The sequence below is a fragment of the Scleropages formosus genome, chromosome 6 (genome assembly GCF_900964775.1).
Source record: "Scleropages formosus chromosome 6, fSclFor1.1, whole genome shotgun sequence".
Lineage (NCBI taxonomy): Eukaryota > Metazoa > Chordata > Actinopteri > Osteoglossiformes > Osteoglossidae > Scleropages > Scleropages formosus.
Genome location: NC_041811.1, coordinates 7867820 through 7939908, shown reverse-complemented (window position 1 = coordinate 7939908; position 72089 = coordinate 7867820). Strand labels below are relative to the sequence as shown.

The 72089-nt window shown below is 43.0% G+C and overlaps 2 protein-coding genes across 4 annotated transcripts; one reads left to right on the top strand and one right to left on the bottom strand.

Moving 5' to 3' along the window:
• The first annotated feature begins 671 nt into the window (after window positions 1-671).
• LOC108922647 (zinc finger and BTB domain-containing protein 43-like) lies at window positions 672-3456 on the top strand. Its single transcript, XM_018732880.2, has 2 exons — window positions 672-723; window positions 1772-3456. Exon 2 carries the CDS (start codon window positions 1781-1783, stop codon window positions 3023-3025), a length of 1245 nt encoding a protein of 414 aa, XP_018588396.2. The 5' UTR covers window positions 672-723; window positions 1772-1780; the 3' UTR covers window positions 3026-3456.
• A 40093-nt stretch (window positions 3457-43549) lies between these two features.
• LOC108922697 (angiopoietin-related protein 2) lies at window positions 43550-62716 on the bottom strand. Of its 3 annotated transcripts, none has more exons than XM_018732993.2 (6): window positions 62590-62716; window positions 62262-62484; window positions 52730-53647; window positions 47399-47592; window positions 45235-45505; window positions 43550-44408 (listed from the first exon to the last, which is right to left on the bottom strand). In XM_018732993.2, the coding sequence occupies exons 3-6, from the start codon at window positions 53601-53603 to the stop codon at window positions 44209-44211; spliced, it is 1539 nt and encodes a 512-aa protein (XP_018588509.1). In that variant the 5' UTR covers window positions 53604-53647; window positions 62262-62484; window positions 62590-62716; the 3' UTR covers window positions 43550-44208. The 3 variants fall into 3 exon arrangements, with proteins under 3 accessions (XP_018588509.1, XP_018588511.1, XP_018588512.1); XM_018732995.2 differs by having other exon boundaries at window positions 62262-62454; XM_018732996.2 differs by having other exon boundaries at window positions 62262-62433.
• Window positions 62717-72089: the final 9373 nt, after the last annotated feature.

Genomic DNA, 72089 nt, shown 5'->3' with positions numbered 1-72089 from the left:
GAATCATGAGAAACCTAAAACTAGAAGGCCACATCAGCACCTTCCACCTGTGAATCAGGGCTTCTTTTCTCTGATTCCTTGTGGAGTTTCTATACACCACGTTTTTGTTGTATTAGAATCACTCTGACTGATGAGATCTAATTTAATACAAACTGGGGCCAACAATGAATGGTTCTCAAAGTCGAGGTCCCAGCGCAGCGATAAGCTGTGGAGTGGGATAATAAATGCATTCAATGCTACATGATTAAAAACGATTTTTTTTCTGCAGTTCGAGTCGTTTGGTGAGTTAAGATTTATTAACTCTGATACACAGGTATGTTTATTAAAGGTTGTCATGTTCTTTGAGGCAAAACTGGTTATTATTTTCTGGAAAGATCCTCCAGCACCACTTGCTGGTGAATGAAAACTTACACTGCATTTCTACAGGTCGAAATTAATAAAATTTCAGCGAAAATAAATTTGATTTTGCGTGTAACTGACAATATATGACAGTACCGCATTTGCTTATATCAGCCGTACTGTGAAACTTTTCAATTTACTCGCGTTCTTAACACGCCGACTCCCGCAACATCTCCGTTCTACAACGCCGGACATCGACGCACTTTGACGCAGGGCGTCTGACGTAGTGCGTAAATGCGTTCGCTTGCGTCACGACGTCACGTCTGTCGGTCGCCGTGACACCCGGAAGAGGAGCCGCGGTAGCCGGTGCTCCTGGTGAAACAGGTGAGGCAGAATTACCTTGTTATTAAAAAATGGCTTCCCTTGTTTTCCCATCGATAAACAGTTTTACATTCTATGTACAAACTACTGCAGACTATAAAGGTCGGTAGAATTTGTGAGTTGTCCAGGTTTCTGAAGAGAAGGGGAGAGAATTTTCCAGTATAAATTATATTTTTTTTTTTCGCTCCCTCCGGCTATTTTACCTGCGACAAAATACATTTCAGCCTTTATAAATTTATGGCATGATTTTTATTACTGAAATACATAACGGTTTAAAGAGGTGTTATTAACTTAAGTCTTTCATTTGTGCTGAAATATTACTGGAGGAAATGCTTAGTGTAATAATACCCACCACCAGCAAGATGGAATTTTCATATACAGTTTTATTTTTTTTTTAAAAATTAAAAAAAAAAAAAATATAATATATATATATATATATATATATATATATATATAATGTTTGTTTTGGATGCTGCGATAACTGCCTACTGGGAGATCATTTATGTGTGTAGGTTGTGTTTTCTGTGTAATGCAGTCAGCTGTTTATGTGGCAGATGCATCTACATGGAAAACATTTAGAAAAAGATTTAAAAAAAATAAATCTTAATAGTTAAATGGGTAGCACTGTATTGATAGAAATGATTCAATTTTTAATGCTAATTCTGTGCTTGTCTTTATTTGAAATAAACCCAAAGATTCAGATATAGCAAATTCAAACGCATATTAAAGCACGCAGTATTTTAATTCCTTTATGCCAGTTTACCGAATTAGAAAACATTAGAATTATTACTTATTCGTTTATGTTTTCCCTGAAGAAAGGCTTTCAGTGTCAGGTTTGTACACTAAGCTGCTTACACTGGTTTGCTCAGTTATACAGCAGAGTAATTTTTACTGGATTCGATCCATTGTAAGTACTTTTATCAGAGGCACTACAGGAGATCTGGTCATTGAAACCAAGGCTCTTTGATTACAAGGCAGCAGTCAAATCTATCCACTGTGCTGCCTGCTGGCCCAGTTTTTAACTTCGTGTTCTTCCCTTTTTACGGTCTAGATTGCTGCCATGGACCCAAGATCAGACACATTGCTTGTGGCCTTTCCTGGCTTTTCCAGCTCCATCCTGCAGAAGCTCAACCAGCAGCGGAAGCTGGGCCAGCTGTGTGACATCACGGTGGTGATCCAGGGCTACCACTACCGTGCCCACCGGGCCGTGCTGGCGGCAGGCTCGCCGTACTTCTGCGACCAGGTCCTGCTGAAGAGCAGCGCGCGAGTCGTGCTGCCGGACATCATGCGGCCAAGCGTGTTCGAGAGCCTCCTGCAGTCCTGCTACACGGGGACACTGCAGCTGCCCCCTGGAGAGCTTGTTGCCTTCCTGACTGCCGCCAGCTTCCTGCAGATGTGGCACGTGGTGGATAAGTGCACCGAACTGCTGGGTGGACAGAAGTCCCTGCCCTGCAGGGATCTCACTGCTCCCGATGACAACAGCCCTGGTGAGTGCCTGGTGGATGTGTCGCATGGAGGTTCAGCGGAAAAATTCCCTGACTATGGGGACGGAGGTGTGGGAATGGGGCAAGGCTTCGGAGCAGTCGACTCGCCGATGTCTGAACCGGAGCTGCCCACCGCTGAGGAGGTTGGTCTCAGCGTGAGCGAAGACAACGGAGATATTTGGCCGCTTTGTGCTCAAGACGACAACAGCGGATGTGTCCTGGTGAAGGACGAGGGGCTGAAGCAGGATGAAGTCGGCAGCTCATCCAAAGGAGACCCAGGTGCATCTCATGCTGGGTTGCGCCCTTTGTCGAGCTACACTGGGGCCAGGGAGCGGGACCACAGCTTTGAGGAAGAGAGTGGAGGAAAGGTGTTGCTGAAGGTGCCTCCACTGGGCTGTGTGAGCCCACCTGTGGACAATATCCCTGTTAATGTGGACGAAGAATCCTCAGCAGGAGGCTGGGAAGACAATTCTGAATCCGTCCAGGTGAAGGCCTCTAATCCGGGACCAGCCGGCGCTGTAAATGTGCTGCACCCCTACCTATGCGGGAAGAACTTCACCCCTAAGAGCCAGCGAGACCGACATGGGGGCATCCACCTGGGCCCGCGTCCCTACAGTCGATCCGTCTGCGGCAAGGCGCTTGAGACAAAGCACCAGCCTTTGTGCCACATGAAGAGCCACGCGGGTGCCGCGCCTGTCCACTGCAGCATCTGCGGGAAGAAGTTTAAATGCCCCGACAGCCTCACCCAACGCGTTCCGTCCTGCATCTGCAGCGTCTCGGAGAGGTGCGGGGCTGCGGAGCAGACCACGCAGATCTGCTGATCCTGGATCTGAACCGCCTGTCCCACTGAAGACAGGACCAGCAACCGCTACTGGTTGGGGTGACCGCAGTGCTCTCAGTTAACATGCACATTTCAGCGTTTGGTTACAGCTCTCATTCACCTCTTCCCATGCTTTTGCCGCATTTTTATTCTGCTGCTAAACAACATGCTGCCAGCCCGATGGGAATATGCTTACGATTTATAGCCGCCTCGTTAGTCAGTTCCCTGTATGTTAAGTAGGTGCTTTTTACATTCGAATGGAGGAAGAGATTGTGGCTGAACTGCTCTTTTTCAGATCAGGTGCAGGTGGTTCTCAATTTACGGCAGGGTTCCATTACAACAACAACCGGGTCCTAAGTCACAAAATCCCCTTACGCTGTGTTATATGAACCATAAGGGTATATAAACAGTTTATCATGCCTGAATGTTGCTTTGCTTAATAGGGCTTTGATATATTTTTCATTAATTTCACGTTATTCATGTTAAAATATACAGTACAGTTTTATCAAATTTTCATGCTGAACTATATTTTTCACTTTCATTTCTAAAACTGTTCTTTCTTTTTTCCGCAACACTAGAATACTCAGTTGCTAGTCATTGTAAATGAAATGTAACATGAATGGAATCACCAACAGGAAGTGTTATTGTATAGAGATGGGATGATCGTCGTTACAGGTTACAACCAAAAGTTGGGATTTCATAATAATATAATGAGATTAATCGGACAGGCATCCTAAGCGTGGGTGATCAAAAGTCATATATGTCATAAGTCGAGGATCACCTCTATTTGCTAGTCTGAATATTTGAATAGTAAGCTTACAACCCAGAAAGATTGAAAAGGCCCTGACGAAAATGGGTCGATTGAGGGGCCAGTGCATATACAGCTGTACTGACTCACGTAGTTTTAACGGTATTAGGACCTGCTTGGAATAGATATTTTATTTTGTGGTTGTGCTTCTTTTAAAATGGCCTTCATGAAACGGGTAAAAATACTCTATTATCAATTCCATCTCTGTGGCAGCCATGTACCTCTTGTGGACTAAACAACTAACTTATTGCTTATATTGTGTCAGTTTAAAAATTCATGTGTTTAGGGCAGAAGGTGGTGTAGTGATTAGTCATTGTTTTGTAATAGGAAGGCCCCAGGTTCACGTCCCACCTCCTACTGTATTTCCCTTGAACATGGTACTTAAAGTAAAAGGGACCTAGCTGAATAAGTGGGTAGATCTTTGTAAAGTTTATCAGCTTGTCACCTTTGATGGTGTCAGCAGGATGAAGGTTATTAATAATGATGTTTCAGGTATTGCTGTCTCAGCAGTTGTCTTTGAATGTGTTACTGTAAATATGCAGTGAAGTAACAATCAAATAAGGGTTTTATTTAAGTGTTAAACTGCTTACAGGACACACAGGAGCAGAAATGTTTGTGTTCTCATGCATTTCATTTTATTCTGTTGTATTCAGAACCTGGTTTACATACAAATGGTGAATGTGCTAAACGTTTTTTGATCAGTATGTACTTCATAACACATCAGATGTTACATTTCTACTGTTTACATATCTCTGCCTCATGAGCAGCAGCGTGAATGTGGTTGTGTTCAAAACTGCAGTCTTACCCATTATGCATGTTTTGTACATAGAGGCAGCAGGGGGCGTAGTGGTTAAAGTAACTGCCTTTCAGCAAAAGGGCCCAGGTTGGAATGCTGCTAGTGCTGTAGCACCCTTGCTCAAGGTATTTACCTTGAATTAATACAGTAAAAATTACAGAGCTGTGGAAATGGGTAAATCGGTGTAAGCAGCTTCTCATACAAACCTCACAATGTAAATCTTCTTGGAGGAAAGCATCAGGTAAATAAGTAATTGTAAATGTACTCACTACATCCTGTCAGTGAAAAGCAGGTAAAAGAATTTCAGTGCTCTTTCAGTTCATGTTGAACCCTCTCAGATGTAATATTAAGAATGCATGCTGTACGCTAATAATCTCTTTGACACTGAAGAAATTGCATTTGTCATATCAGCTTTGCCGGTTTTTTGCGGCACCCCAGTGCTGCTGCTACTACTGTTTGTGGGAGGGGCTACAGACAATCAATCCGTGGTTAAAGACGATTCTTGAGCAGTTTAATTTCAGTTGGTAATGTAAAGAATTTAAATTTTTTTATTTTTTATTATCAATGGCTGTGATTTCAGATGTCCTCTGTTTTCGTTAGTGTTCCGTTAGTTGTGAAGTAGAGGTGCATATTGATAGTAATATGAATAATTTAAAAAAATGTACATGCCTTTCATAGGCTACGGGTACTGCTTGGTTTTAATGTTTGAGATCTTACTTGAATTCATACAATCAGCCATAAACACGTATTGATGTAACAACAGCACATTGATTGTTTGTTTACTATGCATGATTTACTCTAACATGTAATGTATACGTAGATGATTTAATGTGAAACATATTTACTGTTTTAGGTCAAGTACTCTGAAACTGTGGTGCCGCAGGAGCTGTACTGTGCTGTACTGTAAATGAGTACTGCCTATGAAGAACATAACGATGCTTATGAAGTTATTACAGAAATGTCTCAAGGCTTCTCTACGGGTCAGATCTCACCTCGCTCATGTGCAAGGACTACCTCAGTGGATATCGGTGCACGGCCCACAACGCGTCAGAAGATGGCTTGTTGAGTTCTGCGACACGACTCCTCAATGTAGTTTCTTCTCATAGAAGAACGTTCTCGACAGTTTGTGTACAATGTTTTCAGCAATAAACGCAACTCATATGACCTCTAGCTTAGCCTGCTTTTGTTACCCCTCGTTTACAACCTGCCCTGGTTGGTTTGTGAATTTCAGATCATGGGTTATGACGTCCAAATCAGAAATTATTGGCTTTAATAGGTATTTTATTGACCCCTTATTTCAGTTTAAAGAAGGTCCACGGTTGTAACAACTTAGCTGGTTGCACTTTAAAGATTTTTTTTTTTATGCTTCCCTTTCTCCTAAAATATTTGTAGTTTAAAATGGTGTAAAAATAAACACTGCTGATGTAATGGGCAGGACCTTACTTGGAATGACATTAATTCATTCTTGGAAATGTGGAGCTGGTTACACCATGGTTGTGGTACCAGTTGCTCGTTGCACCTGCAGCTACAGGCTTTCCATTATTGAACAGTATTTCTGCGTACCAAGAAATATCCATCTTATAAATCTGTCTTCTATAATAACATAAATAATTACAGCATGTGTTAAATCTTTCAAAGAAAGTCATATCAATGTATTTTCTATTGAAAGTTCAAGGAGGAGTGAAAAGTTGAGTGGAAACTTCTCTGGATTCCACCTACTAACCAGTAATGGCTCCTTCATTTATTACTCATACTGACCAGCAGGGGACGCCCTTGTCAAAAACAAAATTGCAAGTAGCTCGCGACAAATCATCTTCATGTTGTCTTCGAAGAAAACGTCTGATGAAATAATACTAATAAAAAATGCTTATTAATTATCATCAGTATCAGTGTTTACATGGAATCAAAGTCCTTGCTTCTGGGAGGCCTTCTGAAGTCCAGCCCACACATACACACAGAGTCTGAGGCTACTCATCCCAAGGAGGGTTGCGGCAAGCCAGAGCCCAACCCAGCAACACAGGGCACAAGGGACACACCAAGGCATCAGTCCATCGCACAGCACCTCAGGAAGGACTCGAACCCCAGACCCACCACAGAGTGGGCCCTGTCCAAACCCGCTGCGCCACTGTGCCCCACCATGCCCAGCTGCAGTTTCCTAATCAACTCCAAGAAGAATGTTTATTCCACTCAAAGTTTTTTCCTCTAAAATGAGTCTGGCTGCAATTAAGTGTTTATCACAAAATATTTCTCAGTTTATATGGAGAGCAACAAAATGTTTAGATCCTTTATATATTTAATTATAGAATTATGCCATTTTGTGGTCTGGGAGGACTGCCGGTAATGCTTGATGGAAACAAGCTGGCTGTTACCCAGCGTTCGTCCGTCGTCAGGATGATATTTGACATGTCGGAGTTCACGCCGCTCCTGATTTCCACTATTATAGTGACAACAGCCCTACTTTAATGTGTCTTTTAGGTATTGATTTATTATTTTGCTGGTGGTTCTGTTCAGACTGAATTATACTATTTGTACAGCTGGGTGTTTTGGGACCAGAAGCAACAACCCTCTGGTTACATGGCATGTGCGTAAAAGCTGTGCTATGCGCTGCCTGTCTCAAATTAAATCTAACTTCCACGCGCATCAATAAACAACATTTATTTTAATTGTATCGCCATCCTTCTGTGAGCTATTTCTCCCCCCCCCCAACAGTGTCCAGAGTCTGTCTGGCCTGAGTTTGTTCCATAAAATACTGATGTTCATAACTCAGGAGGCCGGCGGCTTTCCGTTGTGAACGGGAGACATACTTTCCTAAGTGCAAGGCTGTTTCCCCGTTGTCCTCCCTGCCTTTCGGTCGGCTGGTCAGACAGGTATGCCGTGCTCAGCACTGCGGGGGGAACGGCACGGCCCAGCGCAGCTTTCCAGCGCGCCGTTTACATTACCGGCAGCTGGGGCGTTCAGGCACATTTAACCATCTCAAGGCGGCCGGGCGTAGGTGCTGCGTGGTTTTGAGATGCCCATATGCAGCAGCAACAGCACGTTTGAGTCCACCTAGGCAACACCTGTGTGGGAGGACCTGGACTGAGGAGTGAAATCAAAGTGACACCCAGGTGTCCCACATGCCTGGGAAGAGCTGCCGAAAAGCCGGGAAGACCTGATGCATCATTTCAGGACTCGGGACTCTTTATCGCCAGTATATAGCAGGCTGGAACTGGTCAATTGCAATATACATTTACACTATATTTACATTTATTCACTTAGCAGACGCTTTTGTCCAAAGCAACTTCCAACAGATACTATGTAGTGTTACCAGCCCACACACCTTATTCACCACGGTGACTTACACTGCTAGATACACTACTTACAATGGGTCACTCATCCATACATCAGTGGAACACACTCTCTCTCTCTGTCACTCACACACGATAGGTGAACCTGAACAGCATGTCTTTGGAGTGTGGGAGGAAACCAGAGCACCCAGAAGAAAACCCCAACACAGGCACGGGGAGAACATGCAAACTCCAGACACACAGACTGAGTGGGGATCGAACCCACGTTCTCTCAAAAAAGACAGCCATTATGTTTAAGTAATAAATAAGCAGACACAAGCAGTAGCAGTGTGGAGATGATGACTACAGTGTGCAAAGAGGAAAGCAGCAGAGATTTAATGTAAATATATAAAAGATTTAGGAAATGACCAGAAGTGTCGTGGGGCTTCACCTTAATTTTATCAAGGAGATGGATGGCTTCAAGAAAGAAGGTGCAGAGAGATGTGAATTCCAAGTGGTGATGGATTTGTACCCTTCTGAGATTGCAGTTTGGCCAAGCACTCGCTCAGCCCTTTTTCAGAGCTATTATGCACCATGCACTTATTGCTCATGAACAAAACATACATATTTACAAAATTCAGTACCATAGTTATGGACTAATTCAACCTTTAATGCAAAAAAACAAACGGGACTATGATCACTGAGATGATAACAGGTGATGCTGCCAAACCAGGGCTGATGGAGGGTGACAAATGTAGCACGAGCCAAACTACATGAAAAGAAGACGACTACATGGTGGTTCTGGTCTCGCTCTGCTCAGCCGTTGGGTGCAACGCAACATCCAAATTCGGTCCTCATCAATGGAGAGAAAAACCTTGTTAAGCAGAAGCAGGGGCATCGAGTAAAATTCCTCGTTTGTTGAGAGTGTCACACCAATCCAAGGATTTGGCGATGTCTGTGGTTTGTGAGAGGAACTCCTCAGAATGCAGAAAGGAGAACGTGTCACAGCCAGTCCTCTCCAGCAGGAGGCGATGTCAGAGATCTTCTGCAGAGTCCAGCGATGCCGTCTGCTGCTTTCGCACGGTACGGTCCCTTTGCGTTGTCAATTGACTCAATCACAGTGACGATGGATGTACCTCTTTCAACCTCAATGATGCAGGTGGAGGACAGAACATTCTGGAAGGACTCTACATATGAGATCAACAACAGCTCAGCAGTACTGAACAAGGACTGTCATAGCTGCTTGTTGAATTATGAATAAAGCTTCATCATGTCAACAAGAGTGTGATGGGTGTATAGAAGAAACCGGGTCCATCTATACTTCTTCCATCCCAGCCAGGAGAAGCAGATGCGCATAACAAAAGATGCCCCAGTAGTCTCTTTAGGACCCTACCATCTTGCTTCCTGACAGGGGCATGAATCAGGTAACCAAAAACAGAGGATCGTTTCTGATGTTGGTGCCATTGGGCCACAAGCCGTTAAAGCAGACGGCTGAATCAGGCCTTTTTCCACTGGCTGGAGTACTCCCTGGAGATCGTAGATCACGCCCCCACTGCACATTTTCCACCAGCACGAGAAGAGACCGTAAACACACAGTCAGGGTACGCGGAAACATCCCCGGCAGTCAGATTTCAATTTTATCGTCTCATTTGCACTCTTGTGCTCTCTGATGTTTGTATGCAGCCCATGTCGTCCCGGATGAAACCATCGTTACCAAGTGAAAATTTCGAATCCATCTGTTTTCACAACAGATTTCGTCACGTTGTACAAGTTTTCAGGATGCCAGTGATGATTAAGGGTCATGTTCTCATGGGACTGTGGCAGCGTTCCACAACCGTCGCCCACATTTCCATGAATCATACAGGAGGTCCTGATTATGCTTATTATATCAGTGATTATGAAGACTTTTAGCGAACATGTGTGTTTTTCATTTTGAGCACTGTTTTTATGAAGAATCACTCACATATTTGTTCACAAAGTTTCCACGTTCTCCCCATGTTCATGTGGGTTTCCGCTAGGTGCTCTGGTTTCCTCATGCAGTCCAAAATTGTGTTTCAGGTGAACTGGTGAGCCGAAATTGACTGGTGTTCTACCTAGGGTTTACCCTGCCTCATGTCCTATACATCCAGGATAAACTCTAGACCACTGGAATTGGACAAGGGGTTATTTGCAGTAGAATAGTTGGATGGGTTCGAGTCCCGCTTGGGGTGCCTTGCAATGGACTGGTGTCCCGTCCTGGGTGTGTCCCCTCTCCCTCCCGCCTTATGCCCTGTGTTGCCGGGTTAGGCTCCGGTTGGCCGTAACCCCACTCGGGACAAGTGGTTTCAGACAGTGTGTGTGTGTGTGTGTGTGTGTAGATGGATGGATTCATTTAGTTGGTGTGATTGGCTTGTAACCCCAACTTGGATTCTACCTGTTGAGTCTGATGCGTTGAAGATCATCGGTACAAGAACAATTCACTCAGTAAAGAAACTGATGGGTGAGATGGTGCACAGAAATGGTGAATAATTGCTCGATATGGACCTTTATGAACTTGATTTTGCCTTTGTCATATAGTGGTACTCCTGGACGCTACAGTTTTCTGTAAAATCTTTCTGTTTCTTATTTAATACTGCATAAAAGCTGAACGTTTGAGTCAGACGTTTAGTGCCAATGATTTGATGTTGGCTGTTGGTGGCTTCATAGACTGAGTCCTTCCAGAAAGTTCATCACCATGTTTTCGAGAGAATCCAATATTGTCATGACGAGTCCAAAGTGTGATGACCTGAGTCTCGAACTAGAGGGCTGCTTTAGTTTTATACACCCTCAGGCTCCAGGTTCACACTCCCTTTGCGGCTCATTAAGGATTCACAATCTCAAAATGAGATGCATTCCAATCTGTTACGCAACAACTGAATATTCTCCATTAAGGATCACAGTGGAGAATCCAAAACCACCTCTAAAGACCTTTAAAATCCTTTTTTTTTCTACCCAGAACTGGAAAGCCTGGAGTCTTGGAGGAAGAATGTAACTTTTTGAAACTTTGTTTTTCTCGAAGTTTCTGTTGGAATTTATCCCCCTGCAGCCTGCCCCTCTATGCTACATGTATCATCCCAATAATCTAAAAAATCCAAACTTGCAGAGCTGTTAAAAAGAGGATCCCAAACCTCAGAGAATCCCGAGGAAAGCAGGGAAATTTTTCACCAGAATGTTATCAGTTCTGTTTAATTGTTGCGATCTGTCAAAACTTTCCTCTGCGTTACAGTGCTTACTGCCTATTTGTGGTTATTTCCTAAATATGACCCTAAACCTGGAAGAAATATGAACATTAGGGCTTAAAAAACATACCGTATGACATCACACACACATTGTCTGATACCGCTTATCCCATGCGGGGTGCTGGAGCCTAACCCGCCAACACAGGGCGTAGGGCTGGAGGGGGAGGGGACACACCCAGGACGGGACGCCAGTCCATCACAAGGCACCCCAAGCAGGAATCGAACCTCAGACCCACCGGAGAGCAGGACCAGGTCAAACCCACTGCACCACCGCACCCCCCATACTGTATGAGGTAATACAAAATATGCCCATATCATTGGCAGCAGCATAGGTTGCCATTATTTATTTTTTTTTCAGTGGAATGGAATAGTGTAACATATATGAAGTGGAACATACACACACACACACACACACACATTTTCAGAACTGCTTGTCCCATACAGGGTCACAGGGAACCGGAGCCTACCCGGTAACACAGGGCGTAAGGCCGGAGGGGGAGGGGACACACCCAGGACGGGACGCCAGTCCGCCACAAGGCACCCCAAGCGGGACTCGAACCCCAGACCCACCGGAGAGGAGGACTGCGGTCTAACCCACTGCGCCACCGCACCCCCAAGTGGAACATATATAAAGTTTTTTACTGAAACCCAGGATGACATGTTTGACCACCTTGCAGTGACACATAAGTGGGTCATTAATGGACAGCAAAATGCTGGACCATGACAGTGTTTTTGTGAAAAGGTGTCTGCAGTGGCAGGAACTGGCCAAGTAGTGACCCAACAGGTGAGTCAGGTTATTTTATATATCACACTGTCGACACGAAGTCCATCCATCCATCATCACTAACAGCTCGTCCAATCAGGGTCGTCATGGTGATGCAGGGTTTATGCTGGACAAATAGGGTGTGGGGCGGAGTACACCTTGGATGTGATGTGAGTACAAGTAAATCACACACACACACACACACACACACACACACACACACACAAAGGGCAATTTAAAACCTCCAATTCACCTGCAACATGTCTTTGGACTGTGGGAAGAAACCCGTGACAACATGGGGTGAACATGCAACCTCCACCCAGCCTGAGCAGCGATCGAACCCACGTCTGCAGCCCCTGCCTGGGATCTGTGAGGCACCAGTGCTACCTACTGCACCGCTGTACTACCTGCAGTTTCTGCACCAAGGATTTGGAAATACTGAAATAAATGCAGCTCTCTTTCAACTAATTCCAAATAAATCTGAGTAAGGGGAAGGATGTCCCAGGGCTCAGGTACTTCTGAGGAGAATAGATTTATAACCGATCGTTTTCCCCTCACGGTCTCCCATTTAATGTCTTGCAATATTATTTTTACCTTTAAAAAATGTGTCTGTGGGGGAATATAGGTTTACCGTCTGGCACAGGTGTTCCATGCTGGGAGCAATGGATACAATTATTTGTTTCCAAGGCGTCTGCCTCTGAATAGGTTTCACTAAGGGAAAGCGCTGGCCGAGGCCTCTGGTCACCCTCCCCTGCTGCTTCCACAAGTCCCGTGCCAACACTTTTCCACCGTTGGACGACTATCAAGTGGCGTCAGGGCCACTTCCTTCTCGATAAATCAGTAGGCGTTGATTCCGCCATAAATGGTGACCACCTCGGCGTTTTGAGGGTTGTTGGCCTTTCAGTCCTATGCGGAGCAGCTCAGTACCTCATCGAGCGACTTACGCACCACAGGAGGATCTGCCGCATTATCGCCTTCTTCTTTAGTGTAACTTTGGGCCAACCCCACACCCCTTCCTGGTGGCTAAATGTGAGAACCCCACACCCTGTTCCTCTATTTAAAACTGCTGCGTGCACAAAATCCATCCTGCGGGAGAAATTTCGAGGTGGTGCCCTCAACATGGAATCTGAGATTAATCCCTTGAATATCTCGAGCCTGGAGCCAACATCATAGATTGGCCTGGGCAGAAAACACTGATCTAAACAAAAATAAATAAAGCAACGATCTATTTCTTTGAACCACAGAAGCACTCTCTAATTCCTAGATTTCTGCCCGGGAGCATGCCCGGTGCTGTAGATAGTAAAAAGTTGCCCAAAATACTTTAAAGCACATACGCATTGGGTTGGCCGCATGCTCGTGCGGTGAACTCCGTGTCAGCTCGTGCTCCGCGATATGTTAACATCAAGCAGCGATGGTCCTTAGGCGCTAACCACATTTGGTTTGTATCACGCGCCAGCCAACCATTCAGATAATGCGCACGGCAAGATCCGATAGAAACCCTGGAAATAGCTCCGTGCTGTGAAACTGGAGCCAACAGTAAAACACGATGCCAAGGCCTAGCTGATTTCGTTAAAATGACTGGTGTCGGTTTAGAGGTCTGAGGTCAGGGCCCATGGGTTCCATTCAGTACTTCAACAGGGTTCCAATGTGACAACATGGATAGTTCCTTCTTGTGTAGGCATAAGGGGGGGGGTGTGCAGACAACCTCTAAGGTGTCCCCCAGGATTGGTGTATAACTCCTTTGAGTACTGTTGCTAATATATGTGTCTGGTCTCCCTATACCTGGTAATCTGCTACACCACTGACTCAGAAGATTCCGGTATCATTCTTAATTTCTTTGCATGCATCAGCGACATATGAACCACACTTCTGTTACTTTTTAGAAGTCACGTTTTAACAGCTCAAACTAGACAATTTTAATGATGAAAAAGTAGAATTTTCCACAGTTAATGCAAATAACCTTTTCCCCGGATTTTCTAACCCCGGGATTGTTGTTTCCAGCCCTATTGGACTGATTTCAGGATGGTTGGATTGGCTGACTGAGGAGGACTGCATGGCTTGAAATGAGGCTGAATGAATAGACAGAAGGCTGGATGAGAGAATAAGTAAAAGGAGATTACATGGATTAGTAAGAGAATGAGTGGACGGGTTGAAGGCAGGATGATTTGAAAGACTGGTGCCTGGATTGGTGGCAGGGTGACTGGATGGGTTGATGACAGAATAACAGTATGGTTTGAAAGCAGGATTACTGGTTGGATTGGTGGCAGGATGACTGAATATACTCAATGGGGAAGACTTGATGGCCTGAAGGGGAAAGACAGGATCGACCGAAGGGAAGAAACTAGATAGATGATCAGGAGGAAGAGGGGATGGACTGACATGAGACTCGATGAATGCTGTTCTTTCCTTAATCCCCTAGATGCCACAGTGTACCACACAGGAGAACAGATGTTTCTCAGGTCACAGTCAGCAAATTACATAACAAAGCCTCAACCCTGCAGCCTGGACCATCAGATACATTAGCATCGCTAATGCAGCCAAAACATTAGTATAGTTTATTTAAAATTAGGGTTTTTCTTCAGGCCTCCAGGCATGGGATAACTGGAAACACATTGTGTGCTTTCAGGCTATAATGAAACACTTTGAACGATTTTTCCACTGTTGGCCAAGATATAAGAGAGCTTTCTCAAAATGTCCTCTAAATTATTGATGTAAAATCCTGGATTTAGACATTGCTTCCTTACTGCTGGTCCTGCGTGTGTTTATGACATCATTAAGATAAACACGAAACATGATTACCATGGTTATTTTGAAGGACGCCCAACGACTCAGTTCGCATCTCATCTACATCTACTGTGGCGGCACTGACGGGCGAAGCTAATGTAACTTCAGGTCAGAAGTTCAGATTAGAGCACCAGCCTCCAGGTCACACTCCTCCCACTTGTAGAACCTCTATCACCCCTCGCCACGTGTTGGATTGTCCATTGGATTTAATGCAGGGGTTTGAACAGTGTTAGAAGGACACCAGTGAGGATTGTCAAGCGTCTCGCATTGCAGTCGAAGCGTCTGTTTTCGCAGACGTCGGCACGAGTCGATCCAAGCCTTTGCAAACTTTGGGCCCGAGTCTCTCCGTGAAAGCTGAAACAGCGAGAGCGGCGTGCCTCACTGCGGCAGCAGTTATCACAGTGAAACGCTACTGGCGAAAAAGCATCGTCGAGCACGGCACTGACAGACGCCATGCATTTCCCCCTTTACTTCCACATGTTATTTTTGGAAAGCCTATAGGGATGATGGAAACTGCATCTGTGACTTATGGAAATGAGCGGCATGAAGGAACGAAGTGAAGACCCACAAGTCTTGCGCCTCTGACCTCCCCGGCAATCTGAACGTTGGAAATGTGGTACTTTGTGCTGAGAGAAGCAGGCTCTTGTTTTGCTGTCTTTGGGAGAAAACAGCACTGTTTATGACACTGTTTATTGTCCACACAAAGGCGTTAGCCTTGGAGGAATAAACTATTTGGAAGATGATTTAGTACCATCCGCACTTGTCAACTGCAGCATTTTTGGATGGAGAAAATGCTGCGATGAGTAAATAATTGAAACACTAAAAGGAGCACAAGGGGTTTGTGGGAGTGTGTCTGTTACATAGTTTTTTTTTTTATTACAAAGAATTCCATTTTCATGATATTATTTATGCCCGACATTTGTATCAGACAACTTTTGCATAGTTTCTGGAAATCACTGGAGGTAAAAACTGCTTGAACAGTGAGTGCTCCCAGAACCTGAGACTGAGACCCCAAGTTTTTGGCTTCCAAGCAAACCTGTGTTGACTTTTTTGTTGATCTCGTCGGAGTCCCTTCAGTCCAGCAGCTGAGTCCTCAATGCAGGTTAAATAAGCTTGACTTGCTTGGTCCAGGGGGCACAGTGGTGCAGCGGGTTTGGCTGGGGCCTCCTGTGCGGTGGGTCTGGGGTTCAAGCCGTCCTTTGGGTGCCTTGTGGTGAACCTGTGTCCTGTCTCCCCTCCAGGCCTAACCCTGGCTTGCTGCAATGCCGCTCAGGATAAGTGGTTGTAGATATTATGTGTTTGATCCAGTGCCCATGTGAGGCTTCCTCCAGTCATTTGAGATTTTGATAAGCTTCGAGACAGTTATGACATAATTTTTATCTTCCTAGCTTCCCATTTTATTGAGATCCCTTTTATCAGACGCAAATTGCACATGGTTTCACTTTGGACTGGCTGCACAAGAAGAAAAAACATGACAGTGATTGCAGGAGACATTTCGAGCATGTGTATTTACTCACAGTTCTCCATGTGCTTCAGCCTTCCACTTGCCACAGGCCTTCGTTTATACTCCCTAAATTAAGACAATTTACTTCTTAATGTCATGAGAGATGAAGTGTGCTCGTCATCATTTGCTGCAAACAGCCAATGCCTGCCAAGCATTATGCTGTAATATTAAGCACCATTGGATGCTCTTTCTAAAGGTGTGTGGTTGTGCAAATTCTACTTATGGGTTATTGGTTACATTGTTTTTCTTCCTTCTATAATTGGACTTGCAGATTTCAGTTGTTGGTTTGTGTCTTCTGTGTAATAGATTCTAAAGAAAGACTTACATGTTGCAGTAGTCTTGGTGTAGGTGCATTTAAAAATATAAATGCTTCTGCAATTATAGAGACACCACTGGAAATTCTGCAGACTGAGTATCTCACAACTTTACACTATGTCCCCCAATACATTACTATCCTTTTTCATAGTGCACAGTTCACATCTTTCCATGCTTTTGCTCAATTCTCTTAGCCATTGCTTAAGTATGAATCTTTTGCCAATCTTTTGTTATGTATTTCTATTAAACTGCTTGCCATATCCTGTACTCGGACAGCTTCCAAGGAGGAACTGAAGTAATAATTTTCAGTTTTTGCAATGTGGGCTTGTTTCTAATTTTTAAGACGGCCTCTAAATTTTCTGTGGCATGATTTGTGAGAAGCTGTGAGGTATCAAACAAAATTTAATTTGCTTTTGAATTGACTCATCACTGGGGATCTGGTACCATGTCCAGAATCTGATCCCCAGGCAGTATGTCCTTATGTCAGTTCCATGTTTTTTCAGTGGTGACGGAGTTCACACACTAACACAGAAACTGCATTAAGACATATGGTGCAAAAACTATACAATCTGACATAGTATCTTCTAGGCATTAAGATGCACTAGGAAATTTGGCCATGGATGCCATGGACGCCAAAAGCATAACTACCTGGCAAATAATAGTTGCTGGGAAGACCCAATGTCGTAAAAATTCCATTTTGAAACGATTCTCGAAGGTTTAATGATTCATAGTTTTCAGCAGCCTTTCACTGCAGAGAGAAATACCTGAGAGAGGTTCGAGAACCATGCCTTTGGGATTTGTGGTGTTGGTGTACTGTGTTTGCACTCATATTTTTCTCAAGCCGACTTTTCTAAAACCATCCAGCCACCTCTCTGTGAAGTCCAGAACTTCCTGTAGACACAGCCGCGATCCCCTCCAGCTGAACCCGCCATCTCACTGGAACGGCATCTACCATCATTGTGTCTGTGATCATTAGATAATTAATGACTAATTTCCATTCCACTGTTCAAACAGTGTTTATAGTGAGCGCAGCAAGGGGGGCCTTGTTAGAAAGGGACGATACAACTGCCAGACAACAGACTCGATTTGTTCACAGTCAAAACATATGTCATTGTTATGGTGTCTCAAAGTGTTCATTAGGTTTCATCTTGAGGTTTTCGATGGATCGATACGTCATGCAGGCTGAGGAAATGACATCATGTTTCACCGAAACAATTATCACCAACCAAAGAGTTTATTTTGTGAGCGATGAGTGAACTAGCATGTTCCAATGTGATTTATGGCTCATTCTCGATGTTTGACTCAATCCCTGCCCAGTGGATTCATCTCACAGCATCTGAATAAACTGCACAATTTGGATTGATTTTGCGTGATGACACGTGACTGGCAAAGCTGCTGGATCTCGACTGGGATGTGAGTGTTGCGATGAAACAAACCAACGTCTATTCTGCTCTTTTTTTTGGGATTAGATGTTCAGCACGTGATACATATAAGCAGCTCTACCTGGCATTTGAGCATCTGTAACTGCAGGGTTTTTCTCCGCATTTTCCCATCTGGCAATGAAAACCGAGCTACAGAAGTCATGAAGCAGTCACCACAGTGCTTTGAAAGAATGGCAACCTATGAATAAAACTATAAACGAAAATCAGGAACGGAGACAGCCCGTTTTTCAGCCAGGTGCTGTTCACAGGTATCAGATATCAGAACTTACCAAGGTGTTTGTTGACTTCCAGGGTTCTGCCCAGAAGAGAAGATTTACATACAGGAGCCTCTTAGAGGAAGCAATAGTGTGTACACACAGACTCTATCCTTGGATAGAAAAAAAACATTGCATATGGAAACATTATTGTAACAGCTGCCTGATTTGTTTTACAAGAGGATACTGAGTCAGGATTTCTGGGTTTGATTAGGCATTAATTTTCAATTAGGCTGAGCAAGGTATTGGGGATTACGGGAATCAGAATAGTTGGCAAAGACTCAGATTTCCAAACCCTTGGTCTTCTCTGTATTTTCCTATGTTTTTGCCTAAGGCAAATTACAGGAATAGCTTGGTACAAAGCAAAAAAAAACGTTTACAAGATCACAAGGTAGCCAGATAATAAGCAATCATGAACAATTCAATACACACACACACACACACACACACACACACACACACACATTTTCAATACATATTTCCTATATTACTTATTACACAGGGACACAGGCAAGAAATACCACAGATTTGAAAGGCAGAGGGGAAAAATGGTCTGCGGTTAACGAGTTATATTGAAATATGCTATTTGGCGCTGAGGAGAGGAAAACAAAAACTCTCAGGGCAAGGTGAAAAAAAATAAACCTTAGGAGGTCCAAACCTGGATTAACCCATAGGCCTTGTTAAAGACAGCTTTCTCTTTGTGGTATTCCCATCCAGATTTGGGTGGTTCATTATAATTGTTGATAAAGCAATTATTAAAAATAAATGATCTCCTAATGTTGTGTAACACCTTTCAACCAACTTTGCTCCTAGTTGTTATCACAAGTTTCACACTTCCTTTCAAAATTTTATGAAACTGGTCATTAATTTCATGTGTTCAGATGCCTGGTGTGCAGGTTGTCATGAATCCTTGGCAATCAGATGAATGAAAGCATATTAATGTTAGATAAAATTGTAAATTAGTCAAATCTGACGAACACATCATGAGGGTTAATCTTAACTTTAATCACCCTTACATGGATGGAGAAAAACAATGACATTAAGATTTTGAAATCCCATTGTGGAAAAACCGTGGGAGTCTCTGCTGCACACCTGACCTTCTCAAGTACGAAATCTGCAAGCTGGCACATCAGATGAGTAATTTTTCACACAGGCTCAAGCTCCATACAGCAAAAAGAGTTAAGCATATGGCACTACTCGTACCGTATGCATAAACTGTCAGTTTTTTCCCTCCTGTCAAGAGGCCTAGATATTCCTCTGCGGTTTACAGAAGCCATCCATCTGTAGCAAACCATGAGGCCACCGTGCCTATGTTTAACTCAATTTTGGTTTGGGGTTATTCGCCAAATTCTACGGAGGGACACGCGGTGCGGTCGGAGGCCGGTTGTGCTCAAAGTGGTCTGGATTGTTTCTGAAGTTTTCCCATGTCTTACATTGTTTTTCAAATATAGGTTTTTCCTTAACTTGTTATTGTTGCCAGGCTATCATCGTCTTGCTTGAGTGGCCCCTCTGTGCATTTTCCATTATGCAGTGCTGTATTTATTTCAGCCAAAGGATTTATTCAGCCGAGATTCCCCGACAGTGGAAAATGATGCTGAGGAGAGCGACGTTCCAGCAACTGTGTCACTGAGGGCCTCCTCACACCTCACTGTTACTGTATGTGTTTGACCTTAAAACATGGTATAGAGACATAATTAACAAAAATGAAAATAATGCCGCTTAAGAGTTGCAGTATCTGAGGTTACATAAGGAAAAAAGGTTCTTGGTTTCCCTAAACCCAGAGCTGCTGATTTCAGGAAGCTGAGCAACTTTACAGTTCAGAACTATAAGGGCTTGGTTTTCACACTGGCTTTCATGATCTGATTTTCCATTTCAAGAATTGCATTTTCCATTGATTTTCCATTTTTTCCATTCTCCTGCTCCAACCTTCCCAGAGGGTGAACTACAAAGGGGGGACAAAATAACAGAAACCCCACATGGAAAATGAGTTGAACTTTGAAGTAACTAAGTCACATTGACAAATGCAACTGCAAAGGTGAGTCCTATTAGGTTGATTGTCAATCAGCAGTGTCTTTGTCAGCTATAAAACAGGTCTGACAATTTGTATTCTGATACGTGAGTTTTTTAAAGCATCATGAAATAACTAAGAGAGTTCCAAGGAGGCCAAATAACTTTAAATTGCAGGTGCATGGGTCTCAAAAACTGCAAAATTATTAAATGAGTGTAGGAGAACAGCGTCCAGAAAATGACAGTAAAGGACAAATATGGAAAAACCCCATCAACAAGGAGGAATAGTGGTAGCAAGTCAGAGCTGTACACTTCACTGAATCATCATAATTGAATCAGCATCTCTGTGATCCAGTCTCAACAATGACTGTACATCATGAGCTTCACACAGCTGGAATTTATGGTGGAGCTGCCATTTGGAAAAAGCTTGTATCTGAAGCCAGTGCACAAATGCGCATAATCTGTTGTAAGGACCACAAAACTTAGACCTCTGAGCAATGGAAAAAAGTAACATATCCTGATCGCTATTTCCCACTTCTTGACGGGTTTACGTTTGGAGAAAGTGAAAGGATGCTTTTAATCCACAACGTCTGTAGCCAACTGTTTAGCATGGTGGGGGATCTGTAATAGTGCGGACAACCATGTCGTGGGAGTGATGATTGCTCTACATGGTCGTATAACGGGCAAGGAATATGAAGTCATTTTACAGAACCAGGTGCACCCTATGCTGCAACCACTGTTTGCTCATGGTGTTTCCATATTCCGGGATGCTATTAAAGTTCCTATCTTATTCACACGGTTTTTTTTCTTTTTCAAATAATCCTGCTGTTTCACACAGCTGGAAGCGCCTTGGTTAAGGATTTGTCTCCTAAAGAGGGCCAGGGGGCTCTTTAAGATGAAGAAATGCGTTCCCCATTACTTCTTAGTGAAGCGGCTAATTCAGAACAAAGTTCAGTACCTGCAGGCTGTCAGGCTTCTGGGCAGCGAGTCGCGTCATCCCTACTGTAACCACTGCGTCACACGTTGTCGTAGTAATTTACAGCCCTGTCAACACTGGTTGTCTCCGACTTTGTTGTAGGTCGAATCCCAAGCCGCATGACTCAGCCGTTTCCATATAAACTTGTGGGCCAGGCTAAATTCTGTCTAATTTTTGTGAAGGTCTGAAACACAGTGCATTACATCACCCCACCGTGGTTCAAGCTGGCATAGTCAAGTCCATTCTATAAGATGGTCTGCACATTCAGCTTGGTAATAGCACCTGGTGCAGAAGGACCTGGTATCACTCTTCCTGGTCCAGATCCCTGTGATGCCCTCAAACTTGGTACCCAGTAAGTGAATGTGAGGACCTTACTCAGTGATGTGCTCACTTTACCTCTGGAGTTCAAATCCCTGTCCCCGCTTTAATGGGTTTACTTTTTATTCGCTTCATTTGACTATAACCATTCCTGACAGACGGCAACAGTTGTTTCTGAACTGAACCTTTTAGACTTTCCTCTTTAATAAGGACTACAACAGGTAATGGACTTGAAACATTCACTTACCTCCATGGTTTCTAAGGCCAAAGCTTTTATGCCCGAAAGGCTCTCCACCCAAAGCTTCTGAAATGGCTACTAAACTCACAGGCCAATGGTAGACTCATGATCTCCTGGACCTTGCATCATGGGTGTTGCTAGTATCCCGTAGACTATGCCAAGTTGTTTGCTCATACAACGGCGTATGCAAGGACGAAGCACGATGTAGCCCAGAACTTCAACTGCACAAGCAGCCATAAAACGCAGAAGTAACATACTGTTTTTTTTCATGTTGACAGCCAATTAATCAATAACAATTCAATGGAGATGAGGTCTCAATGTTCATAGAGCTAATCTATCAAATACCAGCCAGGTTTACAGCAGTGGCTGACATAAGTTCCTTGATAGGTTATTTGAGACATTCCGCAAATAAGTAGAACTGGGACCAATCCTAAATAGGCAGTATTTCAAGCAATAATGGAATAGATAAAATAGATGCTCGACCATTCTTGGTCTCATTTCTTTACACAGTAGATTGGACATCCTTGGTTTACTGTCTTTGTAAAGTTGATAGTTGAGAAATTACAACTCAGCCTCACTGCCTCACCTTACATTCTGAATAAACTTGACTCTATTCCTTTACATACAAATACTTTTGAACCCCCAGAGTCAGCTTACGTTCATGTGCTAGTCTGATCATTGGCCCAGACTGGCCCTGGTGTTTGGCTCAGATGTAATATTCTAAACACCAACCTCACAAAAGGTCTTTTTGTCCAAGGGTCACGGTCAGACAAAGTCGATAAAACAAAAAGTGAATCGGCAGATGTTTGAAGCATCAAGTGAAAAAACATGACTCGCCATGCTTTATTTTTCCAGCGGCACGATTATAAATTAATATCCTCATAAAAGCAAATTATCGTTATCGTGCATGATGGTATTTTCCAAACCATACAAGTCCGTTGTATTACAGCGAATGGAAAAACACCTGCAGCTCATCTTGATCCTTTGAACCTGATCGGTTGAAATTGTTTACCAGATATGTGAACATTGTTTTCTCTTTCTTTTTTTTTATGAAAGATATTGCATCATCCTTTTCTACAAAACACAACATTCCCATTTAACCAGCATGAAATCATTTGCAGACATTGTTCTCATTACTTCACTGTATTGTCCATGTTTTCACAGAAATATGCTTTTGCTCATTCTCACAGGAATAACATTTATCTAAAAAACATGTGATTTTCTGGAAATGGACTAAATAAAGAATGCTGTAAAACAGGGCATGTTCATTGGCACTCTCCCCATTTGAATGATAAATATACGCCTTGCTTGTTAGCTTGCTCCAGCATTACTGAAATAGATTCGTTTTAACCAGATTAAGAAATGCAATACGCCTGCATCCTACGTTGTCGCAAAAATTATACCCCACGTTCGGTGTCATATTTTCGCAACCACACCTGAAATTTAACAAGAAAAGCAGGAGACTGAAATATCGTAAAACCAGAACCAGCGCTAAAATGTCTTAACATAGCAACCAAATACATATACAGTTCAGTAGGAAATTCAGATTGCTATAAATTTTTGATATGTGACATAAAACGGTGGTCCAGTCCTCTGCAGCCCTATTTGTTGCGCAGTTTCTTAACGTGTGCAGTTCATTTGCTCTCGGCCGAACGGGCTGTTGTCTACTCGTTCCAATATGTGTATGATCAGATACTGGAATGAATAGACAGTCCAGTGCATCGCAATATTATTCTTAAATATATTTTCTAGAATTTTCTAAAAAATTACAAATGAACAAAAATCTTCAAAGTGGAATTCAAAGTGTAAAAAATTATTTTAGTATTTCTAGTGATTTACCTTCATGAACCTGCATACATGACCTGTATCACAATAAGTAAGATGAAAAGTCCTCTCCTCTGAGCACGTGGCTCGTGAATGGTGCTGACGGTGATCGAAAGGGCAGTTTGTGTCTGGGGGGGAGGTCTTCTCTTGCCTGGGGTCCTTTGGGGAACACTGCGAAGGAGTGTGTTCCCTGAGGTCAGATCACGGAGTGGAAAGTTGAGTGCAGGAAAGACGTGACATCATCCTTCCAGAAAACACTGCTGCAATGCTCCATTAGAAGAGGGAGGCCTTTGAAACCAAAGTTATAAGAATAATAATAAAAAAAGGAAAAAACTCTCCGTCCACTGGATCAGATATAGGAATGAGCCAGAGGTCCTTTTTTCCTCCACAGCTAATTGGAAGAGGCTCTTTTTTTCGGTGGTGGAAAAAGTGACAGTACAATTCTGTGGTTCCTGTGAGGGTTTGAGGGAAGTTGCATGGGAATTGGACCAGTGCTGTGGACAGTTCTGCAGAGACATTTATGTTTACTAATTCAGCAGACATTCGTACACAATCTATGAGCAGCTCAGAGTCACCAATCCACCTGAAACACATGTCTTCAGACTGTGGGAGGACACTGATTTGAACACAGGGAGGGCAAGAGAACTCCATTACATTTACATTTATTTATTTAGCAAACACTTTTCTCCAAACTCTATGTAGTGTTACTAACCCACACACCTTATTCACCAAGGTGACTTACACTACTAGAGACACTACTTACAATGGGTCACTCATCCATACATCAGTGCAACACACTCTCTCTGTTACTCACAATATGGGGGAACCTGAACAGCATGTCTTTGGACTGTGGGAGGAAACCAGAGCACCCAGAGGAAACCCACACAGACATGGGGAAAGCATGCAAACTCCACACTGAGCAGGGATCGAACCCACATCCTCTCGCACCACCCAGGCGCTACTTGCTGTGTCACCGTGCTGTCCATGCAGGCCGAACCTTTGTCGAGCTCATGTCCAGAGGTACCTGCTGAGCCACGGTGCCGCCAACGGAACAAGCATGTAAACTGAACCTGCTTGTCAGGCCCATTGAAATGCACGCTGAGGCCGGATATCAGCATTTTGGTTTCTCCATTCATTCCCCAAGTATCGAAAAGATTTCACCATTGAGTTGTCCCAGTGTTCCTGTTCTAAGTTTTATTGATGCTAGAAGCCTCTTCCCAGGCTCAGACAATGAGGTTTGTGCGTGTGCTTTTTTTAGATATTCAGACAACGGCTCCACAAATGGACCTAAGGACTTGTCCTCACACAGTCTTTTATGAAGTCTGACTGCTCTATCTGGGTTTGTGTTGATTTTTTTCTAGGTGCTCTGGTTTCCTCCCACAGTTGAAAGACATGTGTTTCAGGTGAGCTGGAGGCTCCAGATTTCCCGCAGTCTGTTGCGTGAGTGGATGAGTGTATTACATTTATCTGGTGTATGAACAGATCAATGATTCTAGGAAGTTTAATGCAGAGTATCTAACATTGTAAATCACTTTAAATAAAGGTGTCTTAAATAATGCTAAAAACAACATAGCAAATCAGCTAAATTAACAAATGTGTATTAACATCTAATAACTGTCTATAGAATGTATCGCTGGGACACTCAAGTTAAATTCTCATTAACTGCATAATTCTGAGACCATCATAACTTACAATTTTATCTGAATTACCGAATTTAGTAAGCTGAGGTTGGATGGTCAGCAATGGTAGGAACAGGTGTCCAGCATTAGAGAAGCTGATTTCTTTTGTTCCGAATCTATTTTCTCCTTATGCAAGAGCAGCAATATATAAATATTACAAAGCAGGTATTTTCTTATATTAAGGTTAGATCTCAGTTGTTCATCATACAGAAGGCTAAACCGAGAGTCACTGTTTTGTAATATCCACACTTTCCTTTTACTTAAATTGACATTTATTCATTTAGCAGGCGCTTTTCTCCAAAGCGACATACGTCTCGTAGTAAATACGATTTGTGCATTACATTACGTGTGTCTCGGAAAGAAAAGCAAAAGAAGGGAACCTGTGGTGTGCTGGTTTGCACAACCTGAACCACGATAATAAATCATCGCCATGCGGACGTTCCGCCGCTACCGTACATTCTGAAAAGTCGCCAGTCTTCCGCCCACCTTTCCACAGTAGGCCATGCAACAGAAGTTGCTGGAACAATTCCCCAGTTCCCCCTTATTGTTGTTTTAAAGAGGGAAAAAGGAATTCTGCAATGCCCTCCACCACAATAAACCATTATTACATTTACATCTACATTTATTTAATTAGCAGACGCTTTTGTCCAAAGTGACATACATCTCAGCAAAAGACTGGAATTTAGCGTCTTCCGGAGTAGACCGCATTGTCATAGAAACTAATCCCAAGGTTTCGTTTCCTACGTAGCGTCTGCTCCGGAAGACGCTAAATTCCAGTCTAATGACAACGGACGCGGAAGCCTACGTGACTTGATATCTCAGCAAAAGTGCAATTTATACATTACAATAAGAGGAGACATAGTTGCAGACACGAAAGTCTCAAGCAAACCTAATTTGTTATCTACCACTTGCTGCACTGAGATTCATCATTCAAGTAGGTGCATAAAACACAGGACAGACAAATTATTATGCCCATTTACTGCACAGCACTAGTGGGGTTTTTGGAAAATTGTTCTGTTGCACTTAATAAAATCATCTCATCTCTTAATATCACTAAAAACAAGTGCAAAGAATTTGTGGTGCTGGGTTTGAATATATTTCCCTAGTTTGTCAGTAGGCTGTGCGTTTTTTTTCTTTTTCCCAATTCGATTTTCCAATTTATTTTCTCCAGCCCTTAATGCAAATACTCACATGCTAAATATGAGAGAGTCATATCTGTGCTGAATATGTGGTCCTTGTTATGCTGCTCTTACCACAGGCCTGATAAAATGAACTCTTGAATGTGATAAGAACCTCGACTCCTTTTAAGAGCTTTTTTCTCTTTCAGTATCCAAAGGTCTGATGTAATGATACTTTGGACAAAGGGCTCTTTTTGGGTTACTAGCAGTAACTTTATACATATATATATATATATATATATATATATATAAAGAAATTATCTAGATTAAAATGAGTACCCAGAATCCATCAGGAAAGTAAACTGGGAGTTGGACCTTGGTACCTATCAGGTTCTGAATCAGAAAAATCACCCTGAATATGTAGACTCCTCCCGATGCATAAGAACTCTTAAGTGTTCAGTAAGCAGCAATACAATAGTAATGATAGCAAAAATATTCACATCCTCCCAAAAGCAGACAATTGTATTGAATTTATTTTCTAGAATGTGCTCTGTAAAGTCCATTAGGAGTGTATCACGTATATTTAGGGAACTTCTTCCAGAGCAATTTCTGATGCGTTGTGTTTAGAAGTGGCGCTGTACTATATATGTGCTAGGACTTTTAAAGTTTGACTTTATTCCAGCACCGCAGATATGCTTTGAACTCTCTGTAAGTCCAGAGTGTCAAAAATCAGTGCGGATGGACAGTACAGAAAGGCATACATCTCTTCATCAGCATTTCTGCACAAAGTACAGGAAAATTTCTCAATGACTTTCCATTGCTATAAAAACACCCCTTTCAGACCCTCGGCATTTATATAGCATTATCTCAGTGGGTTTGTGTGGACCTTCTAAATTTATCCTTAATGGGTACCACATGGAGGACGACAGTCCGTGAATGTTCACTGATAGGTGCAATCTGTCTGTTAGGAACTTTTAAGGTCTCCATTGAAATTATGTTGTCTCTAGAAAATGTTTATATGTAAGGTTATATTATGGTTTTCTGAACAGCCAAGCCCAGGTGTTTATGTCTTTGTACTGTCCAAGTGAGGATTCAATCCAGCCTGGAAAACATCTGGGAAGCTACATGTATTATATTCATCCTGGTCACAGAGAATCAAAAAACAGACCCCCTTGTGAAGGCAGCTAAGGAACCACCTATAGTCCACCCAGTAAGTGGGGTGTAATCAGGGAAAGACATTAGTGGAGCACTCTGACGTCCAGCAGGCACCAACACAAAATGAGAGATGGTGTTCGGTGATGAAAAGGAAGATATTCCACACAATGACGGTGATTACAAAAGTTGGTGCCTCGGTTATGCTTTCTACGATTCACCCATTTATACGTAGTGGGTAAGTTTCTGGGACAATTAAGGGTAAGCATCTTGATGAAGGGAACTACAGCAGGAAATGAGAATTGAACCCGCAACCTTCCAAAAATTATTTACTATGCTGCCTGCAGCCCAAGTTCATCGATTTTTACCGACAGTTTTGATTGCAAAACTGACATGCGAAGTCCCGCACCCCATGCACTCATAGAGCCTTGACTACCATTCAGAAAATCGTTGCACGTCAAATCCGGTTAACATGGAAACCTTTGAAAGGGAAAGGCCAGAAAATTAAATGACACGTCGGCGCAAACCCGATTTAGCACAGAATTCATTTATTCACTTTGATTTTCCAGTAGCTGCTGCACCCGTGTTGAGTATTTTCAATTGGCCCCTTGAAAGTTTGTTGGCGGCCAACTTATACTGGCAGGTATGAATGGTCCCGCCAGGAATAGCAGAGGCTACATCATTCCCGCCTTGTATTTTCCACTGAATCCGAGAGTACTGCCCGCCTGTTTGGGTTTCCAGCACGCCTGTGTGGAGAGGGGGACCCATGTGAGACCTGTCGTTTTGGAAATGGCCAGATAATGAAAATGAGAGTCCACCAAAAGCAATGGCCCCCAGGGGCCCGGCTTGGCCACTGTCCAGAGGACCGAGATTAGTTTGCTCTAAACTTTTCAATTGATTTGCACTTACATTTACTTTTATTTTTACTCATAGCCTTATAGCCTTTTACATGGCATATATTATGAAAAAATAAAAATTATTATCTCCATTTTTTCTGTTTAAATAGACAATATGCATGGGCAAATTGTACTTCAGCTTTCAGTAACTACATACATTGGCTCCTCAGTTTACATGATGAACATGACTGGAATTAGAAGAGTGGCCATAATTGGATAACTTCACAACTCCAAAGCAGCTGTCCTCTCCAGGGTATACCCTGCCTCTGGACTACTACAACCCAGCACTGGACAAGCAGTGACAGATTAAAATGGTTGAAAATAAAAAGTAATAATTTCTGCAAATGACTTTTCACTGCTGAGCATCCAACAAATTATTCCATAGACATGCGCGTCATTTTGCAAATTATTATTCATCATCAACTCTCAGGAAATGCAGGAACGTGCTGTAAACTGCAAAATGCGGAAGTGAGTTAAAGTGCTCTTTACTGCCATCTATCGGGTACACATGCATACACATGTCACATTTCTTCCGTAACAAACCAAAATTTTTGAAAATAAAAGCGTTGAAAGGTTGTGACCGGACCTTTAGTAATATGAGGATTATTAGGTATGTACCCACATCAGCTTCCAAAGGTATTGACTAGTTTGTTGGGCACTCATTGTAAATAAGGCAATAATACTACAACAGCAATGATGGTAATTTGGAGGTAAATTCGAGTCGTTAGTAAAAAGTGTAACTATTAATCAGTTACCCTGTAAATGTGCACATTTTGCACAGAGGCAATAATATTTTTTTTGTCAGTAGATGCTGTGTTCTACCAGCTCGTTCTTTTACCCTGCTTTGGCCCAAGAAGTGTCTGTATTTACTGGTAACTATGGGATAATCAAGAAAAGTGAATTTTGCAGCTGTTGTGATTCCAAGTAGTAATTTTGTGTAACGACACTAATGATACACATCGTGTGGGTAATGACTGCAAGCCGTGTAATTCTGTGTGCCATTTGTTCCAGCCTATTAAAACAGTGTGCTTTATTTAAAGAGCTCCTACTTCCAATCGTGCAATGATTAAAACGGCTGGAACGACTTTTCTTCTCGGAAATTTCGTTTGCATAGAATTATTATTCACAACAAAATCAAACTGTGCAAAGGCTTTTCTTTGCTGTGAGAACACTGTATTTTATTAAATCAGTAAAACAGGTTTTTGTACAGTCAGACTTGCGCATATGAACTTGCATGAAAATTTATTACAGGATGAATTGGCAATTATGACAGAGCCAAAGTGTATTAACAAATACATTTTTCACAGGCCAAATCACAAATATGGAAATAGATTATGCAAAGCCATTCACTCTTTCTTTGAAATCACATTAATAGCCATTCCCATCTTAAAAGGGCTGTTCTGCATTGAGCTGTGCTGCTTAACTTCTTTTTAAGAGGAAAAAATTGTGAGAAGTGGCTCAGAGATTTTCCAGTGTCAGTATCTCAAGAAAAGATTAAGATGTCAATCTTGTAATTTCTTTTTTTTTATTTTTGCATCCAAGCATAGGGCTTTAAATGGAAACTTGTCATTCAATGAAACTGACATGAAAACTCCTCAGAAAGAAAAATATGACATACATACATACATTTTCTGAACTGCTCATCCCATACAGGGTCGCAGGGAACTGGAGCCTAACCCGGCAACTCAGGACATAAGGCCGGAGGGAGAGGGGACATATGCAGGACAGAACGCCAGTCAGTCTCAAAGCACCCCAAGTGGGACTTGAACCCCAGACACCCCAGAGAGCAGTACCTGGTCCAACCCACTGCGCCCCCCAAATATGATATATTATATGTTTAATTACGCATATCAAGTCTACGAGTGTTATGTTTCCCTCTTCTAAGCAAATGTTCACGTCACCCCAGTTCATCCGACGCTCCTAGATCTCCAAACTACCCTCAAGCACATGTTTTCTGGTACGCTGACATGCAAAGACACTCAACTTAGTACAATGTTGATCCTCCTGGGAGCTGAGATCTGGAAAAAGGAATAGAAGCATCTATTTTCCACACTATGGTTGGCACATGTATACACTGTTAAGCCACGTAGTATAACGATGACGACGAAGACAGTGATGATGATGATGATGATTACTACTACTGAATGTTTTAAGAAATTGTGCCCAGCTTCCCTGACAGCACTGCAGACTGTATGCCCTGCTAATATGATATTATAAAAGGGTGCGACTCAAATAAAGATCTGTAATTTAAAGCCTTGCAATTTCTTACCTGAGAAGAACCCTTGTGGCGCATATTAAATTAAAAGCTGCCTGAAACTGAGACTGCAATAGTACCACACTCCCAAATCTATGTGCCAGTGATAGACAGCTCAGGTTTCTTTGTGATCCTTCGTGGGAAAAGGGTGTCATCAGAGGGCAAAAAACAAAAACACGTCATGGGTTTTGCATGTTTCAATCTAGGAAGCCTCACGAAGTTCATCACGGACCTCCGAGACACACGGAGGTAAATGACCTAACGTCACTTGGATGCGGGTTTCCATCGAGCCAAGCCTAAACCACACTTTCCATCCTACTGCGACATTTTACCTCCCAAGTCTTCAAGTTATTTCTTTTTTCTCAGTTTCATTTGCGCCGTCATGCCAGCAATAACACTAAGATGCTGACTGAACAGTATTTTTTTGACACTGTAACATAAAATTGCTTACTAATTTATTTTGCGGCGCTCGTAACAAGTACTTCAGTTCATCCCACAAAGTTATTTTATGGCAGCGCTGCACAGAAGCTCTGTGTTTCTTTGTGTCTGCACACAATGTGTGTATATATGTGTATGTGTGTGTTTCAGCATGTTTTTGCTTATCTTGCGGGGACATTTTCTCATTCACCGGAACAGTAAACCGTGGAAATGAGACCTTGTGAGGATGTCTCCATGAACGAAACCTCTTTTTTCAAGGTTAATGAGCTTTTGAAAATACAGCAATCTGTTTGTTGCCAACTTTTATGGTTTAGGGTCTCATTGTGGTTGCAGAAGGAACCATTGCATTGCAGCTGTGTTGTGAAAAAAAATAGGAAAAGACGCAGGACTGGGGACTCTCTTTGGCCCTCCAATGCTGCACTCTGAGTGTCGTTCAGCAAATGGAAATATGTGGCATCCAGATGTTCACCAGAAGGTCTTTAGAGACTTGAAGGGTCAGCAGCCTCACTTTGTCCTTCTGGTTGTTTCCATGCTATTCTCACAAGTCCGCTTGTTAGCGCTCTTCATCATGGAGGACGTCGAAAGGGTCACAGGTGCAAGCGGTCCCTGCTGGATTCTGTTCTGCATACTCATACCTCACCTGGCTTCAGAAGATCTGCTCCCAGTCATCCTCATCATGTAGCGCTGTCTCCAGTGTTTTGTCTTCAGAGCTTCATGTTTTCCATTGTCCTACAAATTGGCACCAGAAATAAACTGCACTTTTGGATTCATCCATCTTGTCCACGTCCTTGATACATATACACAACCAGTGAAAAGTTGTCAGTCCACCTGGGCATCCTGGGTAATACCTGTAGGGGACAAATTGCTCAAAAGAGTAAAAGCAAAGCAACTAACAAGTGTTCTACATCTCCTGGACCTGCTGCAGAAGAGATCGGCAAGTCAATTTGTGGTACAAATCTCTTTGTTACCTCAACTCTGCGACAGCTCAGTCAGCTCTGATGGATGATCAGAGCCAAACACTATGAAGTGTTTGCCCACTACCTTGAGAAGCTCAGGTGGGCAGCGCTGGTAGGAACTCACATATGCACAAATACACACACACACAAATCCGCAATGCATTCTTTCTGACTTGGTGCAAGTAAAATTATAACTTTTATGGGGTCCAGGCCCCATACTGCTTATGTGCCTGAAGGAAGTTTCCATGCGTCGCTCTGTTTAAAAGAGTGAGCAAGTGTCTCCATGGCTATTTTTTGTGTGACTGGATGTCTGATACGTGTTGTGTGGACACGTGTGGATCTGTGTGGGCTTACACACGCGTGTTGTTTCAACTCTGATCTGACAGTTGCTCAGCGGGGTGCAGTTCTGACTGATGTTATCTCCAATACCTTATAAGTCTTAGAGCGTACCACCACCATGGAGCAAGCGCATGAAAACAGGAGTGGAAAAGGTGTGGACGGAAAATCTAAGGGTGTGTTCCTTCCACACTGGCAGTTTCTCTATGGTGTCCTTCAGTAGATCTTAAGGTGATGGGTTCAACTCGGGTCTCATTCAAGTCTATGACACATCTCTATTCATGTCTGCAGGACACGTGGCCCACGTGGAAAGTCTGTGGAATGCCTTCATGACTGCCGGCTGAGCAACAGTAGTTTTCCAGAAAAGTGATCACGAAAAGGCCAGATTTATGGTCGTTTTGGCAAAAGTGTTAAGACATTGAGGAATGCAGGCCAGTGGCGACCAGATGGCCCCTAAGGGTTTAAGATAATGGCCATTGTTTCAGTATAGGGCAAGTCTGCTCCAATGTCCTGGTTGGCCTTCGCATGAGCACGTCCTGGAGACATGAGGAATGTTGGTTTCGAGTACCTCTTCTCTCTTTCCGGCAGTGTTACCTTTCCGGAATGGTGCTACAGAAAAACTGTGTAAAGGCAGCAATCCACTTGGCGGGGTGTCTATAGCAGAAGTTCGTGACCAGTGGCTGCATGGTGTAAAGCTCTTGAGAGAATGGGAATTTTTTTTTTTATGTTAAAAAATTAATTTTTGGTCAAAACATGGGGTGTTTCAACTCTCAGAATATTTTTCTAAGAACTCTTAATGCCAGTTTGCAGGATGGTTGAAATGAGTTTCCTGTAGGGGGGAACTAGCTTCCTCCCAGAATTCAAAGACATGTTTCAAGAGGACTGGTAGCTCTAAATTGTCTGTTATGTATGTGTGTGTCTGGCAAAAAACAAGTGTGTGTGATTTACTATGATGGATGGTATCCCATCCAGTGCATACCCTACCTCATGCCCTGTGCTTCCATGGTAGACTCCAAATTGCATTGGACAAGATGATATTGATAATGAAATGGATGGATGTATATTAATGCTAACCGGCATCTTTATATTTATTAATGCGTTTATCTCCAAGTGAATCCTTCGGGTTTCACCCTGCCGTTTGTTTGTGTAGCTTTATTCTCCAGCCCAAGGAAAGAAAGATTCTCTGACTTCCAAACTGGAACGGCATGTGGCAGAATGAATGAAGTTCAGCTCAGTTCATTGTCTTTAATTCAAGAATCAGAAGCATCCCGTATCACAAATTCGGCACAGCGTTTGGACTGACGAAATGGTACATTCCCTCGAGCTGGAGGAGGAAATTCCTCAGTTAATGGCTCTGTAAAACCAACAAGAATGATTTACAGGAGCACAATTAATCAGACAAGCAGCCCATTTTAACTGCTGCCGCTCAGAATGGCACAAAATGTGTCTGTCTCTCGCCTTCGGTGGCCCTCCTTACGCCTGTTTTTTCTTCATTATAAAATAAATTCCCTTACTCGTAAAGTAGAACTATGGGTATAGCCTGACCCCGCTCAGAGAGTTCTGCAATGCAATGAGTTTCCACAGTGGAGATACTATCAAATATGTTTTTGAACATGTCAGGCTGCCCTTTATTTTCCACTTTTATGTTTGACATCACAGACATGACAATGCCTCAAATATAAAAAAAAAACAATTTTACTGGGAGTCATGAGCTCAGTAATGTTGTCATGAAAGCCACTGCCTTCTAATAGAAGTAACTGGGTTTGAATCCCACCTCCTGCTGTAGTAACCCCAAGGTACTCACCCGGCACTGATATAGTAAAAATTACCCAGCTGTATAATGTAAAACACACACACACACATTTTCCGAACCGCTTGCCCCATACGGGGTCGCGGGGAACTGGAGCCTACCCGGCAACACAGGGCGTAAGGCCGGAGGGGGAGGGGACACACCCAGGACGGGACGCCAGTCCATCGCAAGGCACCCAAGCGGGAGTGAACCTCAGACCCACTGGAGAGCAGGATCCGGCCCAACCCACTACACCACCGGACCCCCTAATGTAAAACACAAAATTTACAATTTACAAAAAATGTAAATCACTGTAAGCAGCTTAGTGCACAAACCTCACATTGTAAATCACCTTGAAAAAAAGTAAAAGATGGTTACCTTTAAAAGAAGGTGGCTGAAGGCCTCAGACTTTTTTTCAGAAAAATCTTTATTTCTCAACCTTGCAATGTTGTAGGAATGGTATCCAGAAGCGATCACGATATCAAGTGGCAGTTGATTTTGGAGATGCTTGACTCTGGTGCAGGGTCTTCAAGTCCCTCATACAAATGAGACAGTATCATCAATATAACTGTAACATGGAATACCTCAATACCTAGATTTAATTCACTTCTGTCTGTATTTCCTGTCTCATAGCAATTTTAGAGCAGCAGGGGACATACTGGTTAGAGCTGTTGACTTACAGCTAAAGTACCTGTGTTCAAGTCCCTGCTTGTGCTGCAACACACCTGATCAAGGTACTTACTCTGAATTCATATGGTAAAAATTACCCAGCTGTACAAATTGTGTAAATCACTTGTCCAGAGTACAAACCTAACGTTGCAAGTGACCTTGAAAAAGTGTCAGATGAATGACTAAATGAAGGTTTGTCACTGCGTTGTGACAAACACGGTGTGTTTGGAAGTTTGTCGCCCTGTGTGATGTTTCTTCTCCATTCCGTATCTGAGGGGAGCTGCGGACTGACAGATCGCCCAAAATCCCCCACGCGTTTTCAGGTCCAGCCAGCTGTCACCGCATCCAAGATCTGAAGGTGCGGGCAGTGCGTTTCTGTTCAGCTGTCTCCCTCCACTCGTTTACAGACTCCATTCTGGGGCAGTGAAACTCCAGCGAGGACATTCAGTTGACTTAATGAGCATTTCTGCATTGACATATTTGCACAGCTGTCTTGTAAGGATCCTGGGAGATTTCGTTTCAAACCCATGTTTGACGATGTGTGAAATGACACTGGAAAAGTATTACTGTTAATAAATATATCTTAAGTTATGAGTGATGTCAAGCAGTTGCACGTGTTCTAGGCCATGTTATATTCCAGATGGACATATGAAACATGCGCTCCCCGTATTTACACATGGATCCGGAAAACGTTCACCTTTAAATTCTCTGCAGGCAACATCCGAGACCTCAGAGGATTTTTCTTCCAAGCATACACTCATTTGAATGTAATTAGGTCTGGAACTGTGTTTACTGAGGTATTTATAAGATTGTGAAAAAAGTACCATTTATCACTGCACACACACACACACCTTTCATCCACATCTGCAGTGGTGCTTGAAAGTATGTGAACCCTGTTGGAAAAATACTTAAAACAAAATCTTGGAATAAACTTCTATCTATCTATCTATCTATCTATCTATCTATCTATCAAAACCCAATTTCTGTTGCTGGTGAAGAGACCAAACATATGTGTTGGAAAGTTAGCATTTGATCTGGACCATAAATCTAATGAATTCTGGAAGATGTTGTAATTATTTAGATTTTTTTTTCACCCTTTTTTGCATCCACCGTCGACAGATAGTTGAACTTGCTTTGTGTTCTCCTGGTAGCATCTCTTTGGAGTCCTTGATTGATGAGACAACCTTAAAGAACCACAGATCTACTGTACATGTTGGCTGTTGATGTGGAGGACATGAGATGAGAAACTTGCAATGTGCTCACAAGGAGCCTGTCATAATCCTCCATTTAGTCCTGTTCAGCCCGGACATACTCCTTCACTGCACTTACCCTGCCTCGGTTCAATAAGCAGTCTGGGTCGGCACTGTTGGCCTGAACTCTTAAAGGCCAATGGAGTTGGACATGTTTATGAACGGTTCTGTGGAGACCAGCCATGAAGAATATGCAGGTCTTTTGTATCAGTGGAAAAGCACAGATGGTACTGATGAAGTTCTGGCTCAGGGAGCTTCATGGAGCTCAACTTGCTCCCATTGGTGTTGTCACTGTCCAGTAGGGGGCATAAAGGTTAGATCAACGTTCTAGGAGAAAAAGGCAATTTAGTTTCAATGAAATTTCATGAAGTTACATTACAAAATTCAAATGCATGACCAAAACGTAATCTTATTTCCTCTACGATCTAAAGGCTTATGTGTTATCTTTGCATGTAAAAAATAAAAATAAATAAATAATGAACTACCCTAATGAACTACTAGGTTTGGGTCGGCCGGGCACTCGGCCCCGACCACCGCCCAACTCACAATGCACCGGCCCCTTACGGTTTCTCTGGCAGGTGGTGAGCCCACCGAAGAGCGGCTCCACGTTATGGCTTCGGGCTGAGCCCGGCCAGGCCCCGTGGGCATAGACCTGGCCACCAGGCGCTCGCATGCGAGCCCCCCCCCCAGGCCTGGCTCCAGGGTGGGGCCCCGGTGACCCCATACCGGGCGGGGTAAACGGACGCCTTGCTTTTTCCTTCATAAGGGGTTTTTGAACCGCGCTTTGTCTCGTCTGTCATCCAGGACCTGTCTACCATGGGAGACCCTACCAGGGGCATGTAGCCCCAGACAACATAGCTCCTGGACTCATTCAGGCACTCAAACCCCTCCACCACGATAAGGTGGCGGTTCACGGAGGAGGGGTAGTTAGGGTGAGGAGCTCAGTCACCCGGGAGGAGCTCGGAGTAGAGCCGCTGCTCCTCCGCATCGAGAGGAGCCAGTTGAGGTGGCTCGGGCATCTGTTCCGGATGCCTCCTGGACGCCTCCCTGGGGAGGTGCTCCGGGCTTGTCCCACTGGGAGGAGGCCTCGGGGCAGACCCAGGACACGTTGGAGAGACTATGTCTCCCGGCTGGCCTGGGAACGCCTTGGGGTTCCCCCAGAGGAACTGGAGGAGGTGTGCGGGGAGAGGGAAGTCTGGAGTACTCTGCTCGGACTGCTGCCCCCGCGACCCGGCCCTGGATAAAGCGGAGGAAGATGGATGGATGGATGGATGGATGAACTACCCAGTTGCATGAATGGGTAGACTAATTGTAGGTACCTTAACACTGACAAATGCAAGAAAAGTGTCAGCTAAATTAATACATGTAAATTTAAGTGTAATCTACAGCCGCGCCGTTAAAGTTTTCAGCGAAAGATATCGTAACTTTCAGTAGAGTAGCTCACACAACTTTTGCACCTTAATGCACTTTTTATATCCAGTGGTAATGAAAATTCAATTGTCTTTTAGGACAGTTTAGGACTATGTCAGGTGAACATTCCATAAAACTATTTTTAAGGGTGGTACAAATAAATTTCATAAATCTCCTGAAATGCTTAGGTTTAGTTGTGTTACTGGAAAAATGCATGTCCAAATGGAATTCTTTCCCAAAGGAATCACATCTGGTCTCTGTCAAAACACATCTCAGCAGTTGAACCAGATCTTAATACCAGTGTGTTGTGTTGATCCCTGAAGCAGGGCTGGGGTGATTTTAATAATGAAAACCTCACAGCCAGGGAGTTAATAAGTACTGGACACTTCAGCCCTATTCAAAAGGGTCCAACAGAGGGGCCACCACTTGCCTCTTCCATTGCAGATTTCTGCTTGGGTATCAAATGAAAGAACAAGCCTCTGCCCTAACCAAAGACAGCTGGCTTTCCAACTTTGGAACTTCACCCAGCCTGTATCCAAAATTACACATCCCACACGGTTTGGATAAAGACACTTGGCACCAGCTTAGACATGCCCTAGACACCGACTCTGAGTCTCCCTACAGCAGCATCAGTAGAGACACATACATACTGTCCTGTACATCATATTTTATTTATGCGTGTATGAGAGAAATTAAGCATTACGAAAAAGTGAGAACTATTCATATCTGTTGTGTCCCTCAGAGCTGCTGAATCCCTTTCGACATTCAAGAAGGGTCTCGCAACAGATCTCTTTCAGACCCACTCCTCTCCTGCGCTCCTGATAACCATACAAACTTGCATCTGTCACAGTTGCCGTTGTATTTACTGTCATTTCCAGATGCAGCTGCTTGTTTAATGTGTTCCAGCAAAAAAGCGACTGTGCTTTTCTATAACTGTGTGCCTGTATTTCGAGCTTTCAGTCTGTCCTGAACTACGCTTTGTTTACTCTGAATTGTATGAGGGTTGATCGAAAATGAACGGCTTTATAACTTTTTCAAAATGGTCGAACTCAGCTCTTTAATTGCCTTTACTTACTTTTCCACATAGTCGCCACCATTCGCCGCACAATTCCGCCAGTGACTGAAGTTTAAAGATTTTGAAAATGATCGCAAAAGAATTGCACACTTTGTCTCATTAACCATGCACTCACAGAGCTTTCCACCTTTTAATTTGAATTAAACTGGTGCCAGTGAAGGTATTTGTTCAATTCTGAGAAAGATGGACCTCTTCTTATTCTGTCTTTCAAAGGATTAAACGCACTTAATGAAGACTGAAGTGTAACTTGACTACCTAGTTGACATAAAATACATGAAATACAACTATAAAGTGCCTTCAGCACGATTTGAACCTACAACCTACTGATTACTCAAGCAAAGACTTAACTATACTACAGTGCTCATCAGGCACTGCTCTTAATATGTCTTCTCTGCCTCTATTTTCCATCTGCGGTGCAGAAATCCTGCTCGGTGGCAGTATGATGCACAGGGACTGTTGACGGCTGATGAAAATACAGCGCTCTGTTACAAACTGTTTGTAATTACTGTGATCGGTTGGCCTGCGGCGCATGTTGCATTTACACAGGCAGGCTGTGCCGTGTTTTACTGCACTCGTGGTTCTATTTAAAACATGTGCATGCAAACGCAGCAGGCCCACACAACGCGCCCGACCGTGATAAGCCCAGACAATTCTGCCCACTTCTTTGTCGAACTGGGATGAGCCCTGTCAGGTTGTGTTTAGAAAGGGTCTGGAAACTCATCTCTTCCAGACTCACTTCGCCCATGATCTCTTAAGTTCGTGTAAGGTGTACATGTTCTTCATAACTTTGTTAGAAATGTAGAAATTCTACTTTATTAAAAATGTTCATGCACATAACTTTAAGATCATGCCCGGATAAGCCTTTACGCAGCTACTCCTGTAACGTGCGTAAATTTTTATGCATATCCCAAAAAAAAAAGATATTAATAGGAAGGTGATCAGGAATCATGGATATTCTGATAAAGTTTTATGCAGCCACTCGTGTGATGAACATTGGTTCATATGGTGGTAAGAAACAAACTATCTGCACTTAAAAATCACGCAAGTGATCTTTTCTCCTAATGTAATGCACACATTGTATTTTCTATGAGATATATGTCGCTTTGGAGAAAAGCGTCTGCCGAATGAATAAATGCAAATGTATGTAAATGTGTCAGGGAAGTCCAGGTCTTGTATAGTGAAGACACAACTCATGGTGAAATGGCTTAGATCTTATGAGGACTTGAGTCGTAACACTAGACTGGCTATTTCAGAGAAGTGTTTCGGGTTAAAAGTTATGAACAATCTGGACAAGAAATTATCTAATCACTTGAATTTTGGGAATCGGAACTGTATTTAATTCCTGATTTAAAGGGACTATTCTAATGCTGCACATGATGTTTTGTTTAACTGTTTTTTGAGTGTCTTCATCTAAGACTAATTTTATCCTGTTAAATGAAGACGTGGCGTTTTATGATGTTGAGCATTTGCAATGAGACCAAAGCAGTGTTTTAACAATAAGTGGAATGACTGTACATGCATGAGACTAATACACGGAGACGATGTGGACTGAGGTGGAGTACGAGATCTGGACAGTAACACGCAGGACAGTAGCATGGGGCTGGAGCAGAATTTGGGAAACAAGTCACTGAATACGTATTACTAGAGAAATCGCAATAGAGTAGTAAAGCGCTGATTAAGAATCTGCAACCACCCACGTAACCTCAGCCCTTTTATAGGGCTGGGAGCAGGTCATCAGATCAGTTGGGGCTATGTGTACTGTTGCCTCGGGTGGCCATTGAGACTTCCACCCCTGAGGTCGTGACAGAAACTGATGATGGAGAAAAAGAAGGAAGGACTGAGGGGTCTCAACGGCAGCGACTGACCTGCAGTCTTGCTTGGCTTCCCCTCCGGTCCAGCGGAACTGAGTCCTCTTTCACGGGAAGACAGGCGGAGTTTCAACTCATCCCGACCCTCAAGATGTCCACGTGTCACACTTCAAGGCCTGTCTTTTCAGTCTGCTGCTCGCAACGTTGCTTCTAGCCCTCGGTGGGGGAAACCCTGCACTGAGACATTGGGGGCATTTGGGTGCTAGGTTTCCATGGAAATCAAAACAATAACTTGAAACCTTCAGCTGAGCTCATGCCCTTATTGTCTGACATGGAACGTGGGACCAATAATCCTCTGCAGACGTTGCTTTATTTTCTTAATTTCTCTTTTTGTAAACATAGTACTCTATGAATTTTATAATTTTTTTCCCTTGTAAAAAGTAAAAGTATGTAACTATATACCCATTTGTAAAATAGCAGGGGTTAATTTTTTCGAGGAAATAACCCTGTTAACTAAATTCCCATTTGAGGGAATCTAATTACCATTGTTTTTTAAGGGAAAAAAATGCTGTCTGGACAAAAAATAGAACTTTAAAAATTAAATAAGTTTGAAAAATAAAGGCTTTTTTTTAAGTTATAGGTTATTCCAGCACTTTACACTGACTTTTCAAACTTTTTAGGAGAAATTTTAATGATTTGGCTTCGCGGTGTTTATGACAGTAGGCAAAATTTAGGCAGAACTTTGTTTAACTTGACTGATAACCATTACAAAAATCTTTTGGGTTTGATAATCAAAGTGTTTCTCTGTATTCCAAGAGGTCGGACAAAACCATCCTACACAAACCATTGTATAGAATATCACCTGGTGTGGAAATAAAATTGCCACATATCTGGCCATTGTACTGAAAAATAAGTCAATTGTATGAAACAGGGTATATATACATTTGCTCTGTTATTTGGTCTCACTTTGTCCCTGAAAACAAACTGAATATCAAAAAAGTAGGAAATAAAATTATTCTTTCCATTATTTCTTATGGGGAGAAAATTCCAATTCATTCCAAGTCTCTCCGAAGGTCATCGTAAAATTACGAAGCACAAACATATGAGTGAGACCATGGAATTCCAGCAAGGAACTGAACGTATTGGTACTCAGTTTTCACAATGCAGTGCATCTTACAATCTCTCTCACATAACTGCTTGGCACAATTTTCAAATACAGTCTCAGTTTGTTGTGTCAGACTGAATGGTGTTGGAACAGACTGGATGTCATAAACCACACACATACACACACACACACACACACACACACACACACACAGGGTCTGAAACCGCTTGTCCCAAGCAGGGTCACAGCGAACTGAAACCTAACGTAGCAACACAGGGCACAAGGCTGGAGGGGAAGGGGACACACCCCGGACAGGGCGCCAGTCCATTGCAATGCATCCTAAGCAGGACTCGAATCCCAGACCCACTAGATAGCAGGACCTGGCCAAACCCACTCCACCACCTCGCCCCCCTTGCCGTAAACCAGATAAACAAAAATCGAGACAGATTAAAAAAGTAGTATTATCAATTACAAGATGAATAAATTTAAAAAATTAATATTGGGACACTAAATAATGACTGGTTTATATCATCAGAAGTCATGGCAGATTTTTTTTTTTTTTTTTGCTGTATGAGATCCCTTTATATAAAAGATGAGTGTATATGTTAATGACATTCACACTGTCAGTGATATTTGGGAAGAAAGCCAAAACGTTATTATCAATGTCTTACCAGTTCTTTCTACTCATTCTTTAAAGCATACTGTAAGGAAATACTCAGGACATGATGGAATAACTGTACATTGTTTATTGTAACCATCTGGAGTACATGGGAGCCCCAAGGATTACATTACAAAAATAGCTTAACCAAAAGATATATGTACAGGAGGAAACTTCGTTCTTCATTGGCGCCAACAGACAAATTTATACAGTCAGTATAGTGCAGCGCTGTGTCCACATGTAATTCAGGGTACATATACAATTAAGGTTCTGATAGTCTCCGAGGAAAAAAATTACAACAGTCACACCAAATCGCTGTCACTGAGCCGAAGAAAGAGAGAGGATAACGAATTCAAAGTGTTTTAAAAATCGTGCTCGTGTTTATTCAAACATTTAATCTTAACGGGCTGTTAATCTGAGGCAGAGATTATCAACTTTAGTTCCCCCCATCAAGGGATTTTCATTCACTGACTTCTTTTCCTGAAGCTTAGGCTGCAGTACTAAATAAAGAATTCGTATTGGACGTGTGTTTTGTTTTTATTTAATTTGTGGATGGCAACTCTACTTTGTTCAGAATATGCGGAATTCAAGTAAAACTGAACAAGTTTATAATAATAATAATAATAATTATTCTTGGTTTTCTTGCTCGTGTTGTGAATATACCACAATTATAGTATTGTTGAAAATTTTCCTTCACAAGATTGGCACGCCGTACAAAGACCAATAATTTTGATACTGTCATTTATGGTAACGTAATTTGTATTATTTTTCTTATGTCATTTTCCCACTTAAAAAAAAAAAAAAAAAAAAAAAAAACAATCCAAGAGGAATATTTCCACAAACACACAGCTGCCACATTCTGCGAAGGGCGAATAAAACGAAATGAAAACGGCGGCCAGCCGCCCATCTGCTCTCCTTCTCTTGAACCTTCTTCCCTATTGTTTGCTCCAGTTTTTTTAAAAAAACAAAGTTGAGCAGAGCTACAAACTTATGTTGCCCTGCAAACCTTTTGTATAATTTCAGCTGTGGATGAAAAGAGTTTTCACAAAACACTTGTAGAGTTGGGTGGAAGCATGGTTCAGAAGATACCGACAACATCTCTCTGGAAACAGAGGAAACTACCTGATTTATCCAAATTCACATTCAACAAACTCCCATTGCTTTAACCATCGAAGAAAGACTTTCTACAAATATGCAGACCTCTTTTCACGAGAAAAAACCTTCCTTTTTAGACTTTACATTATTGTGCATTCTGATTATGACATCAAGCTGCCAGATCACAGCTGCAGCACCTTCAAAGCTTGTTTCCGTTGTATAATATGAAAAAAAAAGTCTCTACATATATTATTGTAGCATCTGCTAAATGAAAAAATGTAAATGTAAATGCTTTGGGAAAATGTCGTGAAATTTTCTGTTTGTTTTTTCCTGCTGTCAGGCTGTTGGAAAACTCTTGCAGCATGTGACTGCTGCACTCTGTTTCGTTTTCATGCTTGTTTATAAAATTGGGCATCGTGAAGGAAATTAAATGTGACCCAAACCAAACAAGCTACTGTGAGTTTCTTTTTCAGTCGGTAAGTGTGACTGTTGTGTTGTCTGTCTGGGTAGCACCGAAAGGGAGAAAAGTGAACATACACCCACAAAATAAATGCATGGAGCCTGTATGTTCTTAAGTGTCAAGTTCTTCTGAAAAGGGCCGCTGTCTTGGTTTGCCTCCCACCCACCCATGATGGTCTTCTGTCTGAGGCATCAATCTGGACACATTATTTTCAGGGTGAGGAGCACCCAGAGATCCCCATCACAGTGTCTTTGAGACCGCCTGTACGGTCATTGCACTTCCCATGGTATATTCTCTAGATAGTCATGACACACAACTACATAGAAGATTAAAAAAGGAAAGAAATGGTTAAACATAATTGTCAGTTGAAATGGTTTGAATTGGATGAATTGCACCTTGAGAAAGGGAAAAAACTTAGGACACTGAGGACCGACATTCTGCAAACATAGCAGTTCAGATGTTTTTTCCTCCCTCAGGATGGTGTTTAATGGAAGGTGTTGGGGTTCGGCCGGATCATCATGATCACTTTCTTCAAGGAGTACGCCCCGCCCCTAAACTCAGCCCAGTAGACTCCATCCTGGTAGCGGCTGCGGTAATGTCCGCCCCGGTACCACACGCCGTTGAGGTTGGAGTGGGCGCATGCGTTGTACCACCAGCCCCCCTTTTGGTAGTGGGCACAGTTACCTGGAGAGGAAGCAAGAAGAGATTAAATCAAGGATTCTTAAAAATATGCTCCAAGTAGAAATGCACTGGGAATCTTTTTTCCTTCTGCGTCCAAGTTGTTCCTAATTGTGCTTGTATAAACGGAACGACTATTATTTATAACAGAGTGTGAGTGCAGGTGATGGTGAAGGTCCCTGTCATCTGCAAATCCTGTTTTGCTTCCTCTGATTAGAGTGGATTCTGCTCTTGTTATTTATGCTGCTTATGCCAGGAGGTCAGCTGGAGATATTCACTCAAAAGATGTTCTTTCGACTTGCGTATTGGCATTACGTGTTCTGGGATTTAAAACACCGGAAGGCAAGAGGGAACATGACGCTTCTAGAGCCGCGCATACTCTGCAAATTCCCTGCATGACTTCGGTGTTTTCTGAACATTTCTGTTATCTGAAGGAGACAATTTATCATGATTAGCCCCAAAGAAGGGCGATATCAGACATTTTCCAAGGATTTATTTTTTTTCCCCTCTGGGGAGGCAGTATTACACTCTTTTGGCTCCTGGCTTTTTTTAAAAAATGAATACATATTTTCTCCATCTCTATCCCTGTAACTCTGCTATTTGTTGTTTTCACTGTTATGCATTTACACAATAGACTGCTTCATCGCATTTTACCACATTTGCCGTGCTGCAGTTAGTGGGTTTTATTGAAACCAGCTGAATAATTAGGGCACAATTATTTAGTCTTTTGACATTTAGAAGGCTTAACTTTAACAACTTCAAGTGGAATACATGTGGGTAATAAAATTTGCCGTGAAATGTGACAACTTAATAGCCTGCTGGAGGTCCACACCTGTGTACACATCATGATCCCTGTCCAGCGTTGTGAACTGCTTGCCGTTATGCCAGGTAAGTGAGTCGCCCGCGTTGCCATGATAACGGCCCACACGTAGCCTGTAGAACTCTGTCTCTGACTCAAGCCTGAAGCTGGCGTACTCGGCAAACACCTTCCGGCCTGACCAGTCCTCCAGCGTTACTAACAGCTTATAGTTTCCTTGGTTGGTCAGCCAGTAGATGTTTTCCAGGCCCAGCCAGTACTCCCCATCAATGTTCCCAAAGCCTTGCTGCAAATAAGAGACAAAGAAAAGTTCAAATGACCTTTGCGCCTATTTCAGGCCTGCAGTGCTTGCAGTATCTATGGTGGCTCTTCTACTCAAACCAAACTAGTGACCCTCTCAGCAAGAGCTGCTGCCTCCAAACCTCAACGTGTCTGAAGCTGTTGATGATTCAGAAAGCCTCACAACTGTCACGCTGGCTCGTGGTTGTAGGCGACCCAAGGCATGGAGCATTTTCAGAACTGCTTAGCCCTTAGATTGGATGGTTGTGGTTGTTTCATAGGCTAAGAAGGGAGTGGGTTGAGTGGAGTGGAAATGGAGTCTGAATTAATCATCCTTGACTCAGTCGCACTGCCTAAAGATGTGTCACATAGAATTATGGGGGCAGGTTATGGCAGTGGATGAAAATGTAATTTTTAGGGTTAACTGTATCTTTGGCTCTCATTTCTTCTCCAATATTGTGTTCACAATTAACAATTTAAAAGCTAATAACAGTAACAATAAGACCATGGGTGTAAAAAACACAATAATTTATTATGTGTGGCTTTTAAAATAGATAAAGAGATGTACATGCCTATATATTAACTGAACTGATTGCAGGTTATGTACAAGACATCTTGCTTTGAAGCTGCTCAATGCCTGGTGCTGTGGTTTTAATCAACCTACACATGGTTCAAATCAAGATATGGCAAACTCTGCTTAGTGTAACCTTGACGTTTTGTGACTCTTGTGAGTTTTAAGGTGCGCAGCCAGGGGTTTAGGAAACTTTCCGCCATGCCTATGGCAGGATTTGAAGGGTATTCTCTCCAATAAAAGGTTGAAAATCTCCAGCTTGTGTTTGTGTTGCATGTCATTCTACTCACAGGAAAACAAGAAGCATGGAAACACACATTCTACTTCAATCTATCCTTGATCAGGTGTTCAGGTGACTTCTGCTCAACTGGATCTGCCATTACTGAACTATAGGGGTATGGATGGTTAAACTTATGAAAACTATTAAGTACAAAATTATGTAATACTTTGGAGTAATTACTTTTTGCGTTTTTTTTTCTGTTACTGTTACTGCCAGTTTATATTTTTTACTGTAAATCGCTAGACCTTGTAAAGCTGAATATAGAGTTATCAGCATGGCCTGTTTCGGGACGATACATAAAATGATGCAAAAGCTGCTTCTTGAGGGGTCCAGAGAGAATATTGAAGATGGGAAAAATGTAGAAGGAAACCTAGACAATTTATAAACAATTTGGTTTACAAACAAGTAGGCCTTGGGCTTCTTATCCCAAACTCATGCTAGGTATAATATATGAAACCTCAGTTTAATGTATGCAGGACTCTGGATCTCTGGATCTTGCTTTCTAGGTTTCGTGAGATATGTTCTATTGGATTTCCTGAAATAAATACATAATTTCTTTACTTAAGAAACTGCTAACTGGCATGCTAGAAGAAGGGGAGTAATGATCTCGCTGTGTTAAAAGATCTCATTAAATACATATATTTAGCAGATGCTTTGCTCCAAAGTGACTTCCAATGAACTCTATGTAGTGTTATCAGCTCACATACCTTGTTCATCAAGATGACTTACACTGTTAGATACACTACTTAGTATGGGTCACTCATCCATACATCAGTGGAATACACTCTCTCTGTCACTAACACACTATGGGAACCTGAACAGTACGTCTTTGGACTGTGGGAGGAAACCATGCACACAGGGAGAACATGCAAACTCCACACAGGCTGAGCGGGGATCAAACCCATGGCCTCTCACACCACCCAGGCACTGTGAGACAGCAGCGCTACTTGCTGTGCCACCGTACTTCCCTATATATAATAAAAAATTGTACTGTTTATAACCCACTTCTTTCAAGGATTAGTAAAAAAAATTGGAAAACTAGCAGTTACTTTGTATGTTTCCCAATTCCTGAAGAAGTTGACAGAGCCATCCAGTCTCCTCTGAATGACAGTCCAGCCACCGGGGTCATGCCTCTGGTCACACCACACCTGCATCAGCCGATTGGCATTCTCTGGCTTTACCAGGTATATGCCACTGTTGCTGTGGCCATCCTCCAGTGCATGCAGGCAATCTCTGAATGGTCCTGAAGGGGAAAAGGGGACATAGTGGGGCAAAAGAAGGCATGATAAGTTAACAGACACTATAGGGAGGTCTTTCAATCCGAAGTTCTGGAAAACCACAAAATAAGGTACAGAGAGAGAGTTTTACAGTCGAATAGCTGAATCGTTTTCAGGTCTGAAAAAAAATCTCTGGAGTTCCTGCTTTACCATTGTGTTTCCATCAACTGCCCCTTGTTCCCATTCAGTCGTACAACTAGATTACATCACATCCTCTCTTGACTGAACAGGATAGAAGCTTTCAACAGAAAACCTTGGAGCCCTGGCAGCTCAGTCTCTGGTGGACCAAGGGGAGACTCAGCATGGCCCTTGTTAGTGGCCCAAGATCCATTGTCATGTTTTAGTGATGACTTGGGTCTGAGATTTAGCTGAATTCCCGTGGTCAGCCATGCTGCAGGTCTCCTTGCCCCAGGGAGTGCAGTTATCCGGTTCTACTGTTACCCAGGGCTCCCTGTCTATGGCTGGGAAGGTTCCCCTCATGAGTCTCATGTTGACTTTGGCCGCAGTTCTGAGTTAGGCTGTGTAGGGAGACTGCTGCCTCGCTGTCCAGGCCAAGAGCAATGCAGTGTTTCCCAGCAGCTGACAAGAGACTATGACAGAAATAGACCATCAGGTAGTACCCCATTCCTTGGGGCAACGTGGCAGATGTGAGACCTTGAGGGCTGTTTTTATCATTACAGGCTGCTTTGCTTGCCCTCCTGTTTTTCATTTCCGCTACTGAAGGACGAACACAGAAGGATATCCTCTGACATTCTAAAGGAGACCATGTGGCCTTTCCACCCTTACAGACCATGTGGAGAACAACTTAAACTTTTTTGGTAGAAACTTGGTTAGACATTTAACGAGTAACTGAAACCACACAATACCCGTGTTGCTTGGCTATGGTTCTGTTCACACTCGGCACCTTCTGTTTGCCACTCCAATTCCAGGGTAGGTAAGCAGAAGAAGTACATTTTGGAAATTGCATCGATTTAATTTTCCCCAACTGATTTTTATGGTTGAGTACAACAGCCAGCGCTGCTCATACGTAGCATCATTTTTTGATTGCTGGCTTAAGAGGACATCAATGGTTGTTCTTCTGCATCCATGCAGTGTTGGGGGCATTTGCCTGTGTAATGTTCTGACCTCTGAGGATGTGAATTTCTGCCGCTAATTCAGTTGCAGACTAAAGATGAGGAGAAGGTTAGGTTTTCCTGTGCACCAAAAAGGAATGACACTATTCAGATTGTGCCAGTTAGCTTAAAATTTCTATCTGAATTCCCAAAAAACTGTGGTTCATATGCTTGAGGTGATGAACTCTGAGGAAGGGCACAGCTCATCAAAAACTCAACCACGTATGAAACCTATGGGTGCAGAAGTTTCCAAACAAAACAAAAAGGATCATAAGCAGGAAACAAAGCGAAATGACATGGAGCACACAAAGTAAGTGCCGCAACGTTTCCAGTCCCCTCTTCTACCCGTTTCCGAGCACACTGAGTTGTCCTTGGCTTTCAGTTACCTGACTGTCTCAAACGTAGACAGGCTGGAAAAACTGTTGCTGACGCATTGTGGTTTACCTTGTCTGAAAGTGTCTCTTCTACTGATGTGCGTGGCACAGGGATTTCAAAGAAACCCTCTCACCCAATGGAACATGGCACAGATTCAACCAGTCGCCCACTTCCTCTGTTCCCCTGTAATTACAGAACCTGAAATTCCACCCGTATGCTCCGATCCATTCGCAAGGCTTCAGGGAGTTCCCGTTCCAAGTTCCAACCGAGGGTTCCCGCTGTGCTTATCTCTGTCATTAATGAGAAATAGGACGAGCGCTCTAGAAACATATTTTCTCCAGAAAAATCAATTCCTTCTTTGTGTCAGCCTCTCGATAAGCAGGAAATGTTGCCTTTTCATTACACGTCTCAAAAGCAGGCCAAAAGAAAGGTCCGTTTCCAGGACCTGGATAATTAAGCAAGCAACAGATGCTCTGTCACCAAATCCCAGCAAATCAGTTCTCTGGGTGCATTTATACAGTTTTAGGTCTCTTATTCCTCTCCTGTTCTTTCTGGAGATGAGAGACACTCACAGTGGTCTGTTTCGTGTCCGACATCACAATTAATCACCAGTCACCAGTCTTTTCTCTTTTTAAATATCGGATTTTTATTGTCTGTGATCTTAATGTCCATGCTTTTTTTCACATGACATTCAGAATGGCAGAACGTATTTCAATACCTGTGCGCAGCTATTATAACCCTTAGGAAGGCATTGATTTCTCTTATGCTTGCTCTGGGAATCAGTTTGGAGCAGTGGTTTTCCAGAATTGTTTTCAGAAGCTTTCCTGGGTTGCACCTCAATTATTTCTCTTTTTTTACGGTCCCGGTTATCAGCACCATTATCTTCAAGTCTTTAAACTACCAGGAAATGTAGCTTATTATCATCCTCATTAGTGTTGGCTTTAAACAGAGGGAAAGTAAGAGGTTCCAGTACATTTTCTGCATTTGCGGCAACCATCCAGTGGGTCAGGTGGACTATTCAGTCCCTGGAATTTTAAAATGTCTTTAATGCTTTTTGCCTCATTTCTTCCTGGCACTAACCAAGTCTGGACCCCTTCTGCACCCAAACACTAGATAGAACTGAGAAATAGCAAGGCTGGCGTTTCTTTTCTTGCATGTTCCACATCACATGTTGAAGATTAGTGTGTGCAACTGCTGTCATCCAGGAATAAGTCCAAAGCTCTTTATTATTATTGACGCATTTTGGAGTCAAAATGGGAATGCTGACTACTTAAAGCATCTGCTGCATCTTAAAAGCATACATTTCTCTTAGAAATACATGGCACTAAACACTAAAACAGTCATTAAAGTCACAAATCTACAGAGGCCCCAAATATTTTAAAGAACATTCTCAGAGAGGGCAAAAATTGTATCGACTTCTGACTGTGAATGTAAAACATATCATTTTAACAGTGTTGTGTACAGCTCTATGGATTGATGAAGGAAGGTGGATTTAGGCTACCCTTATAGCCTCAGTAACCTACTTAAGAGGCTGACAAAACCCTTAGTATGTCCACCTCTAGTGATGTTATCCGGGTTCACTGTATATGAAACAATTACTTTCAAGGTGTTAGCAGTGCAGACTCCTTATCTCACTTGGCCGGCAAATTGTTTTTAGTTGCTGTAATTCTGGTTCAAAAATATACCTCTCCTTGTTCAAATAGCTATAATTTGGACTGAATGTCTAAATGACCAGATTGGCAAGATCTATGAGAACTAAATATGTACAGGTGATGATTTAAAAGGAGTGAAGTGTTAGGAGGATTTAAAATGTAGAGTTTGGCAGAAGGCCACTAACTGCTGTAAAATAAATGATGAGGCTATGAGAATCTTTCCATATAGTGGGAGAGCAAAGAGCACTCGAGGTTGTAAATGAGCAGGATGGAGAAGTGAATTGAGAGAGACGGGAACAAAGCAAACACAATGCAACAGATCACACGGTCCAGTGAGGCAGACCAGACAGGCTGGAGAACAAGGACCACCCGGGGAGCAGGGGGCAAAGAAGGCTATTCTGGGAGACAGGCAGAGACAACTGGAGCTAAAGAAAGATGGACCTAAGCAAGTGAAGGAGTTTAGAAGAGAAAAGATTAAAACTAAAAGACAAATATGGAAAAATGGAAGAGAAAAGAGAGAGTAGAAAACTCTGAGGAATCCAAGACGAGATACTGAATGAGAGATAAAGCCTCTAGAAGACTCCCATGATTAGATACATTATAGTATTGTGGTTATTGCTTTGTACGATTATTATGGTTATTTCAGCTGTGGTCTTTGTCCATGCCTCTCACTGCTGATGGGTCTCCAGTGGACTTCTTCCACCCTCATCATTGGAATTCCAGAACATACAGGAGAATGAATTTCACCCAGATCATTGAACCATCCATCTAATCATTCTTCCTGTTCACAGAAGTTGAAAGCTGCCTAACCTGTGCTACAAATGATTTTTTTTTCCTAAAAAAAATGAAATTGAAATTGGACCGTAGACTGAGTCACTTGTTACAGCATGCCTGCTGAAATACCTAGCTCTGGTGCCAAAGCCAGCGGTCAGTTCTGCTTCCACCATAGAAGTGCCAGACAAAGCCTGACTCAACAGAGAGCGTCGCAGAATTGGCGGGTGTCTGAGGATTATTAAAGCTGGAGCAAATGACTCAAAGAAGGCTTCGAAACTGAGCTCACACAAAGCCCCAGAACTCATCCTTATCCCTGCAGGTGCCCATACCGCATGTTACAATGCCGCTGAGTCTGCAGTCGGCTGTTGGGCCCAAGCCATGCAGGGCTGATGGATGAAACTCTAACGGAAACCTTCATTAACAGTTCTGGTCTAGGTTTCCACTGCAAGATGTGGAGAAATGTAGCACACTTGTTTTGGACGAGCCTGACGACAAAGTCCAAGACTTGGTAAATATTATTGTGGCTGTCAGTTAGACAGAGTGTATTTGAATGGGCCCTTAGCTAAAAGCTTTGGCAATTCATGGCTCTGTCATCCCACTCCAGGGTGAGAAGACTTACGAAGAGCGAGAGAAATTTACCTTCTACCTTTAAAGTACGAACATTGTGGCAAGAACAGTGAAGCATTTCCCATACAGGGGTGCAAGAGACCTTTTGTTGTTCAGGACTTAAAAACTGCAGCACTAAGGTGTGAAAATTCAGACAGAGATTTGCAATACCTCATACAGCACAAACCAAAGTATTAACTAATAAAACTAATAAAACGGGACCACAATTTTCGTAAAAGAAACAAAGAAACAAAGAATTTATGTGGGGTAATCCTCAGCATGTTCAAGCCTACGAGCTTCTGAGTGAGTTTGACTTACAGAGCTCATAAAACAGCTTTGTTCTCTGCCTGTGTACTTTAGCCAACTGGAAGCTTACTTCCAGCACGTGTTTGATGTCAACAAAGCACAATGTGTGCTAAAACCGCTATAAAACCTTTTGCTTACTGCGGCTTGGCAAAACATTTACCCACTGCTCTGATATATTAGCTGTTTTTCTGGAGATGAGCTTCTGTGTAATACGTATAGTGCTTTTGGTGAGAAGCTCAATTTGGTATTGAACTTCACTATTTGCGGGTGAGACTTACCCGAGGGATTGTTAGTTGTAGACGGGCTGTGTGTGCCGCTGGGCATTGTAGGAAGTGGGGGTGGCAGTGCTTTCAGGTTCTGGTCACTCTGGATCTCATTAGTGATCTGATTGGTGAGACGGGTGTAGGTGGGTGGTTGGTAGGGGCGACTGATGGGTGGTGATGGTGGTGGTTGAGGGCGTGGTGGCTGTGGGTGGGGGTGTGGCTGGATGGGTGGCCGGATGACCACCGGCACCCTCTGACATTGCTCCTCCAGTCGAGCGATGACTGCTGACTGGTTGTTAGCCAGAGCAGCAAGATGTTGGTACTTGTGTTCAAGGTCTTTGTAGCGGTTGGCCAGCTGCAGCATCTCCGTAGTCTGATTGAGTACACGGCTCTCAAGCTGTGACAGCTCCAGTGCGTTGTCACGCTTGCGGATGATCTCGTGCAGCAGCTGCATGTAAAGCTGTGTGACACGCGAGTTCATGTTCCGGCTCTCCTTGCGGAGCAGCTTCACCTCGTTAACCAGCCCACCATCCACCTCCACCAGCTGCTGCAGTGTCTCAATTTGCCGCTTCTGTTTCTGCAGCTCACCATTGAGCAGCTCCAGTTCTTGCTTGTGGACACGATTCTCCAGCAGTGCATCTGGCTCCCTGGAGTTGACGCAAATGGCACCCGTCACCTTCTGTTGGGGCACAATGAAGGTATATGAGCACTTGTCTGGCTGCTGGGCATCACTGGCGGCACGTCCATGCCTTGCCCGGGGCTGCTCTGCATACAGGAAGTCCTGCTCTGGGCCCTCATTGCTATTGTCAAACTCTTGGGTCTTTCCCACCACCGAGCTTGCTGACCAAGAGGCCACAGACAGCAGCAGAACCACCAAGGGGAGCGTCATGGCAACAGCTTGTCTGCGGATGTGGCCTCACCTGGGTGTCAAAACTGCAAAGACATAATTACAAAAATCAGGAACTGTTGGATGCCTTGTATTCAAAGTGGTGATATAGAGTGATTCAAAATTCTTTCAGTGTCCAATCCTTTTTGTGGCTTATGTGCAACTGGCTGAGTTCATTTGCTGGTTTTGTAATATCTCTGTTGGGTTTTGCACTGCAAAACTTGAATTGTTTTGTTTATATTGTTTTGTAGCTTTACTAAAACATACTTCAGAAGAAAGTATCAGATGGCATAGTGGTTACAGCCATCATCTGGCTCCTGCTGTAGTATTCCAGAGTAAGGCAGTTACTCTGAATCACTTTGATAAAAATTACCCTGATGTATAAACAGTAAATTCACTCATCTCTGTTCCAGATTTGTTCCTGAAAATTAAATCAGAAAAAAATTCTTTGTAAATATACTTAATTTTTCCATTTTGTATGGAAAAAATTCCAGTTCATTCCAACCCCAGGTCAAAGTTCACCCCAAAATCACCGTAAATGTTGCCTAATATCACAAGGTAAAAGTAATTTAACTCATTAAAACTTCATGCAGTTTATTTTTTGTGGCCTCTTCCCGGAAAAAAAAAAAATCAAATGTGCATGATGTCCATGAAGCTTTTCTGAGATGAGTAATTTACTGTATGAACCCATAGAAGAGGTTGCTTTAGATGAAAGAATTAGCTCAATGAATAACAGTGATTCATTTGACCTGAGTTGACTAATCTCATTGCCTTAACTTCAGTCGTTTTTGGTTCCTTGGTTTTTCTTTGTTTCTTTCTTTCTTGTTTATATGGGGATACGTTTTTATAAACAATAGCCCATCTCAAATTGAGGAACAAAAGTTTGTTATTCAAGCCAGCTGTGAAAGCTAAAAGAAAAGCAAAATTACTTAGCAAAATTTGCCTCATTTTGCATTCTTTACTAATCCACAACATTGTATTGTGTAATATATAAACAAAATAAATGACTCTTCAGCCCTTAAAAAAAAATGAAAGCTGATGAAACAGACTGGAAACTTGGAGTAAAGCCCACAGGTCACAGCATAAATGCACCCAATAAATGCAACAGCGGAAAATGTAAACCGACGTCTCACTGAATGCGAAGACCCGGGAGGCAGGTGTGAAAAGCAGGGACTGAGTACGGACTTGTTCAAACTCCGGCATCGCGGTTTGTGTCCAATGTCTTTCTTCCAGCAACCGAGCGTTTTGACCAAGTTAACATCTGTCACTCTTTTAATACATTCAGCGTTTTTGTTCATTATTTGGCTGCCTGCCATTTTCATTCTCTTGAATATAATGGATGATTTGTTTGTCTCTTTTTGTATGAACAATTACAAAAGGTTAAAAAACTCCATTTATCTATTCACTGCTCAATGGGTTAGGGTTAGGGTGGAGGCGTAACAAGGTGGGACAAGGCATGAGTCTCTCCCAGTGTTCAAGCAAACATAATTTCTGTATGTTGTAGTTTGTGTATATTTTTGGTCCCCTCGACACCTGAAAAGTTGCTGTTTGGCATAAAACTCTTGGAAATATTAAAATGTAGAATGAGAAAAAAGTACAGAATCAGGATCATGCCTTACATCCTGTGTTTGTGGACAGCATCTAATTTTTCTCTACCTTCTAACTGGTCCAACACTTTTTGAAAAGTGAATGGAAATATTAATGGAGACAAACTGGTGAAAAGTCCTGGGAAAGAATCCTCTGGCTGCATGCAGATCATATCCTTATCTTCTTGTTTTTAGCACATTAAAACATGCTCTCCACCACTGTAGTTCAGTTTATATGCTCTTTCCTAGAACTCAGTGTGATCCTGTGTGCATCCTTTTTCTGGGTGATTGGGTAATTAGTCCTGGGGTGGTGGATCTGCACTTTTTTGTCCTGATATCACAGGGAATTTTATATAATAGTTGTTTTGGAGCCTGTCTAGACAGGTGAAGCAGGGAAAACAAAGGACCATGCAGCAGTCAACCCCCCCCCAACTGCCTGACCCCAGCCTCGCCCTAGTAACGCCGAGCTGTTTTTGTTTCTCCCGCTCCATCGGCGCTGTGTTGGCTTTGAAGCGCTGAAGTTAAGACGCAGGAAATCCCCCCTGAGTGGTATAGCAGGCCTCTCTCAGTGAAGATGTGGAGGCTAATGCCTGAGCATCATATTACCCCTGGGGTGGAGGGGGGATGGGTTGAGACCTGGTGGCCCATCCACTGCTGGTTGACCCCCACCTCAACTCCTGCTCGGAGACTGGCAGTCTTTGTTCCCGACAAGCCCAAGGTTCCCTACACGTCCTGGGATCTTTTAGTGCACCCTCATCCCACCCCCACCCTACCAATAGGGACCACCCAAATTCTAACAGTCAGTCTTCATTACGATCAGGACGACCACTTCCTGACCATTTTGTGTGGGGCCCAGGGATTACAGCCCCGTGGGCCCCCATGGTTGCAAAGATTTGAGGTAGGGTTGAGGAAGGCGTAGACCATTTTAGAGCAGCAGAAGGAAAGCCGTGTGCTCCTCCGAGCTCCAAAACAAAAGACAAAGAAGTCTGCCAATAAGTACCGTTCCCTGATTGCTGTCTGTTGGGAAATTCCAATTTGTGCACCCCGCAATAGAGTTGTATAGGAAGCAGCTGGAGGTATCTCCATGCCATGCCATTCTTCCACGTGCGTCACAGGGTTTCCTATTTGTACCCCCCCACTCAAACCCCACACCTTTAGAACAAAAGTCACTTCACTTAACGTTTCTCAGCTGGTTACAGTCAAGTCCTGCCACCCAGGGCTCCATGCCAGGTATGAGTTCCTTTCCTTGCAACCGACTAGATTTTTTCAGAAAGAATCCAGTAAATTGTTACGGTGAATTATATCTTCCTGTCCATGTCGCCCCTTATGGCTCCTCGCACCACAAGGAGCATCTTATCCAATGAAAAGTTGGAGCATGATCAACGGCAAAAATACAGTCATGTTTTAAATATAGTTCCAATGTCAAGACCTGGACAGAGACGCACCGAATCACACAGAACCCGAGGTCGCCTTGAGCATGATGCCTGACATTTGTAATTTCTCTGCTTTACAGGATACAGATGTTTTCTCTGGGCTTTTTGGTTGTTGTTCCCAGATTTCTCATGCCAAATGTTTCCAATCCATTGCTGGACACAGTGCATGTTATGACATAAGAAGAGGGACAAGTGGTTTTAAATGAACAGGCATGTCTTCGATGTGACCCCGGAACGCGAGTCATTTCAAGCAGTAGTCGTTGTTGCTCAGTTACAAAAACCTCATTTGAAGCTGCCGAGCAGAAAAAAAAGAAGATGGCTTTCCATGCAGGCCTCCCTGACATGTTCTGATGTGCTTCAACGTGACTCATGACAAGATGTTGCCTTGGAAGGGCCATTCAAAAGTCAGAACAGGGCCACGTGGAGCATGGAGAGTGCTGTTGTGTGCATTTTGGAGGGAAACAAGCTTTGTTTTCTCGCCTCAAATTGTTTTCTCACCTCAAAGCCTCTGACTTGAACTTCTGTTGGCTCATTTGATGGATGCAGTCACATTGGCGAACTATCTCCCATCCCTTAACCGTGATGTAATTCCCATGAGCCTAATCCAAGCTGAGGTTGCTGCCACAGGAGTGGAGCGAGACGCCAGTTTGCTTTTTCAGGAATGCAGCAGGATGTCTCGGCTAGGAAGAGCCAGACCACAGCGGACGAACCCAAAGCCTTGTTTGTTCGCTCTCGCACAGAGGCGACACACCAGGTGCACAGTCCCACAATCCATCACACTACAGATCTACAGTGCCCCAGTTGTATGTTTAACTACATCAGGCTGAACCTATTATTTACAAACAGGGAGTGTTTCTTTTGTCCAGAAAAGTTGTACCACACACACCCCAGACAAAGACACAGGTAAGAAGATGCTAGGAGGAGGTCTCCTCTCCCTGTTGTCATAGCTTTGTGTGCCCTCTCATAATTGGGATGAACAATATGTTTCATCTAAATTTACATGAAGTTATACATACATCTGTGAAACTGAAGGATTTAACATTTATGTTCCAAATATCAGAAATGGGTTAGTTTTGTTATGGGGTGGCAAAAAAGAGCAGTGGATAAAGATATAGCCTTGCTGCTGAAAGATCTAGGTTTCAATCGTTGCTCCAGTTGTAGTGGTCTTAACCATGGGACTTAGCCTTATTTACTAGTAAAAATTACCCAGCTGGATAAATTATTGTAAGTAGCTTAGTATATACCTGTAAGTCTAACAGTGTAACTTGCCCTTAACAAAGAGGTCAGATAAAATTTATTTATTTAGCAGGTGCTTTTGTCCAAATCAACTTGTGTTATCAGTCCACACACCTTATTCACCAAGGTGACTTACACTGCTAGATACATTACTTACAATGGGTCACTCATCCATACATCAGTAAAATACACCCTCTCTATCACGCACACAAGGGGGGACCTAAACAGAACATCTTTGGACTGTGGGAGAAAACCCACACAGACCTGGGGACAACATGGAAACTCCACACAGAGTGACCAGGGATCAAACCAACATCCTCTTATCCCACCCAGGTACGTGAGACAACAGCGCTACTCGCTGTGCCACCATGCCACCCGTATAATTTTAATGTAATTCCTTTTCTCATGTTGCTCCTAAAAATGTACCCCCTCTCCGCCAAATGCATACCAGCAGAAATGCCATGAGTAGGTCACACTGGGTGAAACAGGGTCAGACAAGGTCACCTCACTGATGGAACTACCTGTGCTGAACGCTCATTGTTGCTTGTGGTCATGGGTGAGGAATGGATCCAGAAAAAAATTCACCAGTGTGGATATGCACCCTGTCTCTTCTCTGGCTGTCAGTACTCAGGTTTGATCCAGTTTATCGGTCATAGAAGCACAACCTGCATGAAAATATTGTAGCTCAATTTATATTTTTTTTTCAAAACTTTCAATAAGACAAGGCCCTGAGTTGCCACAGCTCTCCCGCCGAGCATGCGGACCACCAGTTAAAGCTCCGCCCTTTAATAAATTCCTGGTTGTGTGAGCAGATATTTCCACTCGCTGGCAGCAGCGGTTTCCTTGGGTTCCGTGTCCGTGACTGCAGGCACTTAGAGCTGCGCTGCCAAGAGAGAACGCAGTAAAAACTCAGACACGTGCCACCCCCCTCGCTCCCCAGGCCATCATATCAGCGACACATGGACTGAGGGGAAACTCCACGTCTGAAGAACAGGGGAAATTGCGACGTCTTGGGTACCGCTGCCGGAGGCCATGTGGCCACAGGTTTTTATTTACCGAGGGATCCCAAAAATGGCAGTGGCAAAAAATCCTGGCGCTCCTTCTTGAGTTACTCTCTAATTACCCAGCTCTGTAAACATGGTAACTGGTACAAGACGGCATTGTTGCACCATGTTGTCACCAGTTTTTTCTCCCCAAATGTCACAAAAAAGGTCTTTGCTCAGTTAGGGCTTTGGAATAGAAATGTTTGACATCTCTCTGACTACCAGCACATTAGCAATTACATTATTTGTAAATATGGATCACATTTGTTCAAACGGTACGGGGAAGCAGGTAGCATCATGGTCAAAGCCTTTGATTTAAACGCGAAAGATTCTGGTTTGGAACCCAGCTCCTGCTGCTGTACCTGGATCAAGGTGCTTGCCATGAACTGATACAGTAAAAATGACCTTGCTGCATAAATGGATACAAGCTGTAAGTCACCTTCGAGAAAAGAATCTCCAAAGTGAATAAGTAATTCTAATATTATATGTAATGTAAAAGGATATTGGGGGGCGCGGTGGCGCAGTGGGTTGGACCACGGTCCTGCTCTCCAGTGGGTCTGGGGTTCGAGTCCCGCTTGGGGTGCCTTGTGACGGACTGGCGTCCCGTCCTGGGTGTGTCCCCTCCCCCTCTGGCCTTACGCCCTGTGTTGCCGGGTAGGCTCCGGTTCCCCGTGACCCTGTATGGGACAAGCGGTTCTGAAAATGTGTGTGTGTGTGTGTGTAAAAGGATATTATTCTAAGGAGGGTACAGCATTATCCCCTTTGCATAAATAATAATTATTATTTTGAATTAAGGAAATAAAACTAAACATATGAGACTTTGATAAATGTTTGTGGAAAAAGGACACGTGGCGAACTGTCAATGCTGGTGTGACCGCCTTGAATGCGTTGCAAGCCGACACCAGCGTGCGCGAGTCAGTGCGCCTCTCCACGCTGTGCTGCTAAGGATCCTATGAGTCAAACTGTAATTAAACAGCGCCTCATTGCTACTTCAGTGCGGATCAGCCCAGATGTTTTGGGCTCCTGCTGCGTGGAGCTGCTTGGGTAACTCCATATCTGTGAAGGGCCTCGCTCACTTGTCCATGAGCATCTGAGTGCTGGTTCCAAGGTACAGGAGCTGCTGCTGGGCACTGCCATTGTACTGTTGAGCTCTAAGTACGTGTACATATACACATGTAAACAAAATATGTGCATAAGTGCTAGAGAGTCGCTAGGGATAGATGCACATGCCGGGCAGAGGAACAATGATAAATCATTTGTAAGGCGCAGTGTAACCCGTTCTCATACTGGAGCTCAGTAAGTGACCTCGCCGGGTGATTCAGACGTAAATCTGACACTAATTAAGTATCCTGCACATTCAGAGTAACTGCTTTCATCATCGCCTTGACTTTCTTTTTCAGTCTGCTGTGGACATGTGGCTCCTGCTCCCAGCAAATTCCACCGAGAGACATGTACCCTGTGTCTAGGCTCGCTTGCTCTGTTTTTGTTTTTAAAGTACTGCTTGTAGCTGTGTGTCTGCCCACAGCATCAAGTCTGTATTGCTGGTACTGCCTTGCTCTTTAGAAAGATGTATTAATGGATAGACAGATGGATGGACAGAGGAATGGATAGATAGATAGATAGATAGATAGATAGATAGATAGATAGATAGATAGATAGATAGATAGATAGAATACCAGGCCAAATACAGCTGGACCTTCAGGTAGCTCTGGAGAACAGGTTTCTCTAGCACTGGTTGACCCAACAAGGCTGAAGTACTCAGCTGTTGTTCCTTCATGGGATGTCCTATCCTTAACAAAGGAGATCATTGTTTTGCACTGTTTCACAAACAAAGAGAACACCTTTGACTTATTCTTGCTATTTGGAATTGGTGATGAAATTGGTATTTGGTGAGGAACTTGGTTTCAGCAAGTATACATGCATTGTGACATGTAGAAACGAGAATTGAGTACCACCGTGCGGTCCAGATAAGAAGCAGCCTACAGACCGCCTGGTCACCCATCAAAGGCAGTTTCTCTTAAACAAAGCTTTTATGATGTAACAGCCAATTACCCAGAGCCCTTTGCTTCCATGCTGTAATTTCATGAGCGCTGGAGATCCTAGAGAGCAGGTTTGCGCTGTGCCGTGGTCTGGCTCTGTCTTTTTAATCTAGGCAGGCAGCTACCTTGATGGGGGTTGGGAGAAAGTGTGTGCGGGGGACTCTGGGGGCTTCTTTTAATCCAAACACTGCGTTTGGCCCCCTGGACAAAGATTCAAAGATTCAGCTTTCTCAAGTCTCAGTTTCCTGACACATCAGAAAAAAAATAAGCAAAGCTGCAGCCGGGATATTAGCATTACGCTTCAAGTGCAGTCAATGTCCCCCCTTCAAACCCTTCCTGTATAGCTCTGCTTTCTGCAGGCAGCTTCTTGCTGTTAGACGCTATTCGTAAAGTGGCTGGAGGAGGTGTTAGCCTTTTTTTAGCCTCTCAATGCCTTTTTCTTTTGGCCTTGCCTTATTCTAGAATAACAGTTTGAGTCAGAGCTTGAAGAAACCTGGGCAACCTGGGCCACCTTGTATGGGAGGAGCTTTACAGAAGAGTAAAAGGAAAGCTGGGGTAACTGCTGCAGAAGAGTTCGGAAGACATGACACCTCTTTTTTTTTTTTTTTTTTTTTTTGCTGAATTTTACTCACACAATGTCTTATGAAGAAAAACTCTTTACCATGAAGTGTACTTAAACTTTTGACTGGCACTGTAGAAGCACCTTCATACAACGGTCTATAGTGTGTAACAGTGCTAGAAATCGGAGGATGAGACAGGATGAGGATGATGTGAGGTGATGCACAGAGGAGGAGAAGCAGGTGGCATTGTGGTTACAGATGTTGCATCTGGACTTGGAGGCTGCAGACGTAGATGACACCTACCGTTGTAATACCCTTGTCCATGATATTTAGCCTAAATTGCTCCAGCAAAAACTTCCCAGTGGTTTAGGCTGGTAAATATTTGTAATAAATGCTTTCAAAAAAAGCATCAGCTAAATAAATAAATCTAAGAGTGACTTTATATGGTGTTTAACAGAATGAATGGCAGGAGCTGCAGCAATGTAAGGTGCACCCAAGGAGGAACATCATGGTACCCTCATTATTCGGTGCCATCTGGTTTCCACTGACCTTACTCATACTCTTCTGCCTCACTCCTTGCCACCACTCCGAGTGGAACCTTTTCCTCTCCAAAGCATTTACCCTATTGCATTTACCATGTGGTTAGGCAAGACCTCCATAACCAACCACCTCAGACCACAAAAACAACCATCAGACCAGCTTTCTGGAAAACACTGGGACAGCATCCCCTACTAATTCTGACCAGGGGTCTCCAGGCGTCTTACCGGTCACTTGCACTCGTGCTCTGCCTGGTCCCACCCTCAACGTCCCTGCCGTCCCAGCAGAGTGGCTGGGATCACCTCCCTGGTCATCACAGTTCCGGGTTCCAGTCCGGGATTCTTGCTCCTTCCCTTTCTCTCTGTCAGGACCCCTCAGACAGAGCAGCCCTGGAGGGGGCTGGTTTCGAGAAGCAGAGTCCTGTCAAAGATTCTCAGCAAGTTGCAGTGTCTTTAAAAGTGTAAAAAAATAAAAAGCAAAACAAAAATAAAATACACCTAAGTAAAAATGATGAAGCCACAGGAGCAAAATGATATTTGTAATTTCTTATGTCACCTGATGGATTCTGATTAAATCTGTTCTTCTGGGTGGAAAGTGTCACTTCTCCAGAAACGCCATCACTTCTGACTCGGGGCTGCAGGGAGCCCGTCCTTTTCAGCGGGGCCCCTCCTCTTGCTCTCCCTCTCTGCAGTTTTAAGTGTGATGAAAGAGCTGAGGAACAAAGTCCCAGCAAGGAGTGCAACTGTGACCAGCCCCGCCCCCTTTTCCTGCCCATGTCCCCGCCCACTGCCCTCCGTGTCCACCCCTAGAACCTCCACCCCACCACCCTCTTCTGCAACCACAGTTATTTATGGCCTGAGCCACCAGTGGCAGTCGTGATGTCACAGGAGCCAAAGCCCAGCTGAGAGGTGGCAGTGTGGGGTGGAGAGGGGTGGGCCGTTGGATTGCACCCCCTAAGAGAAAAAGCATTGTTGAGAGGACCCCTACCCATGGGGCAAAAGGCAGAAATTAGACAGCCTCCTCTCTCTTCCCTTTTTTATCACATTCTGTCTCTTCTTTCGGCACAATTTAATTTATATGACCAAATGTACGTACAGAAGGATATATGTACATATGTATGTATAAGAATGTATGTATACAATGTAAAATAACATACAACTAAACTCAGATATAGATGTTTTTGATTCCTACACACACAGCATTGGAATACAAACAACAGGAGTGACTTAAACGTAAATCTAGTTATATGCAACAGAACTATATACAGTAAGTTTTTTCCAACAGATGGAGTGGTGGTTACAGTTGTCGTTCCAAGGCCTAAGTTCAAATCCCTGCTGTCATAGCCCACATAAAGGTACTTACCAGAAAGTGTATCATTGTAAGTAGTTCAGTGTAGAAACCTCACATTGTAAGCTGCCTGTGATTTACATTTATATTTATTTAGCACATGCTTTTCTCCAAAGCAACTTCTAACAAACTCTATGTAGTGTTATCAGCCCACACACCTTATTCACCAAGGTGACTTACGCTGCTAGATACATTGCTTACACTGAGTCACTCATCCATACATCAGTGGAACACACTCTCTCTCACTCACACACGATGGGTGAACCTGAACAGCTCTTATTAAGAATTATGATAAATGCATAATTATTAATTCTTCACGCCAGCTGCTTTTTACAGTACACAGGATTTCTGCTGTGAGATTTTTCCTCTGTGAACCACCCTTGCATTAATATTGTTGAGTCGCTGATCTCCATAGTTGAAGGTACATTCTGACTGTGAGATCTGAGGGCTCTTTTCACGATGTCGACTGCTCTGTTTTACATGCCTCAGTTTGCTTACTGCCAAGACAGATCTCCCTGTGGGTCTGATTTTGAGCTCTCGATAGGTGCAGGTTGAGCAATGCTGCAACATTCCTCAATTTTGCTTCCTTCACATCTGGCTCTTTGGTGGGTGATCAAGACTGGTTTTTTACACATTTGCCAGCACCCAGTTCTGACAAGTTCTGCAGCAGCCTTCTACTTTCTGGTGGCATTTGAACTAATTCATCTGCACAGGGAAAGAGTGTTTTTTTCTCATCAATGAAAAACAAATGCAAAGACTGAACATTTCATTTCAGAAATACAGGTGTTTTAGAGGGTTTGACTCCAGCTGCAGTTCTACCTTGTTCCACCTGCTTTTAGTTCCATGTTGAATTATTGGGTTGTTTCTTGGACATGTTAACTTACATCAAATGCACAGCATATTTTCATTATTGTTTACTTATTTAGCTGATACCTTGTCTAAGACACTAACAATATTTGGTTTGTAAACTAAGCAGCAGTGTCTTCAGAAAATATTCAGACCTCTTCACTTTTACCACACTTTGTAGCAGATTTATTTCAAATTAACTGAATAAATTATTATTTTTTGCCATCAATAAACAGACAGAATGAAAATATTTTTGTAGGAATTTTTTTTAATATTCAGTAAAAATGAAAAAGGAAATCTCTCATTGACGTAAGTATTCAGTCCCTTTACTATGATGCTCTAAATTTCACTCAATGCATTCTGAGATCCTATTTATTCTTATCATCATTAGGATGTTTCTAGAACTTTATTGGTTGTGCACCTGTGACAAATTAACATTTGTACAGCCTGGTAATTTACTGTAGTAATTTAACGTAAATACCTTGAGCTATGGCCAGGCTGAGTGGGGAGATCATATTCCAATATTTCAGTTCCAATATAACCAATATTCAACATGATATTTTAAAATTAATACTGCTTGAAACTTTCAGGCTCTAAAAAGTATTTTGTTTGGATGCATGCATTTGTCAGAAAGGGTGTATAGGATATAAATATGATGACTTTGGTCATTTGAGTTTTGTGCAAACCTTCTTCATTGACAAATGTTAACATATTATGACCAACTGAGTTTATAACACTGAAAAATGACTCCCCCAGTTACACACAAATGCCTAGGCAATTGTTTGCATATAATTTGCCTAGATTTTCCAAAAAAAGTTGTCTCCTTTATTCCCGACGTCAGAGAAAGAGCCCCACACCCTTTATTTTCCTAAGAGGTAAAACATGTTACAGGTCCTTTTGTCTGCCAGAAACAACCACAATAACAGAAAACCCAACAAAACTCAACAACACACCAAAAAAAGAAAAAATCAACCACATCCCAAAACATTTCCCAGATGCTGCCTGTGAGTTATTACCTCACATCCGTAAAAAATAAAGAGTGAAAGAGAAATTATGAAAGAGAAAAGCAGGAAATAAAGAGATTAAGAGGATGTCAGAATAATCAGATGGAGAAGAAAATAAATATTATCTATGTCTGTCCTTCGCTTTCTTGCCCTCCAAACCACAACAGATGCCTGTGATTACAGGTTGTGTGGGGAAGGTCCTCCTGCGTCCTCAGCTTCGGGGAACACACAATGGCTGCCTGTGGACTCCAGATGCATTTTTTTTGGTTCTGTATGAAAGCCGTGCCAGGGCTTGCAGAGTTAGTCATGTGGAGCACAGCCATCAGGGCAACCCGCCTCACTGAAGCTTATTGTTTCTGTTGCCGTAATGAATTATGTAAGGATTCCATCCTGGACATGAAATTAAATTACTGCCTGTGTGTTAGTTTTTATCCTTCTTTTCCCACTAAAAACTGTATAAATCTAAGGAGTACATCCTAAAGCTGATAGCAGAAATTAGAACTGTTATTATATTCATCAGTAATACAATTATTAGACATTTTTCTTCAATGGGACTTTCAGTGTTAGGCTATTTATAATTTGCCTGTGTCATGTTTCGGACCTCATCTCAGCCTAACGCACCTGGCAGAAATCAGCAGGGTAAAGTATAGAGGATGCCACACCGCCGCTCCTAGATTGCGGAATCTCAATCGAGACAACCGTCCCCTCTGTGTTTGCAACCTGCCACTTCTCCTTGCCCTTGCTCCGTCTTCCTTCTTCATCGCCCCAGACATAATTCCTCGTCCCCAAGTCCTGCCTCCCTCATCCACGACCTTTGTTTCGTTCTTCAAATTCAACATCAGATTCTCCCTCGGTACTATGATCGCTCCTCGATTGCTCAGCCCACACTTCCCTCAAACCACAATTCATGCCTTGCCTTTTGGACAACGGATGAAAGATCCCACACTTGGGTCCTACCTCCTGTCTCTTACCCTTGCATGTACAACAACCCATTTGTAAAGCAGAGTTATTTTTACTGCAGTAATTTTACGGTAAGCACCTTGATAAAGGTACTTGTACCTTACTTACTTGTTCCTTTGAGTCTGAAAGCAGAAACTCTAATCGTTATGTCACCTACTGCCGCATTACACTTCAACGCATCCGTCTTCACATATTGGTCCAAAGTGCCCTGTCTCGCCAACCCCATGGTAAAACATGCTGTTTCTGCTCCAGTCCTCACTCTCCCTGTAGGGTAATTATGGGGTGGCACTTGAACGTTGAAGGATATACACACATGCTTGCAGTCTCATTTCGCGCCTGTGTTATTGTGCATGCATGTGCTTTTAAATGCAGAAAATTCCCGGAAAGGTTCAATATCAGCACTAACAAGTGGTGTAGTGATTAGAGCCACTACTTTTGGATCCAAGTTTGAATCCCTCCTCCTGCTGTAGGTCACTAGATCAAAGCACTTCACCCTGAACCGCTGCAGTAAAAATGATGAGTATGAATATTGAATTGAAGTGCTCAACTTGATGACAAAATTAAAGAACAAACATAGGTGCTAGAATTCCAGCTGTACACAATTTAGTGCAATAAAAGAGATGGGAGAGCATTGTCAGAGTTTGTGAACCAATGAATACTTTAACTTGCACAAAGCACAGATGTGTTTTGGTGAAGTGCCTTAATCAGCATGTGTGTAAATCATATACAGAGAGATGTATACAGTATAGAATGCATAGAGTATGTGACAGGTTGTGATATAACAGCTGTTAGACAAACAGCACCCATTTTTGAACAAGGACAGAACTGTTGAAATTTTCCAGGAAAAATTCCCCGAGAGCATAAATGGATAAATTATTGCAAGTAGCTTCACAGTGTAAGTGGCCTTAGGGAAGAGTATCATCTAAATGAATCAATGTTAAAGAGATGCGAAAATCCCTGCCACCTTGGCTACACACTCTGTTCGATTGTTTGGTCCACAGTCTGAGTGTGAATGTTGACCTAAAATCCACAGGTCAAATTTGTTCCACTGATGAAGAGTGTGTGGGAGCAGGGCAGCAAGATGATTCCCTCTGATGGCCCACACCCTCGCTTCTACAGCTGAGAGAGGTCGCGGGTGGTGGGTGCGCTGCTCAGACATGTGATGGATCCTTTTGACAGGGGCCATGTTTGGATTAAAGCATTGTTCTGCCTTCGGAATGCTTTGTGTCTGGAGGACAAGAATGTGGACCCCACTCTGGGATGCAGCGCCGTGATTGGCCAGTCGCAGTGGGGGGGGGCGTCTTGTGACCGAGTGAGATATAATTTGTTGGGGGAGCCTGGAAGGCCTGGGATGGACACACACAAACACACACACACGTACACACACACAAAGTGATTTAGATACACTCGAAGCACAGTCAGTAAGAATAGCATGCCCTGTAAGAACACAGAAATTTTTAAGAAAAACACTACTTTTCCTTTAAACTCAACAAAAAAAACAATACTACCAAAATGAGCTTTTAAGAAATATGTGCTCTCGGTTCCATCAGGAGAGTACGAAGTCCAGAAATGCTCAGCAACAAAAGGTTATGGGCGAGTGGACCCCTTGGGTCCCCACTGAGACAGTGAAAGATGGGGTCCAAAGATGGAGCCTGTTGAGATCCCCCATGAAAATCTTTGCAGTTGAGTTTCATTAATTTCTTTATCATTCACAAAACACTCACTCATCTGGTTTCTCGCATCATTTCCAAGGAACATTTACTTATTTAACTGACACAGCTCACAGTGTTAAGCTACTTACAATGATTTACTTATTCATACAGCTGTATTTTTTTTTTTCCTAAGCAATAGAAAAGAATTGGATCACAAAAGCATTGAGATTGTGTCAGTATGTTGAGAAATTGCACATATACACAAATACCAAGATAAACTCCAAAAAAGCCAAGAGTTAAAATATTTATTCATTTGGCTAAGTTTTACTGTATTAATTCAGGGTAAGTGCCTTGCTCAAAGGTATTACAGCACGAGTGGGGATTTGAAGTTGGTTCCTTACACCATGGGTCCTTCCTTTGACTCAAGTCTTAAGATTCCCACTTGATCCATGGGCAGCCCTTAAACACAGACTGTTCTCATTAATTAGCAATATTATCTGACTGCATTGCATAGGTCACAGTACAGTTTACATTCTCATCTGCTGAATGTTTGGCATCAGACTTTGCGAGTAATGGAAGACTGAAAGCGGTGCTTCAGTCAGTCTTCTTTCTACATCTGCGTCTGGGTTTAGGTTTCCTTTCTGTCAGCAGACGAGACAACTTGCTTCACAGGCAACTTGCTTCATCCGGCTGATCATTACAGGGAGGAAAACATGAATCTGCCACACTCATTTGGGTGAGAACAAGCAGAAATAGTGACAGCGCAGACAGAGGCCTTTCAAACACTTTTTCAGACTGCAGTCAGACTCGGGGCATGGTGATTGTGGAGGGGTGATCTGACTTCAAGGGATTTACAGTTGTAAGCCTCTGAGGAGACATCCCAGCAAGCTCAACTGCCGATGAGAAACAGTCAAGAAGCTGCCTTGGAGCCATCAATCCAACCCATGAGGCAAATGTTACCAACAACATACGGGATCTGACATGACAACCGTGTGAAGGCAGAATCAGAATAGAAGTGAAATGCTGAGGAAGAATCACCCTGCATCACTGGTGAAGGCCAGCACAAGTAGAAACCTCATCACCAAGCTATGCCTGTAGAGGAAACATGAACAGGCCTTCATTGAATGCTCTGCCTTACTGGTGTGTTTTTGTAGAGTCCTGCATAGCAAGATTAACTTCTAAGGCCATGTCTGTAAAATAAATAAATAAATAAACATCTACACATGCAGTACCAATCAAAACTCTGAGCACCCATGTGAAACCCTAACCCTCAATCCTAACCCCAGACCCACGTAATGCTTTTATGGCACACAGAGGACAAAGCAGTTAAAGCATAGCAACAAACAAGTGCCCCACATTTCCTTGAAGGGATTAATAAAGTATTATCCTATCATGTCCACTTACCTTACCTTGCCTTCTCTTACGTTACCTTAACCCTTACCCTAACTCTATCCCATCCCATCCCATTCTATATCTATCTATATCTATGGGAACTGCTGCAGAGGAGCTAGTAAGACATGTCGCTTGGTTTTCTGCTGAACATTGTTCACTGAATGGCTAATGTGAAACAAACTGTTTTCCAGCAAATGGACTCACACAATTGGCTGGTACTTTATATGACAGAATTCATCAGAAGTACATTCTTCCACTGCCAGGGTTACTAAAGATACTTTTCCACTGGTATGGAATGGATAGCTCTAGAGAATGGTATTGGAGATGGGTAGGTGGGCATCTTGATGGAAGTTACAGACCTTCACCTTGCTTTTAACTCCAGGATGTGGGGGGTACATGATTCTTAAGAGAGCAGTACAGGGAAAATCATCAGTCTGAATTTTCCCTTGGGAGCAGGACTTTCCTCTTCCTTTCTCACTTGCTGGACAGAATCCATCCAGATGAAATGAAATCACCTGCACTCAGGCATGAGCTCATTTCATGTTATTTGTCAAAAGAATAAGGCTCTGTCTGCCCCTTGGCTCCACCTGGGGTGTAGCATGGATAGTGTTCGTGCAAGGATGTCCCCCTGGAAAAGCTTACCACTGGTTTTTCATTCGAGAGTCTTTGCTCAAAATCCACACTTGTAACTTCTTGTAAGCTCTACAGTCCTCAGAGTTCCTGGAATTCTGAAATTTGCCATTTCTATCACAACAAAAAGAGAACACTGACAAATATGTATGCTATGATGGGCAACTTCAACCCATACCTCCAAAATCAAAATAAAGAAAATTGCATTTTAGACTAAAATGTTAGAACGAAAGTGCTGTCATGAGTTTCTACAAAAAAACGTTGAGAGAGATTTCTGAAATGAAGACAGTTGAAGATCCATTTCTAAATTTAAGGAATCCATTTTTCAGAATGGTTTTTAACCATCCACCATTCTCCTTCTCCTGACTGCAGAGACTGAAGATTGAATGCAGATTTGGTGTGCAGAACAAACCTTCAGCCTGCCTCATCCATGGGCAGAGTAATTCACAACAGACGCAATCTTTGTGTGATGACTAGACCACACTTTCTTTCCACTTCTAGTACACTAGGAGAAGACTTTGAGATGAAGGGAAAAATACTGCCGGCAGCTGAACGTGTCCAGCCGCTGTGCTCAACCCCATCGTTTTGCCTGGTTAGAAGGACCAAAGCAGGATGGAGATGCGCACAAGTAATTGCTCTCATCTGGGCTTTCTTCTGCACATGTCCATGAATGTGCCCATTGTGGACTGGCTGAGGTCTTTACATTACAAAGAGGCACTATTCAGAGGAAGGGGGTTCTTACTTTCACACCCACATTGTTGCTGTCACAACTAAACTTTGTCACAGCTGAGGAGCCGTACCCTACAGAATCTTTGCTTTGTATAGTGCAGGTGAGCTCAAGTGCGTTTGTGATTCAAGACTTTTTTAATTATGAATGGCTACTATGACAGCTTCACTGAAGAAAGTCAAGTAATAAAGTCAAAAGTCAATGTAATAGTGTCTCAGTGTGCTCATTGATATTTGAATGAAACAAATATCAAAACGCAGCCTTCTTCAGTGTGTCCACATTGGGAAAATCTTACAAAGGACCCATGTGGTTTTCGTGGAATGATGCCTTCACCAGATATGTAGGTGAAGCATGAATGTTGTTCAAGAATGTAATGGCTGCTCTTGGTGACCTTGGCTTCATGGAGGTAGCTTACATCTACTCATCCAGTTGCTTTTTTGGTCTTAAAAAGCCATACTTACATTTAGGCCCCTTCTGATAAATGATTCTGGTCGAGTATGCCCTTTGAAACGGAAAGAGAATGTTTGGGTGAAGTCTTAGTACACTATGGAGTAAAATGCCCTCAAACACATTAGCAAAGATTTAACAAGCAAAAACTGTAGATGGATGGATGAGACAGTTTTCCTACCTCACACTGAAATCAGAGCCATTACTCACTAGCTGCATCCATGGGATAAATCACACCCCCTCACTAGATGAGACCCCAGAGGTGATTAGTATGTGTTTGTTGTTGAGCTAACACTAATGCTAAACCGCTTCGTTAACACAGGTTATTAAAACTGATATGGCTGTTTTAACCCATCTTGTACGGTTCATACGTGTGTGGTTGCCAGTCTACAAACCAACATTTCAACACCGCACTATTAGTTCCTTCTGCTTCTTGGTCACTGAAGTATGAATAAGGTCTAAATTTTAAGCTATACTTCTTTCACACTGGGAGCAAACCACCGAAATCCTTATTAAAACTCCATGCTTGGATTCATTTCAGCCGCTATTCCACTTTAAATGATTGCAGAACCAATTGAATTCATTATTCAGTATTATTACAGCAGTTAAACACTTTCACGACTTCTTTCCTCTGAAAACACACTTTCGCCCCAGTATAAATAAGCTCATGTTGCACATTAAGACCTTCACCCTTTTATTTCACTGACTCATTAAATCCTTTATTGGGCAAATCTTAGTTTAATGATTTCTTAAAATGTATTTAAATTTCACTGTATTTGATGAGATGGAGGGTGCGGGGACGCAGCGGGTTTGGCTGGGTCCTGCTCTCTGGTGGGTCTGAGGTTCGAGTCTTGTTTGGGGTGCCTTGCGACGGACTGGCGTCCCGTCTTGATTGTGCCCCCTCCAGCCTTGCGCCCTGCGTTTGCTGTGTTGGGCTCCGGCTCACTGCAAAACTGCTTGGGACAAGCTCTTTCAGTCACTGTGTGTGTGTGTATTTTGTGGTACTGACACTTTCTGCTAAAATAAGCTAATAGATCCCTTGTTTGACAA

What these genes read in the sequence shown, in the direction of transcription:
- LOC108922697 (XM_018732993.2), bottom strand. Translation starts at nt 53,603, where the DNA reads ATGACGCTCCCCTTGGTGGTTCTGCTGCTGTCTGTGGCCTCTTGGTCA. An exon ending in TACAACTAACAATCCCTCGG is followed by an intron (nt 47,593 to 52,729) that starts GTAAGTCTCACC and finishes TTTCCCCTTCAG; the next exon opens with GACCATTCAGAGATTGCCTG. An exon ending in GGAATTGGGAAACATACAAA is followed by an intron (nt 45,506 to 47,398) that starts GTAACTGCTAGT and finishes TCTTATTTGCAG; the next exon opens with CAAGGCTTTGGGAACATTGA.
- LOC108922647 (XM_018732880.2), top strand. Translation starts at nt 1,781, where the DNA reads ATGGACCCAAGATCAGACACATTGCTTGTGGCCTTTCCTGGCTTTTCC.